Source organism: Amblyomma maculatum, chromosome 1 (genome assembly GCF_055883805.1).
Source record: "Amblyomma maculatum isolate TAMU_Amacu chromosome 1, ASM5588380v1, whole genome shotgun sequence".
NCBI classification, from domain to species: Eukaryota; Metazoa; Arthropoda; class Arachnida; order Ixodida; family Ixodidae; genus Amblyomma; species Amblyomma maculatum.
The window spans coordinates 53,405,156-53,477,244 of record NC_139344.1 but is presented as its reverse complement, the minus strand read 5'-3'; positions in this window follow the sequence as shown (position 1 = coordinate 53,477,244).

Here is a 72,089-nt window from a genome sequence, read left to right as displayed (position 1 = left end):
CGAACATGATTAGCTTCCGCCGGGCCTTCCATCGATAACCACATACGGTATCCATAACACATGGTATCCATTTCGTTGGTGGCGGGCTCCCCGAAACGAACATGATTAGCTTCCGCCGGATCTTCCATCGATAACCACATACGGGTGAGATCTAGTCTATGTTGCCTTTGAAGAACTGCAAGAGTTGGAGTCATTCAACGCCGCATACTTAACCATGAGTAACGACCAGTGACGATTCTCGTCCTGGACAGCGAGTTTGCCGCCGATGGTTGTACTGCTCGGGTGTATCTGGGTTGTAAACTGGGCCAGATTCACGTTCTGGGGAGAGACGTGCGGTACTGTCCACGGGCAGTGTGAAGAGAACTTTTTATCCATTTCGTTGGCGGCGGGCTCCCCGAGACGAACATGATTAGCTTCCGCCGGGCCTTCCATCGATAACCACATACGGGTGAGATCAAGTCTATGTTGCCTTGGAAGAACTGCAAGAGTTGGAGTCATTCAACGCCGTATACTTAACCATGAGTAACGACCAGTGACGATTCTCGTCCTGGACGGCGAGTTTGCCTCCGATGGTTGTACTGCTCTGGTGTATCTGGGCTGTAAACTGGGCCAGATTCACGTTCTGGGGAAACGTGCGGTACTGTCCACGGGCAGCGTGAAGCGAACTTTTTATCCATTTCGTTGGCGGCGGGCTCCCCGAGACGATCATGATTAACTTCCGCCGGGCCTTCCATCGATAACCACATACGGTATCCATAACACATGTTATCCATTTCGTTGGCGGCGGGCTCCCCGAGAAGAACATCATTAGCTTCCGCCGGGCCTTCCATCGATAACCACATACGGGTGAGATCAAGTCTATGTTGCCTTGGAAGAACTGCAAGAGTTGGAGTTATTCAACGCCGTATACTTAATCATGAGTAATTGTGCTCGCTCACCTTGCGCTCTGTGTTTTACTGACGCAACGATCCTTTCTTTAAGGTCATCCTGGAAACCCAAGGAAACTGGACGGCAAGAAGCACTTTAGGACTTGCACTCCTTCTTCTTCCTTGGCACATGGTACATACCCACGAGGGCGATTTGCCTGCGTTTTGAGAGGAAAACGAAAATACTGGATATACAGGGTTAGTCAATAAATCTTTGGAGGACCTCATTTAAAAACCTATAATTCTAGATCACAAATTTAATAACAGCAAAAAAAAAATGCTGAGCAAGGAAAGGCTTGTCCTTGTCCTTCCACTCTCGTTGTGGTTCCTCGTCGCAGCGCTGGTAATTTGCAGTCAAAAACTTACCTCATACATTATCTCGATTTATTTTAGAAGGCTGCCAAAATGTTTTGCGCATTTCCCGAAAGGAACCGAGAAACACTCAGATATTGATATTTGCCTGTTCTTCAGCTTCTGGCAAATCCCAAACACTTATCCTTCTCAGTGAAATCATAAAAGCACACGGTGACAGACGGTTCGGGCCTAGCATCTTTCCTGCGTACGCGAGGAATGCGTTCAATAGATCTCATCTCATCTCAACTTCCAACCTGCTAACAAAGACTTTATTTTCTAATTTTCCTTGAAGGTTAGTGTCACTCTCGTTCTCTTTCTCTTTCAGTCCGTAGATCACAATAATATTTCTAGATCTTCTACTTTACGGGTCGTCCAATGTTTCAGCGAATTCTGCTGTTTCCTTTTGCATCACCTCTATTTATTCTTCATATTGCTCCCCGCCGCGGTGGTGCAGTGGTTAGGGTGCTCCACGTCTGAACCCGAGGATGCGGGATTTAATCACTACCGCGCCTACTGCTTTTCGATAGAGGCGAAAGCGAAACCGGCCGGGGGCTGTGCGATGTCAGTGCACGGTACAGAATGCGAGGTGATCTAAATTACCCGAGCGTTTCACTACGGCATCGCTTCCCAGGTAGCACAAAGTGGGCTATGAAGGGTGGGCCCCGGTGGGCCCGCTGTAGGCAATGCAGGACAGCCCCGGTGGGCTCAATGTGGGTGCTGCAAGTGGGGCCGACGTAGGCCCGAAGGGGGCCGTCGACAAAGCCCCAATGGGCCCCACTAGGGGCCGATGCAGGCAGCCCTTGCGGGGCTGCCCACATTTTTCCGGCATTGTTAAAAGGGCACATCCCGCCAACTCCCCGCGATGGTCTTACTTTGGACCGATTTAGGCAGCCGCTTTTAAGGAAGGATTTTTTTTATTTCAGTTAGCCCCTCAGATAATGACATAGGACCAATGCAGGTTCTCTAGCGCTAGCCGCACTTGGGCTTGCCCGCATTATTCTTATAGGGGTCTGACGCAGGTAATTGATGGAAAGCCCTAGTCCAAGTTTTCCCAATCAATATTTATGCACATAATTAAGTAATTATTTTATACATGCCTGCACTTTCTAAACAGCCACAATATTAAATTTTACAATAATTCATAACATTCATCTAGCCGAAATGACTTCATGTACATCTTGTTCAGGCTATAGAGATGTGTGTTCTGAACAGTAATATTGTGCTGGGAGTTGCAGGCTGTCCAAAGAAACCACATAACAGGCAACAGTTAGCAATCAGTTTGTTTTAGTATTTGTAGCGCAATTTGCATGAGCGCGAGAACTAAAGCCATGTAAAATTCTAATCAACTAAACATGGCAACAACTGTTATACATATCATCTCTGATAGTAATTTAGGGCAACATCTAATGCAAATAAAGGTTGGAAACAATGATTACGCAATTGCACGCACACCTTCTAGCCCAATTACGGCCGATGTGGGACCTACAGCAGTTTTGTGTGGGCAGCCCCAATTGGGCTGGGTGTTGGTTTTGAACATAAAGCCCACTTTCTGCTGCACGTCCCTTCAAATTCCCCACAAAGGACCAATTTTGGTATCATGCGGGCCCTCCCGCCTTCCAGCCCCATTACGGCCCATGTGGGATATAAACCAGTTTTATGTGGGCAGCCCCAATTGGGCTCGACGTTGTTTTTGAACCTAGAGCCCACCTGCTGTTTCACGGTCCTTCAAAGTCCCCACAAAGGACCGATTTTGGTACCATGCGGGCACGCCCGCCTTCCAGCCCTATTACAGCCTATGTGGGACTTAAAGCGGTTCAGCTAAGGCTGCCTCATTTGGGCTTCACGCGGGCTTGCCCAAATTGAGCCCTTATTCATATTTCACCTACCCTCAAGTAGCCTACAAGGGGCCGATTGGGGCAACATGTGGGTATGTCCGTTTTCTTGCCCCACTGCGGCCGATGTTGGTCCAACAAAAATTTAATGGGGGCGGCCTCATTTCGAATCTATGAGGGCTTTCCCATAAAAAGCCCACATTTAGGTTGGATTGCCCTCAAATATCCGGCAAGGGCCCTTGTGGTCTGGATGCAGGAATGTGCTTTGCATTAGCTCAAGAAACGCCGCTATGGGACCCATGCAGGAGGAGCAGGGGCAAACCCAAATGGGGCTTGCCCACGTTTGCCCCATCGGTGACCGATGCAGGTTTTATGATGGTTGCCCCAGCCCCACTTGCCTACATCGGACCTACTGGGGCCCCACATTCTGTGCTACCTGGGTTATAGCCTGAGTCGCTTTGCGACGTGAAACCCCACAAACTAAACCTAACCAATCTAGTCAATTTGAACTTTTTATTTACACAGCTTTAACGAAACCGTAATTTTTATTTCAGACAGGCTTCTCAAGCTGGTATTGAAGGCGTTCAGTTTGCCTTCAATAGCAGCTCAAGAAGCAGTTTGGGTAGCCTAATCTCCATGATTGTGCTCGGAATCTGATCCACGTTTTCTTCATCAGGCCGAGGGCTCACCTTCACATCACTACTCAGCTTGAACAGCATGAAAAGCTCACGCGACAACTCAAAGCAGCAACAAAAATTACACTGGAGCCTCAGCAGCTCCAGAAGGCAGGTGCAACGCTTTTAAGGCAACTCGTGGATGACCTTTTACCTAACCTGTACAAACAAGACTACCAAGTTAAGCATTGTGTGCCTTACCGCGCCGGCGACGCCAGTGAAGAGCCCTGCTGCCCGTCATGTGCTTTTAGGCTGCCCCCTCGCATTTCCGGATGCTGCCGCCGCACCGATGTGTCCAAACGAAGGAACGGCGATAAACCTACTTCGTGTTTCCCATCTGTAGGCATTGATGTAACTTTAAAACCGGGTGAAAACGTGGCTTTTGGTGTCGCATCAATGACGTCACAGAAGAAAGATGGCCTGGAGGCACTTGGAAATCGCCACAGCCTGATCCACTGTATGCCAGTAGCGCCTGTTCATAGAAAAGTACGAAGTTTAGCACTGTGTATCTGCTGTGTCGTCGAACCCTTCACAAGATATCTGTCATCGCCTCAGTTGTTTTGGAACGTTAAACCCCATAAATCAAACCAAACCAAACCAAACCACACATGTTTGATGTCATTAAGATTTTTGTCTCTTCACTTCCACATATTTATGATTGTTGAGACAATAAATCAGAGCTGACAATGAAGCTTTAGAGCAGAGGCCTATTTTTGTGAGAGCTGATGACTTTTCGTTGTTTTAAGACCGAGAGTAAATGTTCCGTTGCACCAAAGGTGCGCCGTCAGAGACAGTATTCGAGTTGCAGCAGACGCTCCTTGCGCCATAGGCGCCCCGTCGGAGACGGTATGTAGCGAAGACATGAGTGCAGGGGTTTGCGAGAGTAATAACTGAATATTTTTGTACACATCAAATATTTACAACACAACATTTACAACAGACAAGCAAGGGGGAACTGGATAACTGGGAAATATTCCCACCTCGGCGCAGCCCAGGATGCATAGCATCTAAACCGAGTCCAGAACGCCGGACTGGACCCTCGGGCTCGGTTTTAACCCCCTGAGGTCCAACCCTAACTTACACAACGTCCAATCACAACAAACACCAACCTGATTGGTTCGTTGTTATGTACAGTTCCTACTTTAACTTTAAGAGGACTAAACCCTCTCTTACTGAAAAAGAAAAAAAGAAACGCCAAACTCCTAGGGTCACGTACTTCCTATATTACAATGTGCACCTGGCCATTACAACGTTGGAGTCAATGAGTAATGTTGCCTCCCGGCCTGCAGCCGCCGTCTCTCACCCCTCGCCTGCAGTGACTTGTCCCATTCGCGACTCTGGCTTAGTTGTGCCAAAAAAAGAAGAGAAAAAGAAAAGAGCGGTCAGTGGCCTCGCCAATGCTCGCCATTCGCTAGGCCGTACCGCTTTTGTTAGGGACTCACAAACACATTCCATCAGGCACTGGCGTGAATGGACCTCTCAGCTGCTTCTGAGGGTCGAGACGGCGCGCTCAAGCTAGTGTGCACACTACTGTCTATGTCTCCCTCCTCGGAGACTAATTGCCTGTCATTTAGACAGTAACGCGCCCCGTACCTCGCGGAGCTATTCTGTCTGCGCACCAACTGCATCCCCTCAATCTACAAGACTCCAACGATGAGCTGGGCTAATAGCCACATACCTTCCCCGCCTTCCCGCGCTAATCCTTTGTGCCCGTCGGTCCCTTACACCAAGATTTGCAGATATTTGTGTAATCATTTTTTTGTGTTGGCCTCATGCACAATTTTTTTCTGCTGATTTTAAATACGTTGGCTGAAGATCTCTATATTCACTACTGGTCGATAGAAGTCTAAGTTGGTAAATATTTTAATTTTAATCAAGGAGATTTATTTAAACTTTACGCCTCTGTAATTCATATTGCTGTATGTCTGCTTTCTAATTTTAACATCTAAAACTGAATACGTATGTAGCCATGCTATTCATCGATATGCCGAAGACATGTGATTTGTCAGTAGTCCCAGTGATGCTGTTTGTGTTTTGCTTCGTAGATTTCTATTTTACCGTTTCTGTTTGAACTGTGTGTTTAGAAACATTTATTTCACTGCTGCCAAATTCGGTTTGGCCACCCCACCACTCTGCTCACCGAGTGAGTGTTGCAGCTGCTCTCTGCCTCCATACCACCAAACCAGTCGCAAATCTGATTAATATTACAATCGACTAATTATTCGTAGCTAAAGCACTGATGTCCAGATTGATTTCCCTAGTGTACTTTAAATACTTTTAGTATAATTTCTTCTTATATGCATGTGTGCAGATTTACATAATGATCATACAGTAGCTGGATTCTTGCCACATCAAAAGGTTTACTCCTACTTTACCTTTGGTCAGCTCTAGGGAAGCAGTTGCCAAGCTTGGATTGTGCGTTTTTACAACCGTAAAGCCCGTTATTCATCGGCTTTTCAGCCCACCGCCCTTTTTAGGGCATTATTCCGGCGTGCCTTGGGGGTGTTCGTCCTTCTTTATCTCGCGCAATGCTCTACCCTAGCCCGGGGACTTCTATTTACCCACCTATTGCCCCTGAAGCGCTCTCTACTTTCACACTCGGCTTCCAAGATCACGTCACTTCGCGTGACCTTAGCCTTGACACTGGTCACGAGCCGCTTGGTGCCCTACATGACTATGCCTCAAATTCACATGATGACCAGAAGTTACGGACAGTGACTTCGAACTTGACAGTGGCCATGGTGCGCCTGGTGCCCTACGTGACTATGCCGCAGTGACATGGCGACCACCAAGCTTAACACAGAATTTGACCTCTAAATTCTCGTCGAACGTTATCGAATGGTCCTGAACACCGCTGGCGGTTCGGCGCACACTTCTTAGCAGTCATAATTCTCCTCCCACGGCTTTGAGCATTTCATCCCTGTAGCCATCGTGGGCCGTCTAGGTGCACGACATAGCGTCAGCGTGCGCGCTTGAGTTGCTGAGGGAAATGTCAGGCTGAGAGTGCGATCACATGTGGTGTTCGTCGGCGCGAACGCATTGATCTCTTTTGGAGTCGCCGTGTATAATAATAAGAATATAAATAATATTATTATTATTAGTCATAATAATAATTATTATATGTGCATGTATATATTGTAACGGATGATATGGTTTTAATACAGGTGAACGTCGTATGAAAGACGAACGCACACGGCTCAGAAAACCGAGATCAGTTTGCGCGCGGCTGCCTTCCCCTGCTTCTTCGTCTTCTTTTTCTGCTGCTTCTCAGTAAGCCGCTACGTGGCGTAACAATTCCCCCCGGGCAAACGATTCTCGTCCTCGAGAAAATTAGGCAGATCGAAGATGGCAGCGCTTCAGGCGAGCCACGTCAACAACTTGTGTCTTGCGGGATCGGCGGTTATCCGTCGTGACTTTGGCGATAACGTAATTCACGTCATTCAGCTGGTCCAACACGACGAAGGGGCCATCGTACTTGCAGAGAAACTTCTCATGTAGTCCTCGCTTGCGAATGGGCGTCCAAAGCCAGACGTAGTCACCAATGGAGTAAGTAACTGCACGATAAATGCAGATCGTAGTTTTCTTTCGAGCGCCTTTGAGAAGCCAGTGTGCGTAAACCGGCTATATACGACGGGTTTCTTCGGCACGGCATAATATCTGGGAAACTGCGCATCGTCGTTGGGGGAAAATGGGAAGATGGTGAGAAGGAAAACGTGGGGAGTTCTTGCATAGTGTCAATAGAAAGGAGAATTGCCGGTAATCTCATGATTTGCAGTGTTATAAGCGTACGTCACATACGGTAGCACTGCATCCCAGTTGCGATGGTCAGACGAGATATACATGGACAGCATCGTTGTCAAGGTGCGGATGGTGCGCTCGGTGAGACCATTGGTCTGCGGATGATACGGTGTCGAGTGTCGGTAGTGTGAACCACAAAGTCGGAGCATTTCTTCCACGACATCTGCAGTGAATTGCCAACCACGATCAATTATAATAACACGGGGTGCGCCATGGCGAAGAATAACGGAATGCAAAAGAAACGACGAAACATCGGCAGCCTTTGCGGTAGCGAGAGCAGCGCTCTCCGCCTATCTGGTAAGATAGTCAACGCAGACGATAACCCAGCGGAAGCACTCTACAGTCTTTGGAAATGGACCGAGCATGTCAATTCCAATCTTTTCAAAAGTTGAGGTAGGTGGCTGGACGGGTTGTAGAGCTCCGGCCAGCGTGGTGGTGCGTGCCTTAAGTCGCTGGCATTGTTGACATGTCGCAACGTTTTGCTTGGTTGTCTTATAAATTTGTGGCCAATAAAAACGCTAGAGAATTCAGTGCAGGGTACGAAAGAAGACTAGATATCCAGAGGTAATGTCATCGTGCATGGCATGCAAAACATGTCCACGGAGACTTTTTGGGACGACCAAAAGGAGGGCAGCACCGTCAACTGAGTAGTTCTTCTTGAACAAAATACCGTCTTCAGTAGTAAACTGCGTTGACACTGCTCTTCCTTTGGCCTCTGGTATAAGAGGCTGTAGTGACCAGTCGTTGCGTTGTTCTCGCCTAAAGGTCGCCATACTAGGAAACGTCGACGCGATTGAGGCTAAACACCCGTCGAAGCCGTCTTCATCGTAAACGGAAGTCGGCAATAGGTGCCGTGACAAGCAGTCTGCATCACTGTGATGTCGTCCACTCCTTTACGAGACACCAAAGTTGTATTCTTGTAGGCGCAATTCCAAGCGCGCCAGACGACCAGATGGATCGCGAAGTCCGATGAGCCAGCATAGCGAATGGTGGTCAGATTGAATGAGGATTCACACTCTGGGGTCCACACAAATTGCGAATCCTTGGGCAGTAGAGAAGTAAGGGGGTGGGCAAATTGCGCAAAACCAGCAATGAAGCGACGAAAATAAGAAGGGAGCCAAGAAAGCTTCGAAGACTTTTCAGCGTGCATGGAGTTTCGAAGTCGCGTACTGCACCAATCTTCTGTGGATCCGGTCTGATACCATCCTCGCTGACGAGGAACCCAAGAACTAAAGTTTGTCGCCCTCCAAAATACCACTTGTTCGAATTCAATATGAGGCCCGCTTTGCGAATGCATTCAAGAACATTATGGAGCCTCTTATTGTGCTCTTGGAAGGTCTTTCCAAAAATGATAACATCATCAAGGTAACACATGCATATTCTCCATTTGAGGCCACGAAGGATAGTGTCCATAAATCGCTCGAACGTCGCGGGAGCGTTGCATATTCCAAAGGACATAACATTAAATTCGTATAAACCATCTGATGTTAGAAAAGCAGTCTTCTCACGGACGGATGGATGTAGAGGAATTTGCCAATAGCCAGATCGCAAATCAACGGCGAAGAAATATGATGCCGAATGTAGACAATCGACAGCGTCATCAATGCGAGGTAATGGGTATATATTTTGGTTTATCATATTTACATTTCCTTCTCTATTCCCTAGCATTTATTTATTTATTTTTTTTGCGATGTAGTTATACATCTCAAAATCTAATATCTCTGCACCCCAATTCTTGGCCGATCCCCCTGTGTGGGTATGAGCCATCACATTAGAGGAGAACAACAACAACAACAACAACAACAACAACAACAACAACAACAACAACAACAACAACACCAACAACAACAACAGCAACAACAACAACAACAACAACAACAACAACAACAACAACAACAACAACGTCTTTCTTTGTTACCGCGTTCAAACGACGGTAGTCTACACAAAATCGCCAAGAATTGTCTTCTTTTCGCACTAGGATCACAGGTGAGGCCCATATGGACTGGAAGATTCTCGAATGATTCCTTTCTGCAGCATTTCGTCCACCTGTTCTTGAATTATCTTGCGCTCTGCCGGGGAGATTCTGTAAGGTTTTTTGGCGAATAGGGGGTGCGTTTCTGTGTTAATTTTGTGCTGTAGCCGAGAAGCTGGGAAATGGCTACCCGATCCGTTTCAGGCAAAGTCGAACACTTGTGCATGCGTTGTCAAAATGGCTTGCAGGATACGACGTTCAATGCTCAGAAAACCCAGATCAGTCTGCGCGCGGCACGCTTCCAGTGCTTCTTCTCTTTCTGCTGCTTCTCAGTTAGCCGCTACGCGGCGTAACAATATATATATATATATATATATATATATATATATATATATATATATATATATATATATATATATATATATATATATATATATATCTATATATTTGTATATATATATATACTATCATTAGTATTATTATTATTATTATTATTTTTAAATTACTATTATTTGCACTGAGAAGGAGAAAAGTAAAGAGGGGAATTGACCGGCACCTCTTAAGCTCTAGATGGGAAATGCTGAATTCGGAAAATGTGGAGAAAAATTCAGTTAGTATTTCACGGTCTCTCTTATCAATGATAGTGATAATAATTAAAAGAAAATCGGGACTGTGCATTTCACGGGCGTTGATACCAATCCGTTGCCGGAGTAAAGTGAGCAAAATATGACGTATGGAAGCAATGGAAGCTAGTTGATCGTACATATTCATGAAAGAAGCGCGCTACACGAGATGAGACAAGACAAACGAGGTACTCTGGAGGAGCGCGTATCACGACTAGGGTTTATTTAGACAAAAGGTACATTTAAGGAATTGTATGCAGATGCTCAATTAAAAGTATTCAAGCAAATCATTGCCACCGGCAGTGTTGCATCTGTACACACTTACATTTCTTAGTCTCCCAATTTATTAGTAATCTATGTATTTACGCACTTGTCTTCACCAACATCGTATCAAGTTGCTACTGTGTTTAAAGCATTGGAAACATCATGTGTGTACTGTCGTGCACAAAAGTAAGAGGTTCCTCCGAGCGCTTGACGGGATCAGGACGAACAGCATGCGAGCGCCATCTGACGAAGAACTCCTGGTGTCGAGGCGGGTGCATATTTCACCGAAGTGAAGTGTAAGGTAGCGAACTGCGCCAGCGTTGACTCCCGGAGTGCATTGTCAGATGGTGCAGGCATGCAGTTCGGCATGATCCTGGGAAGCGCTCGCAGTGGTCTCATACTTTTGACCTCGATAGTATATGTATATCGAATTACAGCCACGCCATAAGAATGTCCCGTAAACTTATATTGCTGCCTTCGCTTAAGAAATAGTTCGTGCAAACTTTTTTTCCGCAACTGAAGTTACAAGCCTGTCAGGGTACCGTGCACGCATCGTTAGCTTATACCTGTCAAAGGTATGTTCTTCTTGATGAGAATAATTTCTACGCACCGTCATGAACTAATAAATGCTAGACTTTCTCTAGCTTTATATTTCCAAAGGGTTAGCTTTAAACCATATGTAAATTTATCTGAGATACTAGCCGCCAAAAAATTAAACTCACCTCGGCTGAGACTGTCGGGACGGTAGCAGGGTCCGTCCGCGGTGCTGTCTCGCTCTGCGCCGGCCTAGCGACTTCAGTTCCACGCGCTCACACCAAAAATATCCTGAATGATGCCGAACTTCGCCCTCACTCTCGCGTGGGGGCTTGTCACAACTGATGAGTTTTGAAGCGAAAGCTTTACTGGGCAGGCAGCGGCGCGTTTCGCACATGCCTGAGTTTTACGTTCAGCCGCGTGCCTATAGCGGTCCGCGGCCTGCTCGCAGCCCACTTCTTTCTCGCACGTGTGGTGCATGGAGTTTTTGCGCCGCCGCCTTATTCTGCTTCTGCTTCACTTCTTATTCTCAATCGCACACCTGATTCGTCTTCTTCACACACCTGGCAAACTCTATTCGTAACGGTACATATCGCCGGTGTCCTCGGATAGCCACGCGTGGTGTCTTCAATTAGCTATGCGTTCATGAACTTCTGCGTGCATGAATTTAGGCTTGAGTAGAGCTTTTCGGGGTAGTTGGTTCATAATTAGATTCAAGAAAGGAGGTGCGATATCCATACAAGGTCGAAGAAGAGGCAAGACGCGCTCAAACGCCGACCAGCAACTTTACTTCGTGAAGACAATTCAAGGCATACATAGGCGATCCCCGCTTCAATCTAATCGTCCAAAGAACCCAGCACGCGAACAATTGGCGTACAAGATATCAACACGAAAGAAAAATTCCACAGCTCGGAAGATAATCTCAACCTTGTCCGGCCCACTAAATAATGACAAATCCATAAACTCATCCAATCTCACGAATGAGCAGAGACACTCTCAAAGGAAATACTATTAGGCGCGATTGCATATCAATATAAAACGTCCAAGCCAGAAAAAAAACCAACCAAGGAAAAACAAACACCATCTCCAGGATGCGTCAAAGAAATAAGTGAAAAAGGCACCAGGTCATACCATCATAAAATCGTGCAGCTCAAGCAAGCGTCATCTCGAACAATAAAAGCAGTGAAAAAATCGCCAAATCCGAAAAAAACCACAACTCAACAATAACTACAAGTCATAAAAATATTAAATATTCAAACAATATTAAAATATTATTCCAACGTTAATGAACCGATGAAAAGCCAGACCTACGCGAGAGCTGAAAGAAAAACACTACACGTTTTTCAAAACCACACATGACCCATTTAAAGTAAGCCCAAAAGCAAGGAATGAAAGGCAGTGTGAAAATAGGCCAAACGAACTTGCACGTGACCTTCTAAAAAAGAAAAAAAAAACCTTTATTTGAATAGGAAATAGAAGGCTTTCTTACATGAAAGCTTGTAGTACCGATGCGAAAGGCTTGGCGGTCCCATTTGCCTTTCGACCTAGCCGGAAACGGCGTCCTCCGTAAGTAAGATGCACCCCCCCCCCCCCCCCCCCTCCATCACCTTCTCTTCCCGTTTCGTCTCTTCTCTAGCAGCCATTTTCGGGGCTCCTGAAATACAGATCCGGAAGCGCTGATGTTCCTTTCGATGCTCAGCGTGTGGCAGGAATCATTAATGCGTTATTAGTAAAGAAATGATGTGGTGGGAAGTGCGATAGCTGTAATTTGAAAACAAGGGGTTACTTCTGTGGGGAAATACTCGGTCAGCTCTTTTCGCTGATTGTGTGCCTCTCACTTGTAGTTTTCTCTTATCCAGTCCGTCTCCGCCGCTGCATTGTCATAGCCGAGAAACAAGAGAAAACTGAAGGACAAAGGATGTCTCAAGCTATGGTCTGTTTCAACCGAGACGATGTCCAGGCCTGGAGAAAGGCCCAGTAGAAACGCGTGATAGGCGACAGCTTGGTGGCAATCTCGAAACGGATACATAAACATCTAGGCTAGTGTTACCGAATCGGAGGCGAGAGACTCGAATCTAAATACACCACATGCGGCCCGGCCTGCTCGCTCACAGACGAATAAAAATTATCTGTGGAGAAAAAGCGGGTCGACACAGGCAGAGAAATTGGAAGCTTTTGCATGGGGAAGGCGCGTGAAAAAGTGTGCACTGTTGACGCCTATAACACAAATTCCATATTCACGCGTTCCCAGGACTAGCATGGGCTCGTTATCGGGGTTCCGCCCCGCCCCACCGGAGACAAATATAACCTGGCCCGGCCGATTCCCGAGGAAGAGGGCTTCCGAGAGGCCCGTGTCCAGCACTAGGCCACTGCACTGTACTGTCTTTCGGGCCGGCTATTGTCCGCGAACGAACTCGTTGTAAACACTGTCTCCAGCGAAGCCGCTTAAATGCACCGCAAAAGTTAAATGCAGAAGAAATGGATCCGAATAGCTCCATCTCCATGAACCTCTGACATTTATTTATGGAAGAATATAAATTATCAAGGCAATAGATTGGTCTCTTTACGTTGGTATTATTAAGCACAGAAAAACACTTGATATAGCACAGGTGACTTATTTTTGGGACCCATTTATTCCTTGTCAAAAAAACCTGACAACAAAACTTATACTTTTTATTCTGGTATCTATTCCACTGTGAAAGCGAAAATAGAATTTTCATTGTTGTTTTTGCTAGTACCTGACTTGATCTCATTCCATCTCGAAAAGAAGCGCTCTCTAAAGTTCGTGGTATATAATAGGGAAAAAAATTTGCAGTCTTAAGCGGATTACAGCAGACGTAAAAAACTACAACCAAGCTTTGAATTGCGATCCTAACATGCAAAAGGGCATGGCTTTTTGTAGTAGAAAACATTTGCCGAATAAGCGATATAAACTTTACCATCAGTAAAATATTGCTTCCCAATTGCCTCCAGTGAAGTGCATACATAGTGGATTAAATGAAGAGTTTATCCGCACTTTATACATGTATACTTTGTTCTTGTGTCCTAATATAAGCAGTAAAATTTAATAAGTGGATTAAGTCAAAAATGCGCGCTAAAATAAACCAGAGCATCCGACTATCGATGGAAGAATGTTCCAGGCAGTTTGCAAAATCTTCCGTGCAATTCTGCGACCCGGTCGAGCAGTGAAAAGCATCTAATAAACCAAATATCTCAGAGATCTTTCATACCAAGGTAACATTCAGAGAGATGCAATATATATATGTAGGAGGGAAGAAGCCGTGAGTGGAAAAATAAAGCCATTGAATATTAAAGAAGCGAACGGAATAACATATATTTGTTGATGTCATGAATAGAAAGAGTCGTGATAGAAAAACAGCGCAACAGGCTACGACGGAGGTAAAGAACAGACAGGACGGGCGCTGACAATTCGCCCGTCCTGTCTTTTCTTTACCTCCGTCCACGTCTGTTGCGCTGTTTTACTATCATGTCACCATACCAACTCGCCCAGATGTCCCTTCGAAAGAGTCGTGTATATTATACAAATCAGAAAATAAATGAGTACCAGAAAGGCGACGAGGTTTTAGAGTCCGGATGTTCCTCCTTTTTGGAGAAGCAACCGCCAATGAATGGCTGAAGAATCCCAGTTCAGGACGCATCGCCGTCCGTCAAACCAGTCTGTCGGTATCGACGAAACGGTGCCGCTTGAAACATGGAAGGAGAGAACCTGAAAAGGTGTCAACGATTACATTCTTACGTCAGAAACATGTTTCCAGCCACCGGGTGTCAGAATTCAGGCTGGCAGTGTGTGTTAGATTTTTCTCTTCAAAGAGTAAAAAAAAAGCACGTAAAAGAACGTCACCGTGAGTTTCTTTTGGGAGCTCCGAAAACAGTCTAAGAATAACCTAGTAATCCCAAACAGCCAAGGCCACTTTTTGAATGGCAGTGATAACGCACAAGGGGGGTTAGGTTTACAATGGCATATAGGAAATTATTTCTGTTGTTTCTCCCCCCTCTGTGATTCTGTGTCTACCACAGTTGACTAAGAGGAGCGATTATAAGAGCAATTAGAGCAATAAGAGCAGCGTTCAGCCTTCACAGTTCATGAATATTTTCGACACTGAAATCCGCAACATACTTAGGGAACACAAGCGTATTAGTTTAAGTTGCGCTCATCGCTAAAGGAAAAACGTGGTACAAATTATGAGCGAAAGATTGCATTGAGCATTGTCAGCTGATAATTTTCTTTTCAGCTTGGAGGTTAATGCAGAACGCATGCGAAAGACAGCTCAAGAAATTGATAGCAAAACACGCGGGGTTACGGCGAAGACTAAGACATTCCGCAAGAAATCTATGGATTTGAATGCACTCCCCTGCGACATTTCATTCTTTTGTTTGACTGCCATGGTCGTTCTAGAACATTGCAAGATACGGATAGGCTAGGAACTTCGAACCACCTGGAAGGCTGCTTTTGCCCTAAAGGAGTCCTGAAAGGCGACCATTACACCTTATCATATTGCATTTCTGCATGCTTGAAAACGATTGGAGTGCTAAGTCTTCGTTTTGACGAGCTCGTTCAATATACAATACTTATAATTTGACAAAGAATATATAATAGGAGAAATTGTTTCAAATGAAGTGCGAAATGGCATATCACGCAAACAGGGAAGAAAACTCACCTCCTGCACAGGATTCCAGCGCTGACGCTCTGGGAAACAACCAGTGACGATTCTCGTCCTGGACGGCGAGTTTTCCGCCGATGGTTGCACTGCTCGGGTGTATCTGGGCTGTAAACTGGGCCAGATTCACATTCTGGGGAGAGACGTGCTGTACTGTCCTCAGGCAGCGTGAAGCGAACTTTTTATCCATTTCGTTGGCGGCGGGCTCCCCGAGACAACATGATTAGCTTCCGCCGGGCCTTCCATCGATAACCACATACGGGTGAGATCAAGTCTATGTTGCCTTGGAAGAACTGCAAGAGTTGCAGTCATTCAACGCCGCATACTTAACCATGAGTAACGACCAGTGACGATTCTCGTCCTGGACGGCGAGTTTGCCGCCGATGGTTGTACTGCTCGGGTGTATCTGGGCTCTAAACTGGGCCGGATTCACGTTCTGGGGAGAGACGTGCGGTACTGTCCACGGGCAGCGTGAAGCGAACCTTTTATCCATTTCTTTGGCGGCGGGCTAACCGAGATGAACATGATTAACTTCCGCCGGGCCTTCCATCGATAACCACATACGGTATCCATAACACATGTTATCCATTTCGTTGGCGGCGGGCTCCGCGAGACGAACATGATTAGCTTCCGCCGAGCCTTCCATCGATAACCACGTACGGGTGAGATCAAGTCTATGTTGCCTTGGAAGAACTGCAAGAGTTGCAGTCATTCAACGCCGCATACTTAACCATGAGTAACGACCAGTGACGATTCTCGTCCTGGACGGCGAGTTTGCCGCCGATGGTTGTACTGCTCGGGTGTATCTTGGCTGTAAACTGGGCCAGATTCACGTTCTGGGGAGAGACGTGCGGTACTGTCCACGGGCAGCGTGAAGCGAACTTTTTATCCATTTCGTTGGCGGCGGGCTCCCCGAGACGAACATGATTAACTTCCGCCGGGCCTTCCATCGATAACCACATACGGGTGAGATCAAGTCTATGTTGCCTTGGAAGAACTGCAAGAGTTGCAGTCATTCAACGCCGCATACTTAACCATGAGTAACGACCAGTGATGATTCTCGTCCTGGACGGCGAGTTTGCCGCCGATGGTTGTACTGCTCGGGTGTATCTGGGCTGTAAACTGGGCCAGATTTACGTTCTGGGGTGAGACGTGCGGTACTGTCCACGGGCAGCGTGAAGCGAACTTTTTATCCATTTCGTTGGCGGCGGGCTCCCCGATACGAGCATGATTAACTTCCACCGGGCCTTCCATCGATAACCATTTACGGTATCCATAACAAATGTTATCCATTTCGTTGGCGACGGGCTCCCCGAGAAGAACATCATTAGCTTCCGCCGGGCCTTCCATCGATAACCACATACGGGTGCGATCAAGTCTATGTTGCCTTGGAAGAACTGCAAGAGTTGGGGTTATTCAACGCCGTATACTTAACCATGAGTAATTGTGCTCGCTCACCTTGAGCTGTGTGTTTTGCTGGCGCAACGATCCTTTCCTCAGCTCATCCTTGAAACCCCAGAAAACTGGACGGCAAGAAGCACTTTAGGACTTGCACTCCTTCTTCTTCCTTGGCACATGGTACATACCCATAGAGAAACATATACGTAAAGAGCGGACACTTCCATAGGGCCCTGCGGCCGAGCAGCGCCAGCGCCCCGAGCGGCTGGTCAGACCGCTAATTTCGTCCTCCGAGATTTTTGGCACGTGATTTGCTCTGTTTCGGTTCCGCTTTCGATAGAATGCTTTCAATTCTGACTTACCTTCAGCAATAAAATATTCAACTACATCGTCTAGAGTTGCGCGCAAGTGCTTTAACGATGCCATGCATACGGACGTATTAAAGTTGTGGATCGCAATCTTTTTACTGGAAATACCGGCAAAGTTCACGGAGAACATAAGCGTGGCTGACTTAGTTCATGCAGGCTAGAATAATGCGATCAGAGCTGTTATTGTAATTTTTTGCCGTTATTGAGCCGCTTTTTTGAGTGGCACACAAGGAGGCAATGGTTCCATACAAAAAAGTTCATTTTCTTGTTTACATATTGAATGGCACAGAAAGAATATTGAATCACACACTTATAAAATACATCATATTACAAAGAGCAACAATATTGAAGGTATGGTGAAGCACGCAGAAAAGTGTCACGATGAAGAAATTTCGCATACCGGCTGTGTGTCTTTCCTCTAAAACATCACCTGTGAAAATAACAGCAAAGGATTTGTGAACTGGTAGACACAAGTAAGGAGGGAAAAATGCAGGCACAGCCCACGCGGAATTTCTATAAATCAGCCTAGATCAGTAGTCTGTTCAGAAATTTAAACTCACCATACCGAATATATAATAGTAACCCAATGATATGATTATACTCAAGATCGCGGACAAAATTGCCCTCTGCCCGTATGGCAAAGGTATTACAGGGAATCCACTGTTAGCGACTAATAGCAGTAGGTGTCGTCAAAATGTAAGCCACGAACAGGCAGCAGCGCTTTTTAGACCCCAACGAGAATGCTTTAGCCATTCTCGGCATGTAAACATGGTGCTTGCGAAGCGGCAAAAGCCCATTCATTTTGCAAACACAGCAAAGTAAACACTATTTACAAAACGATCCCAAATGCACAACACACACTTCTTGTACTGCCGAATAAAAGTTTGTGTTAAGATACATCTGAGCCATCGAAAAATTCTTTGTCTTAAAGCTGCCTTAGAAAATTACGCAGTCGAAGGAATGCACAAGTTCTTCAGAAAAACACGACCCAAAAACATACACTAACTGCACACTAAAAATGCGTCACATCTCCTATTCTATGTTACACGTGCAAAATACGTTCACGTTGCGCCACAAACGACTTCTTAGCGTTCTTAGCTCAAAAACAGCAACATTATTTCTGCAGGCAAAAGGAAACTAGTTACCGGCCAAACAAGGCGACGCATTGAAAAACACGGTGAGGTGGGCGTAACCGGCGGCACATGACCGGCTCAGCATCAACGTTTATATGGAAAGAGCAAAGAAAGCATACGCTTTGATGCAAGTCGGTGTACGTATGATAAGCTATCTACCTTTGATGCGGAGTGGAAGCGAACATCGCTACGCCGCCTTGCGGGTGGTCAGACCCTTACTTGCTGGGCCGCGAAAAGGCTCGAGTGTCCGCTCTTTACGTAAGTATGTTTCTCTATGACATACCCACGAGTGTGATTTGCCCGCGTTCTGAGAGGAAAACGAAAATACTGGATATATGTACAGGGTTAATCAATAAATCTGTGGAGGACTTCATTTAAAAACCTATAATTCTAGATCACAAATTCAATAACAGCAAAAAATAATGCTGAGCACGCAATCCCTTGTCCTTGTCCTTCCACTCTCGTTGTGGTTCCTCGTCGCAGCGCTGGTAATTTGCAGTCAAAAACTTACCTCATACGTTATCTCGATTTATTTTAGAAGGATGCCAAAATGTTTTGCGCACTTCCCGAAAGGAACCGAGAAACACTCAGATATTGATATTTGCCTGTTCTTCAGCTTCTGGCAAATCCCAAAAATTTATCCTTCTCAGTGAAATCATAAAAGCACACGGTGACAGACAGTTCGGGTGTAGCATCTTTCCTGCGCACGCGAGGAATGCGTTCAATAGATCTCATCTATTCTCAACTTCCAACCTGCTAACAAAGACTTCATTTTCTAATTTTCCTTGAAGGTTAGTGTCACTCCAGTTCTCTTTCTGTTTCAGTCCGTAGATCACAATATTATTTCTAGAACTTCTACTTTACTGGTCATACAATGTTTCAGCGAATTCTGCTATTTCCTTTTGCATCACCTCTATCGATTCTTCACATTTCTCCCCGCCGCGGTGGTGCAGTGGTTAGGGTGCTCCCCGTCTGAACCCGAGGATGCGGGATTTAATCCCTACCACGGCTACTGCTTTTCGATAGAGGAGAAAGCGAAACCGGCCTAGGGCTGTGCGATGTCAGTGCACGGTAAAGAATGCGAGGTGATCTAAATTACCGGAGCGTTTCACTACGGCATGGCTTATAGCCTGAGTCGCTTTGCGACGTGAAACCCCACAAACTAAACCTAATCAATCTAGTCAATTTTAACGTTTTATTTACACAGCTTTAGAGAAACCGTAATTTTTATTTCAGACAGGGTTTTCAAGCTGGTATTGAAGGCGTTCAGTCGAACGCCTTCAATACCAGCTTAAGAAGCAGTTTGGGTAGCCTAATCTCCATGATTGTGCTCGGAATCTGATCAACGTTTTCTTCATTAGGCCGAGGGCTCACCTCCACATCGCTACTCAGCTTGAACAGCATGCAAAGCACACGCGACGACTCAAAGCACCAACAAAGATTACACTGGAGCCTCAGCAGCTCCAGAAGGCAGGCGCAACGCTTTTAAGGCAACTCGTGGATGACCTTTTAGCTAATCTGTACAAACAAGACTACCAAGTTAAGCATTGTGTGCCTTACCGCGCCGGCGACGCCAGTGAAGAGCCCTGCTGCCCGTCATGTGCTTTTAGGCTGCCAACTCGCATTTCCGGATGCTGCCGCCGCACCGATGTGTCCAAACGAAGGAACGGCGATAAACCTACTTCGTGTTTCCCATCTGTAGGCATTGATGTAACTTTATAACCGGGTGAAAACGTGGCTTTTGGTGTCGCATCAATGACGTCATAGAAGAAAAATGGCCTGGGGGCACATGGAAATTGCCACAGCCCGATCCACTGTACGCCAGTAGCGCCTGTTCGTAGAAAAGTACGAAGTTTAGCATTGTGCCTCTGCTGTGCAGTCGAACTCTTCGCAAGGTATCTGTCATCGCCTCAGTTGTTTTGGAACGTTAAACCCCATAAATCAAACCAAACCAAACCACACATGTTTGATGTCATAAAGATATTTGTCTTTTCACTTCCACATATTTATGATTGTTGAGACAATAAATCAGAGCTGACAATGAAGCTTTAGAAAAGAGGCCTATTTTTGTGAGAGCTGATGAATTTCGTTGTTTTAAGACCGAGAGTAAATGTTCGTTTGCACCAAAGGTGCGACGAGAGACAGTATACGAGTTGCAGCAGAGGCTCCTTGCGCCGGAGGCGTCCCGTCGGACACGGTATGTAGCGAAGACATGAGTGCAGGAGTTTGCGAGAATAATCACTGAATATTTTTGTCCACATCAAAAATTTACAACACTTACAACATTTACAACAGAGATGCAAGGTGGAACTGGCTAACTGGGAAATATTCCTACCTCGGCACAGCCAAGGATGCATCGCATCTAAACCGAGTCCAGAACGCCGGACTGGACCCTCGGGCTCGGTTTTAACCCCCTGAGGTCCAACCCTAACTTACACAACGTCCAATCACAACAAACATCAACCTGGTTGGTTCGTTGTTATGTACAGTTCCTACTTTAACTTTAAGAGGACTAAACCCTCCCTTACTGAAAAACAAAAAAAAGAAACGCCAAACTCGTAGGGTCACGTAATTCCTATATTACACTGTGCATCTGGCCATTACAACGTTGGAGTCAATGAGTAATGTTGCCTCCCGGCCTGCAGCCGCCGTCTCTCGCCCCTCGCCTGCAGTGACTTGTCCCATTCGCGACTGTGGCTTAGTTGTGCCAAAAAAAAGAAGAGAAAAAGAAAAGAGCGGTCAGTGGCCTTGCCAATGCTCGCCTGTCGCTGGGCCGTACCGCTTTTGTTAGGGACTCACAAACACATTCCATCAGGCACTGGCGTGAATGGACCTCTCAGCTGCTTCTGAGGGTCGAGACGGCGCGCTCAAGCTAGTGTGCACACTACTGTCTTTGTCTCCCTCCTCGGAGACTCACTGCCTGTAATTTAACCAGTAACGCGCCCCGTACCTCGCGGAGCTATTCTGTCTGCGCACCAACTGCATCCCCTCAAGCTACAAGACTCCGACGATGAGCTGCGCTAATAGCCACATACCTTCCCCGCCTTCCCGCGCTAATCCTCAGTGCCCGTCGGTCCCTTACACCAAGATTTGCAGATATTTGTGTAATCATTTTTTTGTGTTGGCCTCATTCAGAAATTTTTTCTGCTGATTTTAAATACGTTGTCTGAAGATCTCTATATTCACTACTGGCCGATAGAAGTCTAAGTTGGTAAATATTTTAATTGGAATCAAGGAGATTTATTTAAACTTTAGGCCTCTGTAATTCATATTGCAGTATGTCTGCTTTCTAATTTTAACATCTAAAACTGAATACGTATGTAGCCATGCTATTCATCTATATGCCGAAGAGATGAGATTTGTCTGTAGTCCCAGTGATGCTCTTTGTGTTTTGCTTCGCAGATTTCTATTTTACTGTTTCTCTATGAACTGTGTGTTTTGAAACATTTATTTCACTGCTGCCAAATTCGGTTTGACCACCCCACCACTCTGCTGACCGAGTAAGTGTTGCAGCTGCTCTCTACCTCCATACCAGCAAAACCGGTCGCAAATCAGATTAATATTACAATCGACTAATTATTTGTAGCTAAAGCACTGATGTCCAGATTGATTTTCCTAGTGTACTTTAAAAACTTTTAGTATATTTTCTTCTTATATGCATGTGTGCAGATTTACTTAATGATCATACAGTGGCTGGATTCTTGCCACATCAAAAGGTTAACTACTAGTTTACCTTTGGTCAGCTCTAGGGAAGCAGTTGCCAAGCTTGGATTGTGCGTTTTTACAAACGTGAAGCCCGTTCTTCATGAGCTTTTCAGCACACCGCCCTTCCAGGGCCTCATTCCGGCGTGCCTTGGGGGTGTTCGTCCTTCTTTATCTCGCGCAGTGCTCTACCCTAGCCCAGGGACTTCTATTTATACACCTATTGCCCCTCAAGCGCTCTCTACTTCCACACTCGACTTCCAAGATGTCGTCACTTCGCGTGACTTTAGCCTTGACACTGGTCATGAGCCCCTTGGTGCCCTACATGACTATGCCTCAAATTCACATGATGACCAGAAGTTACGGACCTTGACTTCGAAATTGACAGTGGCCATGGTACACCTGGTGCCCTACGGGACTATGCCACAGTCACATGGCGACCACCAAGCTTAACACAGAATTTGACCTCTAAATTTTCCTCAAGGTGAAAAGCATGCATATCCGAAGGCGCGACCTACCTGGCGTACTGAAACTGTAGCTTCAAAAGCAGTATTCGTTCTTCAGGAAACATTGGGAAAGGTTGAGGGTCGCCGGAGAAGGGGTAAGCAGCGAACGCGATGGTTAGATGGCATCCTTGAGGCACTGCAGATGAAGCTATGTGATGTGAGGAACATAGTGAGAGACCGGAAAGCGTGGCGTGACATGGTCCATAGGGTCACGAAGAGTCGGACACGACTGAACGACTGAACTGAACTGAGCCATCGTGGGCCGTCTAGGTACACGACATAGCGTCAGAGTGCACGCTTGAGTAGCTGAGGGAAGTCAGGCGAAGAGTGCGATCACATGTGGTGTTCGTCGGCGCGAACGCATTGATCTCTTTTGGAGTCGCCGTGTATAATAATAGTAGGAATCTAAATAATATCATTATTATTTCTCGATTCTGGTCCTTGAGAAAATTAGGATGATCGAAGATGGCAGCGCTTCAGGCGAGCCACGTGAACAACTTGTGTCTTGCGGGATCGGCGGTTATCCGTCGTGACTTTGGCGATAACGTAATTCACGTCATTCAGCTGGTCCAACACGACGAAGAGTCCATCGTACTTGCAGCGAAACTTCTCATATAGTCCTCGCTTGCGAATGGGCGTCCAAAGCCAGACGTAGTCACCAGTGGAGTAAGTAACTGCACGATGATGCAGATCGTAGTTTTCTTTCGAGCGCCTTTGAGAAGCCAGTGTGCGTAAACGGGCTATATACGACGGGCTTCTTCCGCACGGCATAATATCTGGGAAACAGACGCATCGTCGTTAGGGGAGAATATTAAGATGGTGAGAAGGAAAACGTGGGGAGTTCTTGCATAGAGTAAATAGAAAGGAGAATTGCCGGTAATCTCACGATTTCAGTGTTATAAGTGTACGTCACATACGGTAGCACTGCATCCTAGTTGCGATGGTCAGACGAGACATATATGGACAGCATTGTTGTCAAGGTGCAGATGGTTCGCTCGGTGAGACCATTGGTCTGCGGATGATACGGTGTCGAGTGTCGGTAGTGTGAACCACAAAGTCGGAGCATTTCTTCCACGACATCAGCAGTGAATTGCCGACCACGATCAATTATAATAACACGGGATGCGTCATGGCGAAGAACAACGGAATGCAAAAGAAAAGACGAAACATCGGCAGCCTTTGCGGTAGCGAGAGCAGCGGTCTCCGCCTATCTGGTAAGATAGTCAATGCAGACGATAACATAGCGGCAGCCCTCTACAGTCTTTGGAAATGGACCGAGCAGGTCAGTTCCAATCTTTTCAAAAGGTGAGATAGGTGGCTGGATGGGTTGTAGAGGTCCGGCCAGCGTGGTGGTGCGTGCCATAAGTCGCTGGCATTGTTGACATGTCGCAAAGTTTTGCTTGGTTGTCTTATACATTTGTGTATAAGACAACCAATAAAAACCAATAAAAACGTTGGCGAATTAGGTGCAGGGTACGACAGAAGCCTAGATATCCACAGGTAATGTCATCGTGCATGACATGCAAAACTTGTGCACGGAGACTTTTTGGGACGACCAAAAGAAGGGCAGCCCCGTCAACTGAGTAGTTCTTCTTGAACAAAATACCGTCTTGAATAGTAAACTGCGTTGACACTGCTCTTCCTTCTGCCTCTGGTATAAGAGGCTGTAGTGACCGGTCGTTGCGTTGTTCTCGCCTAAAGCTCGCCATACTAGGAAACGTCGACGCGATTGAGGCTAAACACCCGTCGAAGTCGTCTTCATCTTTAACGGAAGTCGGCAATGGGTGCCGTGAAAAGCAGTCTGCATCACTGTGATGTCGTCCACTCTTGTACGCGACACCAAAGTTGTATTCTTGTAGGCGCAATTCCAAGCGCGCCAGACGACCAGATGGATCGCGAAGTCCGATGAGCCAGCATAGCTTATGGTGGTCAGTAACTATGATTTAGTAGCGTCCATATAGGTATGGTCGGAGCTTGTGCACAGCGAACACAACTGCGAGGCACTCCAATTCGGTAACTCTGTAGTTCCGTTTACATTTTGTCAACGTGCGGCTGGCATATGCAACATCGTACTCAGCCCCACTATGCAGCTGCACAAGCACCGCCCCAAGACCGATGCCACTGGCGTCAGTGTGAACCTCCGTCACAGCAGAAGGGTCGTAGTGGCGCAGCAGGGGTGCTGAAGTAAGGGAAGACTTGAGCAGATTGAATGAGGATTCACACTCTGGGGTCCACACAAATTGCGAAGCCTTGTGCAGTAGCGAAGTAATGGGATAGGCAAATTGCGCAAAACCAACAATGAAGCGGCGAAAATAAGAGATGCCAAGAAAGCTCCGAAGACTTTTCAGGGTGCGTGGAGTTTCGAAGTCGCGTACTGCACCAATCTTCTGTGGATCCGGTCTTATACCATGCTCGCTGACGAGGAACCCAAGAACTAAAGTTTGTCGCTCTCCAAAATACCCCTTCTTCGAATTCAAAATGAGGCCCGCTTTGAGAATGCATTCAAGAACATTATGGAGCCTCTCATTGTGCACTTGGAAGGTCTTTCCAAAAATGATAACATCATCAAGGTAACACATGCATATTTTCCATTTGAGGCCACGAAGGATAGTGCCCATAAATCGCTCGAACGTCGCGGGAGCGTTGCCTAATCCAAGGGACATAACATTAAATTCGTATAAACCATCTGGTGTTACAAAAGCAGTCTTCTCACGGTCGGATGGTTGTAGAATAATTTGCCAATAGACAGATCGTGTTAATTTTGTGCTGTAGCCGAGAAGCTGGGAAATGGCTACCCGATCCGTTTGAGGCAAAGTCGAACACTTGGGCATGCGTTGTCAAGATGCCTTGCAGAATACGACGTTCAGTGCTCAGAACACCGTGATCAGTCTGCGCGCGGCTCGCTTCCAGTGCTTCATTCATTCATTCATAAACCTTTATTCATGAGGATGACTTGAGGCCTAGAGGGGAAGGGGGTGGGTTAGGTGACGTTGAGGGCGCCAGACTCCGACATGAAGTCCAGCAGGGCACTAAGCTTGCCCTTGGCGTTGGTAGTGGGGGCTGTCCAGTCTTCGTAACTCTGAATGTTGTGAGCAGATGTGTAGCGTGTGCGGAGGCCAGCCGTGCCAGGACAGGTCCAGACCAAGTGCTGCAGGTCAACGGAGTCAGCAGGGCAATTGGGGCAGCTCATCTTGGTTCGGCGCCATTGACTCAGGATGTCCGGTGTGTACGCTGCACCGGCTCGCGCCTTGTGAGTTAGAACTTGAGCTGGACGAGAGAGGCCGGAAGGGATCGGAGGATTAATACCGGGGACAAAGTCCCGCAACAAACTCCTCCGCTCATGTTTAAGCCGCGTGATGACAGAGTCCGGTATGATGAAGGAGACGGGAGAACGGTAAGAGTGGTCCGAGTTGGACGGGCCCACATCAAGGCTATGCCGGCGGTCTTCCTCTAGCTGCGCGCCAGAGGCCTCGTGGGCCATTCTGTTCCCAGTTCCTTGTGCGTGATGTCCAGGTGTCCAATGAATTCGTACCGAGACTTGTGAGGTCTCTCGCAGGTATCGGCAGCGCTCTTTGATGCTGTGTTGTACTGAGGTCTTGTAAGAACGGGCTTGCAGTGTTTTTATAGCCTCTTGACTGTCGGTGTAGATGTGGATGAAACGATCTGTTCCTTTGGTGCAGTGTTGAAGGGCTTCGTCGATGGCTGTTAATTCGAGTTCAGTTGCGGACCAGTACCTGCGACCACTGTGGCTAGTAGCGTGCAGCTGTGAACCCTCTTGGTAGTAAGCGGTGGTTGCAAACGTGATGCCGGTGTCATCGTCATGATATAGGGCGGCGTCGGTATAAATGCGGAGACCGATGTGCTGGTCTTGTGTATCAATTATGTGGCGTTGTCGGTGATCTCTTCCTGGCCCTTTGGTGTTGGTTGGAAGGGGTTTTGGATCTGTTACCAATGTTTCTGTCCATGGTGCTGTAAGGTGGTCCAATATGGGCAAGTGTAGGTTGGCTTCGTCAAAGATTCGAGGGAGGAGGTGATGCCCGTTGGGTGTGTGACGCAGGCGAGTTTCATGATTGGCGCGGTGCGTAGCAATAAGTGCATCCACTGGTGGGAGCTGAGCGAATCTGTGGAGCTCCGTGATGCGCGTGTGTACGGGTATACCAGTTATAACCCTCAAGGCAGAGTTATAAAGTAAGACAAGTGTCTTGTAATTGGCTGCGGTCAAGTCAAAGTAAGGGGCACCGTAGCGGAGCTTAGCGAGCAGAATAGCGACGGTGAGGCGACGCGCTACCTCCGTCCCTGCGCCCCCACTCTTGCTGCTGAGCCGTTTGATTATGTGGAGCGTTGGCCTCCATTGAGATTTTAGCTGTTGGATCCAATCCTTAGCAGTACCATGCTGATTGATGGGAACGCCAAGTATCCGGAGATAACCTTCCGGGGGTTGTGCGATGTTTTGACCGCCGAAGTGAAGGTTGACGTCCACGCCGCCAGGCGGTGGATGTATGACCAGAAATTTAGTTTTTTCTGGGGATGGACGCATGCCTGTAGAATGAAGTTCAATCTCGATTGTATCTAGTGCTAGTTGCAGCGTCTCCGTTTGTTCTCGAGCCGTATTACGGTACGTGGTCCAGAGCGTGATGTCGTCCGCATATATTGTGAACCATAGGCCATCGATTTTGTCTAGTTGCCATGCGATTTTCGCCATGACGATGTTAAATAAGGTGGGGGAAATGACTGAGCCCTGAGGCACACCCGTGCGGTTTGTAAAATGTTGTGCCGTGTGATTGGTATCGATTTGAATTTCATAGGTTCGATTACTCAGGAAGGATTTCACAAAGTTGATGACGCGGGCTCCAACTCCAGTGTGGATGAGCGCGTCGACAATGGCTTGATGGCTGATGGTATCGAACGCCTTGTGTAAATCGACAGCTACGAGTATGTCAGGACGGCCTTTGCACCATCGGCGTGCTCTGTTCAGGTTGGTGTGTAGAAGATAAAGGCTGTCCTGTGTTCCTAGCTGAGGGCGGAAGCCAGTCTGGAACGGGTGAAAGTAATTTGAGGTCTCAAGGTAATGTGTAAGTCGATTGGTGACCATGCGTTCCATTAGCTTACAGACGGTTGAGGTTAGAGAGATCGGTCGCAAGTTGGCAAGTTGCGTGGGGTGTTTTCCAGGCTTGGGAATGGTGACGACTACCGAATGTTTCCAATGTGGTGGTAGGCAGCCCGTATCCCAGTGCTGGTTGACGAGGTCAAGCAATTTTTCCTTAGTAGGTGTGCTGGAGTTCCGGAGCATGCTCCAAGTGATGCCATCTTTGCCGGGAGCGCTGTTCTTTTTAACTTGTGAAAGAGCATATTCGAATTCAAATGTGTTAAAGGGGGCGTTAATGCCAGTAGAGTCTGTGGATGGAACAGGTGTATAGGTGTCAGGTGGGGGTGGTGAGGCGGGTTGCGGAAAGGAAGTGCGGGCTGCCTCCTGTTCAAGCTGGGTAGCAGTCTGACTAGTGCGGAGGAGAAGGGCTTCTCCGGTATTTGCGGATTTGCTCTTGCCGTTCATGGCCCGGAATACTCTCCACAGCTTGCTGGTGTTGGTCCTATAGGATAAAGTGCTACAAAAGTCAAGCCATCGACTTCTGCCAAGGCGTTTGCTATAGCGGCGTGCCTCAGCAGTGAGGCGACGAAGTTTTAGAAGCTTTTAGTATTCTCTTCCAGATTGGAGATAATCGAGTTCGGCTTGTTTTCTGCTTTCCCATAGGTTAAGCAGGTGAGGGTCAGGTACAGGAACGTCTTCTGTTACTTGTGTGATTGCAGTGGCTGAATCACGGGCGCGTTGAAGGAGTGTTTCGACTGGCAGTTCGGCGAGATGATCTTCTAAAGCCTGTCGGAAGTTTTTCCAATTGACGGTACGAGTATTTCGTTTGCGGCGGCGTAGATTGGACTGGAGCTGTATCCATATAGGGTAATGATCACTGCCCATTGTTTCAGGGCCACATCGCCAATCTTGGATAATGTTGTTGGAGTGCCAGGTCAGATCCGGAGACGTATCATGTTGACCAGGATGCATGCCTCGTCGTGTCGAATAATCGGTGTCATTGCCAAGGTATAGTCCCGCTACCTCTGTGGATGTGATGTGCAGACGTGTTCCGAGAAGACTGGAGCGTCTGTAACCCCATGTTTGATGCTGCGCGTTGAAGTCCCCGCCAATGAGCATCTCGTCTTTAGGATGAGCGTCGCGAAGTTTCCGTATCCAGTCAAAACTGACTTCGTGAGGCTTTGCGTGGGGTCTGACGTATGCGCTGACAACTACAAGATGTTTGCGGTTGTATCGCAATCGCGCTGCTACGATTTCTTGGTGCGGTGAGCAGAACGCGGATGTGTCAAGTTGGGCATGAGGAGTATTTTTATGAATAAATATAGCAGCCTGAGCGCAGATTACAGGGGCGTTTTGGTAACGAGGCGTATGCATAATACTTGGAGAATAAAGTGCCTTGTAGTGACGGATTCCATGGGATGTTCCGTTTGTTTCTTGAAGAAGGAGAATTGGGGGGCAGCCTATGCGCTCAAACAAGAGATTGAGTTCGTGCGCACAGGTTGCTAGGATTCGGCAGTTCCACTGAAGGACATCAGGCGGTAGCCATGTTAATCGGTGGGGCGAGTCGGATGTTTATCGACCGCAGCTATGTTGGGACGGTTTGGAGCGGGAGGGCCGTTTTCTAGAGCGTCTAGGCGTTGTGCGAGGTGAGCCTGGTCATTCAGTATAAGCTGTTGTTCGGCTGTGAGTTGCGTTTCAGCATTATTGAGTTGCTTAAGTTGGCTGCTAATAGTGTCGAGGACGGTAAGCTGCGTCATGAAAGTTGCAAGTTGTGTTAAAATCTTTTCTTGTGCGGCTTGTTGTGCTTCGTAAGCGTCAACTCGTTTTGTGAGAGCGGCCAGTGCTGCAGATCCTGTGTCGACTGCAGTGCTTCTTCTTCTCTTTCTGCTGCTTCTCAGTTAGCCGCTACGCGGCGTAACAATATATATATATATATATATATATATATATATACTATTATTATTATTATTATTATTATTATTATTATTATTATTATTATTATTATTATTATTATCATTATTATTGTTTGCACTGAGAAGGGGAAAAGGAAAGAGAGAAAGCTCCTGATGGGAAATGCTGCATTCGGAAAATGTGGAGAAAAATTCGGTTATTATTCCAAGGTCTCTCTTATCGATGACAGTGATAATAATTAAAAGAAAATCGGGACTTTGCATTTCACGGGCGTTGATACCAATCCGTTGCCGGAGTAAAGCGAGCAAAATATGACGCATGGAAGCAATGGAAGCTAGTTGATCGTACATATGTGTGTGCATTCAGAGACAATTTTTTATTTACTTTTGATTTTCATCGTGTTCTATATTGCTCATTTTTTTGTTTTGTATTTTCCACTCCTGTTACAGCCCCTCATGGTGGCTGACAGTATTAATAAATGAAATGAAATGAAATGAACAAGCGCGCTACACGAGATAAGACGAGACAAACGAGGTACTCTGGAGGAGCGCGTATGACGACTACGGTTTATTTAGACAAGGGGTACATTTAAGGCATTGTATGCAGATGCTCAATTAAAAGTATTCAAGCAAATCATTGCCACCGGCAGTGTTACATCTGTACACACTTACGTTTCTTAGTCTCCCAACTTATTAGTATTACTATGTATTTACGCAATTGTCTTCACCAACATCGTATCAAGTTGCTATTGTGTTTAAAGCATTGGAAACATCATATGTATACTGCCATGCGCAAAAGTAAGTGGCTCCTCCGAGCGCTTGCCGGGATCTCGACGAACAGCATGCGAGCGCCATCTGACGAAGAACTCCTGGTGTCGAGGCGGGTGCATATTTCACCCAAGTGAAGTGTAAGGTAGCGAACTGCGCCAGCGTTGACTCCCGACGTGCATGTCAGATGGTGCACGCATGCAGTTCGGCATGATCCTGGGAAGCGCTCGCAGTGGTCTCAAACTTTTGACCTCGATAGTATATATATATCGAATTACAGCCACGACATAAGAATGTCCCGTAAACTTATATTGCTGCCTTCGCTTAAGAAATAGTTCGTGCAAACTTTTTTTCCGCAACTGAAGTTACAAGCCTGTCAGGGTACCGTGCACGCATCGTTAGCTTATACCTGTCAAAGGTATGTTCTTCTTGATGAGAATAATTTCTACGCACCGTCATGAACTAATAAATGCTAGACTTTCTCTAGCTTTATATTTCCAAAGGGATAGCTTTAAACCATATGTTAATTTATGTGAGATACTAGCCGCCAAAAAATTAAACTCACCTCGGCTGAGACAGTCGGGACGGTTGCAGGGTCCGTCCGCGGTGCTGTCTCGGTCTGCGCCGGCCTAGCGACTTCAGCTCCACGCGCTCACATCCAAAATATCCTGAGTGATGCCGAACTTCCCTCTCACTCTCGCGTGGGTGCTTGTCACAATTGACGAGTTTTGAAGCGATAGCTTTACTGGACAGGCAGCGGCGCGTTTCGCACATGCCTGAGTTTTACGTTCAGCCGCGTGCCTATAGCGGCCCGCGGCCTGCTCGCAGCCCACTTCTTCCTCGCACGTGTGGTGCATGGAGTTTTTGCGCCCCCGCCTTATACTGCTTCTGTTTCACTTCTTATTCTCAATCGTACTCCTGCTTCGTCTTCTTCACACACCTGGCAAACTCTATTCGTAACGGTACATATCGCTGGTCTTCTCGGAGAACCACATGTGGTGTCATCAATTAGCCTTGCGTTCATGAACTTGTGCGTTCATGAATTTAGGCTTGAGTAGAGCTTTTCGGGGTAGTTGGTTCATAATTATATTCAAGAAAGGAGGTGCGCTATCCATACAAGGACGAAAAAGAGGCAGGTAGGTAGGTAAAAACATTTACTAATGCCAATGATATAAATAGTGGAGGCGAAGTCCCTTACATGGCACTTGGGTGCTCCCTCACTGTGAGGAGGGCACCCTTACAAAGCGAAGGATAGCCCTTGGAGCGCTATCCTTCTCATAGCACTGGAGATGATCCGCCGCTGGTCTTGAGCAGAAGTGCTGGTCAATAGAGTTTCCCAGTAAGACTCCGCCGCGGTCGGCGATGGGGGATGAGGGAAGGTGGGGCATGTGAGGAGGGTGTGTAGGAAATCTCCTGGTTTGCCGCAAAGTTTGCATGAGGAGGGAAATTGGTTTGGGTATCTGGTATGTAGTAGTATGGGGTATGGAGCAGTGCGAGTTTGTAGTCGTCGCCAGTGTGCGGCCTGCGCTATGGTAAGGGCCGGGGCTGGGGGTGCGTATTCTCTTCGTTTGTCCCGGTAATATGAGAGAATATCGCGGAAGGAGAGCAGACGCTCCTCGGCCTGTAGAAGGGGCTCATCTCCTCCTGCCCGGAATGTGAGACCTCGGGCTATAGAATGAGCCTCTTCGTTGCCAGGATGGCCGGCATTGGCTGGCGTCCAGATAAGGGTTACAGGGTGCCGGGGCTGCCAGAATCGTAGTAAACGAGCAGCGGTGCGAGATATGTAGCCATTGGCATAGTTGAGAATGGCAGATTTGGAGTCAGATATAATTATGTTGGCAGATGTAGAGGTCAGAGCAAGCGCGATGGCTGCCTCTTCTGCCTCTATGGCCGAATTGGTGATGATTGAGCTGGAGGTTAGAAGTTTTGCTTGATTGTCGGCTACCGCCAGGGCCATACGGTGGCCTGACGTATATTCCGCTGCGTCCACATAGACCACCGCATGATCCTCGCTATACTGTTTGTGGAGGGCCCGAGCCCTTGCTATTCTGCGGTTCCCATCTCGCTCAGGGTGCATGTTCTTGGGGAGGGGGGTATATTGAGGTTAGAGCGGAAGATAGAAGAAAGGGGGACGCCCTTGGTAGTGTGTGTAGTTGGGTTTAGGTTTAATTTGGATAATAGAGCGTGGATAGCCTCTGAGTTCGATAGACGGTATATTTGTGCCGTAAAGGTGGCTTCTATAAGTTCCTCAAAGGTGTTGTGGACACCGAGTTTGAGAAGCCGATCGTTGGATGTGCTGGGGGGAAGGCGTAGAGCCATCTTCGTGCAAATGCGCAGGAGCGCGTTTACCCGGTCTCTTTCCTTCTGTCGGAGGGGTAGGTATGGAAGGGCATATACGGTGCGGCTTATGATGTAAGCCTGAGTGAGGCGAAGGGTGTTTCGCTCGCGTAGGCCAGCCCGGCGGTTCGCTATGCGGCGAATCAGTCGGGTGGCCGGTTGAGCGTGTGTTTGGAGAGCCTTTATGACTTCTCCGTGCGCGCCATGGGAGTGGAGCATTAGCCCTAGCACTCGGATTTTGGATACTAGTGGGATGGAATGGGTACCTAGCGTGAGGGAGATGGGAGGATTGACGTTGTCCTGTTGCTTGGGGCGGTAGAGAAAGAGCTCTGATTTTGAAGGGGAGCAGGTCAGGCCACGCTCCCGTACGTATGTGTCGATGGTAGTTAGTGCCAATTGTAGGTGCTCTGCCGTGGTTTGTCCAGACAGTGATGTCATTGGCGTAGAGGCTGAAATGGATGTCGGGAATTTGAGCTAGTTTTTGGGGTAGGTGAAGAAGTGCTATATTGATTAAAATAGGGGAGAGGACGGCACCCTGGGCGTACCTCGTGCTCCCAGCGTGATGCTTGGGAGGCGGTGGTCGCCGAAAGTAAGTGTGGCTGTACGGTGGCTGAGGAAATCTCGGATGTAGTTGTACATCCTGGCGCCAACTCCCAGGGTTCTAAGGTTCTGTAGGATAGCTGAGTGCGTAACGTTATCGAATGCCTTAGTGAGGTCCGCACCTAGGATAGCTTTGGTGTCGTAGGTTTGGGAATCGAGAATGTGCTGTTTGAGCTGTAGAAAGACGTCCTGTGTGGAAAGCCCAGGACGAAATCCAAACATACAGGTGGGCATAAGATTGTTGCCTTCTATGTACTGGCACAGCCTAGTGTGGAGTTTTCCAACAGAAGAAGTGATGGAGATGGGTCTGAGGTTAGAGGTGAGCAGAGGTTTCCCATGTTTGGGTATGAAGACGATTTTGGCCTCTTTCCATTGCGGTGGGAGGGTGCCCGTTTGCCAGCACTCGTTAAAGTATTCAGTAAGGGCGGCAACAGATTGAGCGTCGAGATTCCGGAGTGCCTTGTTATGAACCCTGTCTGGACCGGGGGCTGAGGATGTGTTAAGTTTAAGGAGTTAAGCCTGAACCTCTGCTTCTGTAATGGGTTGGTCGAGGAAGTCGTTAGGGGGCCTGCATAATCGTGGTGCGTTACAGGAGGGTATGTAGGGAAGTACTGATGTCTAAGTTTTTGGAGAAGTTCCAGTGGAGGTGTATCATAAGAATGCATGAGTTTGGTGAGGTTATGTCTTTGGGTAGTCTTTGACTGCGTGGAGTCTATTAAGTGCCGAAAGAGGTTCCAGGTCCGAGGTAGACTCATGTTGCCATCTAGCCTGTTGCATAGTGAATCCCAGTTTTCTCGGGAAAGAGTCGCTGCATGCGCCTCTATCTCTTTGTTAAGACGGGCGAGGCGGCGTCTAAGTGTGCGGTTCCAACGCTGCTTTTGCCAGCGTCGTTCTAAGCCTGATTTAGCTTCCCATAAATGTAGGAGGTGGGAGTCAACTGTGTCGCTTGGGAAGTCCTCTTGTAGGGGAAGAGTTACGGATTGGATATCACTTTGTAGTTTGGACCATTCAGTGATGTCCGTGATGGGGGCAAAGGCGCGGGCTGCTCTACGTGATCGGAAAGAGTCCCACTTCGTGAAAGTGGAGCCTCTGGGAGGCCTGTGGGGTAGTTGAATGTGTAAGAGAATTTCGATGATGCAATGGTCGCTACCTAGATTCTCTTGTGTGTTGCACCATGTGGCATGAGGGAGGCGATGTGCGAACGTAAGGTCTGATGTAGTGTCTCTGCAGACACTGATTCCCGTGCGCGTAGGCAAGACGCGCTCAAACGCAGAACAGCAACTTTACTTCGTGAAAACAATTCAAGGCATATATAGGCGATCCCCGCTTTATTCTAATCGTCCAAAGAATGCAGCACGCGAACAATTGGCGCACAAGATATCAACACGAAATAAAAATTCCACAGCTAGGAAGATAATCTAAACCTTGGCCACCCCACTAAATAATAACAAATACATAAACTCATCCAATCTCAAGAATGAGCAGAAACACTCTCAAAGGAAATAATATGAGGCTCAATTGCACATCAATAAAAAACGTCCAAGCCAGAAAAAAAACAACCAAGGAAAAACAAACGCCATCTCCAGGGTGCGTCAGAGAAATAAGTGAAAAAGGCACCAGGTCACACCACCATAAAATCGCGCAGCTCAAGCAAGCGTCATCTCGAACAATAAAAGCAGTGAAAAAATCGCCAAGTCAGAAAAAAACCACAACTCAACAATAACGACAAGTCATAAAAATATTAAATATTTGAATAACATTAAAATATTATTCGAACGTTAATGAACCGATGAAAAGCCCGACCTACGCGAGAGCTGAAAGAAAAACAATACACCTCTTTTCAAAACCACACATGACCCACTTTAAGTAAGGCCAAAAGCAAGGAATGAAGGGCAGTGTGAAAAAAGGCGAAACGAACTTGCACATGACCTTCTAAAAAACAAAAAAAAAATCTTTATTTGAATAGGAAATAGAAGGTTTTCTTACATCAAAGCTTGTAGTACTGATGCGAAAGGGGTGGCTGTCCCATTTGCCTTTCGACCTAGCTGGCAACGGTGTCCTCCGTAAGTAAGGTACCCCCCCCCCCCCCTCCCTTACCTTCTATACCCGTTTCGTCACTTCTCTTGCAGCCATTGGCGGTGCTCCTGAAATACAGATCCGGCAGCGCTGATGTTCCTTTCGATGCTCAACTTGTGGCTGGAAAGATTAATGCGTTATTAGTAAATAAATTATGTTTTGGGAAGTGCGATAGCTGTAATTTGAAACAAGAGGTTGCTTCTGTGGGGAAATACTCGGTCAGCTCTTTTCGCCGATCGTGTGCCTCTCACATGTAGTTTTTTCTGCTCCAGTCCGTCTCCGCCGCTGCATTGTCATAGCCGAGAAACAAGAGAAAACTGAAGCACCAAGGATGTTTCAACCTATGTTCTGCTTCAACCGAGACGATGTCCAGGCCTGAAGAAAGCCCCAATAGAAACGCGTGATAGGCGACAGCTTGGTGGCAATCTCGAAATGGATACATAAACATCTAGGCTAGTGGTACCGAATCGGAGGCGAGAAACTCGAATCTAAATATACCACATGCGGCCCGGTCTGCTCTCTCACAGACGGATAAAAATGATCTGTGGAGAAAAAGCGGGTCGACACCGGCAGAGAAATTGGAAGCTTTTGCATGGGGAAGACGCGGGAAAAGGGTGTGCACTGTTGACGCCTATAACACAAATGCCATATTCACGCGTTCCCAGGAGTTGCATGGGGTCGTTATCGGGGCTGCCGCCCCGGCCCACCGGAGACAAACATAACCTGGCCCGGCCGATTCTCGAGGAAGAGGGCTTCCGAGAGACGCCGTGTCCGGCACGAGGGCACTGCACTGTACTGTCTTTCGGGCCGGCCATTGACCGCGAACGAACTCGTTGTAAACACTGTCTCCAGTGAAGCCGCTTAAATGCACCGCAGAAGGTAAATGCAGAAGAAATGGATCCGAAAAGCTCTATCTCCATGAACCTCTGACATTTATTTATAGAATATAAATTATCAAGCAAATAGATAGGTCTCTTCACGTTGGTATTATTAAGCACAGCAAAAACACTTGATATAGCACAGGTGACTTATTTCTGGGACCCATTTATTCATTGTCAACAAAAAAAACTGACAACAAAACTTATACTTTTTATTCTGGTATCTATTCCACTGTGAAAGCGAAAATAGAATTTTCATTGTTGTTTTTGCTAGTACCCTGACTTGATCTCATTCCATCCCGAAAAGAAGCGCTCTCTAAAGTTCGTGGTATATAATAGGAAAAAATTTGGAGTCTTAAGCAGATTACAGCAGACGTAAAAAACTACAACCAAGCTTTGAATTGCGATCCTAACATGCAAAAGGGCATGGCTTTTTGTAGTAGAAAACATTTGCTGTAGAAGCGATATAAACTTTACCATCAGTAAAATATTGCTTCCCAATTGCCTCCAGTGAAGTGCATACATAGTGGATTAAATGAAGAGTTTATCCGCACTTTCTATATGTATACTTTGTTCTTGTGTCCTAATATAAGCAGTAAAATTTAATAAGTCGATTAAGTCAAAAATGCGCACTCAAATAAACCAGAGCATCCGACTGTCGATGGAAGAATGTTCCAGGCAGTTTGCAAAATCTTCCGTGCAATTCTGCGACCCGGTCGAGCAGTGAAAAGCATCTAATAAACGAAATATCTCAGAGATCTTTCATACCAAGGTAACATTCAGAGAGATGCAATATATATATGTAGGAGGGAAGAAGCCGTGAGTGGAAAAATAAAGCCATTGAATATTAAATAACCGAACGGAATCACATATATTTGTTGACGTCATGAATAGAAAGAATCGTGTATATTATAAAAATCAGAAAATAAATGAGTCCCAGAAAGGCGATGAAGTGTTAGAGTCCGGATGTTCCTCCTCTTTGGAGAAGCAACCGCCAATGGAGGGCTGAAGGATCCTAGTTCAGGCGCATCGCCATCCGTCAGACCAGTCTGTCGGTATCGACGAAACGGTGGCGCTTGAAACATGGAAGTAGAGAACCTGAAAAGGTGTCAACGATTACATTCTTACGTCAGAAACATGTTTTCAGCCACCGGCTGTCAGAATTCAGGCTGGCAGTGTGTGTTAGATTTTTCTCTTCAAGGAGTAAAAAAAAAGCACGTAAAAGAACGTCACCGTTAGTTTCTTTTGGGAGCTCCGAAAACAGTCTAAGAATAACATAGTAATCCCAAACAACCAAGGCCACTTTTTGGGATGGCAGTGATAACGCACAAGGGAGGTTAGGTTTACAATGGCATATAGGAAATTACTTCTGTTGCTTCTCCCCCCTCTGTGATTCTGTGTCTACAACAGTTGACTAAGAACAGCGATCATAAGAGCAATTAAACCAATAAGAGCAGCGTTCAGCCTTCACAGTTCATGAATATTTTCGACACTGAAATCCGCACCATGCTTAGGGAGCACAAGCGTATTAGCTTAAATTGCGCTCATCGATAAAGGAAAAACGTGGTACAAGTTATGAGCGAAAGATTGCATTGAGCATTGTCAGCTGATAATTTTCTTTTCAGCTTGGAAGTTAATGCAGAAGGCATGTGAAAGACAGCTTGAGAAAGTGATAGAAAAACACGCGGGGTTACGGCGAAGACTGAGACATTCCGCAAGAAATTTATGGATTTGAATGCGCTCCCCTGCGACATTTCACTCTTTTGTTTGACTGCCATGGTCGTTCTAGATCATCGCAAGATACGGATAGGCTAGGAACTTCGGACCACCTGGAAGGCTGCTTTTGCCACAAAGGCGTCCTGAAAGGCGACCATTACACATTATCATATTGCATTTCTGCATGCTTGAAAACGATTGGAGTGCTAAGTCTTCGTTTTGACGAGCTCGTTCAATATACAGTACTGATAATTTGACAAAGAATATATAATAGGAGAAATTGTTTCAAGTGAAGTGGGAAATGGCATGTCACGCAAACAGGGAAGAAAACTCACTGCCTGCGAAGGATGCCAGCGCTGACGCTCTGGGAAACGACCAGTGACGATTCTCGTCCTGGACGGCGAGTTTTCCGCCGATGGTTGCACTGCTCGGGGGTATCTGGGCTGTAAACTGGGCCAGATTCACGTTCTGGGGAGAGACGTGCGGTACTGTCCACGGGCAGCGTGAAGGGAACTTTATATCCAATTCGTTGGCGGCGGGCTCCCCAAGACGAACATGAATAGCTTCCGCCGGGCCTTCAATCGATAACCACATACGATATCCATAACACATGGTATTCATTTCGTTGGCGGCGGGCTCCCCGAGACGAACATGATTAGCTTCCGCCGGGCCTTCCATCGATAACCACATACGGCTGAGATCATGTTTATGTTGCCTTGGAAGAACTGCAAGAGTTGGAGTTATTCAACGCCGTATACTTAACCATGAGTAATTGTGCTCGCTCACCTTGCGCTCTGTGTTTTGCTTACGCAACGATCCACTCCTCAGCTCATCCTGGAAACCCCAGAAAACTGGACGGCAAGAAGCACTTTAGGACTTGCACTCCTTCTTCCTTGGCACATGGTATATACCCACGAGGGCGATTTGTCCGCGTTCTGAGAGGAAAACTAAAATACTGGATATACAGGGTTAGTCAATAAATCTGTGGAGGACTTCATTTAAAACCCTATAATTCTAGATCAGAAATTCAATAACAGCAAAAAAAATGCTGAGCAAGGAAGGGCTTGTCCTTGTCCTTCCACTCTCATTGTGGTTCCTCGTCGCAGCAAACCCCAAAAACTTATCCTTCTCAGTGAAATCATAAAAGCATACGGTGACAGACAGTTCGGGCCTAGAATCTTTCCTGCGCACGCGAGGAATGCGTTCAATAGATCTCATCTATTTTCAACTTCCAACCTCCTAACAAAGACTTCATTTTCTAATTTTCCTTGAAGGTTAGTGTCACTCTCGTTCTCTTTCTCTTTCAGTCCGTAGATCACAATAATATTTCTAGATCTTCTACTTTACGGGTCGTCCAATGTTTCAGCGAATTCTGCTGTTTCCTTTTGCATCACCTCTATTTATTCTTCATATTGCTCCCCGCCGCGGTGGTGCAGTGGTTAGGGTGCTCCACGTCTGAACCCGAGGATGCGAGATTTAATCCCTACCGTGGCTACTGCTTTTCAATACAGGCGAAAGCGAAGCCGGCCGGGGGCTGTGCGATGTCAGTGCACGGTAAAGAATGCGAGGTAGTCTAAATTACCGGAGCGTTTCACTACGGCATCGCTTATAGCCTGAGTCGCTTTGCGACGTGAAACCCCACAAACTAAACCTTACCAATCCAGTCAATTTTAACGTTTTATTTGCACAGATTTAACGAAACCGTAATTTTTATTTCAGACAGGCTTCACAAGTTGGCATTGAAGGCGTTCAGTCAGACGCCTTCAGTACCAGCTTAAGAAGCAGTTTGGGTAGCCTAATCTCCATGATTGTGCTCGGAATCTGATCCACGTTTTCTTCATCAGGCTGAGGGCTCACCTCCACATCACTACTCAGCTTGAACAGCATGCAAAGCACACGCGACGACTCAAAGCACCAACAAAGATTACACTGGAGCCTCAGCAGCTCCAGAAGGCAGGCGCAACGCTTTTAAGGCAACTCGTGGATGACCTTTCAGCTAACTTGTACAAACAAGACTACCAAGTTAAGCATTGTGTGCCTTACGGCGCCGGCGACGCCAGTGAAGAGCCCTGCTTCCCGTCATGAGCTTTTAGGCTGCCCCCTCGTATTTCCGGATCCGGCCGCCGCACCGATGTGTCCAAACGAAGGAACGGCGATAAACCTACTTCGTGTTTCCCATCTGTAGGCATTGATGTAACTGTAAACCCGGGTGAAAACGTGGCTTTTGGTGTGGCATCAATGACGTCACAGAAGAAAGATGGCCTGGAGGCACTTGGAAATCGCCACAGCCCGATCCACTGTATGCCAGTAGCGCCTGTTCATAGAAAAGTACGAAGTATAGCACTCTGCGTCTGCTGTGCCATCGAACCCTTCACAAGGTATCTGTCATCGCCTCAGTTGTTTTGGAACATTAAACCCCATAAATCCAACCAAACCAAACCAAACCACACATGTTTGATGTCATAAAGATTTTTGTCTCTTCACTTCCACATATTTATGATTGTTGAGACATTAAATGAGAGCTGACAATGAAGGTTTAGAAAAGAGGCCTATTTTTGTGAGAGCTGATGACGTTTCGTTGTTTTGAGACCGAGAGTAAATGTTCCGTTGCACCAAAGGTGCGCCGTCAGAGACAGTATACGAGTTGTAGCAGAGGCTCCTTGCGCCAGAGGCGCCCCGTCGGAGACGGTATGTAGCGAAGACATGCGTGCAGGAGTTTGCCAGAATAATAACTGAATATTTTTGTACACATCAGATAGTTACAACACTTACAACATTTTCAACAGAAATGCAAGGTGGAACTGGCTAACTGAGAAATGTTCCCAGCTCGGCACAGCCGAGGATGTATAGCATCTAAACCGAGTCCAGAATGCCAGACTGGACCCTCGGGCTCGGTTTTAACCCCCTGAGGTCCAACCCTAACTTACACAACGTCCAATCACAACAAACATCAACCTGATTGGTTTGTTGCTATGTACAGTTCCTACTTTAAGTTTAAGAGGACTAAACCATTTCTTACTGAAAAAGAAAAAAAAAAGAAACGCCAAACTCTTAGGGTCACGTACTTCCTATATTACACTGTGCACCTGCTCATTACAACGTTGGAGTCAATGAGTAATGTTGCCTCCCGGCCTGCAGCCGCCGTCTCTCAACCCTCGCCTGCAGTGACTTGTCCCATTCGCGACTGTGGCTTAGTTGTCCAAAAAAAAGAAGAGAAAAAGAAAAGAGTGATCAGTGGCCTTGCCAATGCTCGCCTGTCGCTGGGCCGTACCGCTTTTGTTAGGGACTCACAAACACATTCCATCAGGCACGGGCGTTAATGGACCTCTCAGCTGCTTCTGAGGGTCGAGACGGCGCGCTCAATCTGGTGTGCAAACTACTGTCTATGTCTCCCTCCTCGGAGACTCACTGCCTCTCATTTAGCCAGTAACGCGCCCCGTACCTCGCGGAGCTATTCTGTCTGCGCACCAACTGCATCCCCTCAAGCTACAAGACTCCGACGATGAGCTGAGCTAATAGCCACATACCTTCCCCGACTTCCCGCACTAATCCTCTGTGCCCGTCGGTCCCTTACACCAAGATTTGCAGATATTTGTGTAATCATTTTTTTGTGTTGGCCTCATTCACAAATTTTTTCTGCTGATTTTAAATACGTTGGCTGAAGATCTCTATATTCACTACTGGCCGATAGAAGTCTAAGTTGGTAAATTTTTTATTTGGAATCAAGGAGATTTATTTAAACTTTAGGCCTCTGTAATTCATATTGCAGTATGTCTGCTTTCTAATTTTAACATCTAAAACTGAATACGTATGTAGCCATGCTATTCATCTATATGCCGAAGACATGTGATTTGTCTTTAGTCCCAGTGATGCTGTTTGTGTTTTGCTTCGTAGATTTCTATTTTACTGTTTCTGTATGAACTGTGTGTTTTGAAACATTTATTTTACTGCTGCCAAATTCGGTTTGACCACCCCACCACTCTGCTGACCGAGTAAGTGTTGCAGCTGTTCTCTACCTCCATACCAGCAAAACCGGTCTAAAATCTGATTAATATTACAATCTACTAATTATTTGTAGCTAAAACACTGATGTCCAGATTGATTTTCCTAGTGTACTTTAAATACTTTTAGTATAATTTCTTCTAATATGCATGTGTGCAGATGTACATAATGATCATACAGTGGCTGGATTCTTGCCACATCAAAAGGTTGACTACTAGTTTACCTTTGGTCAGCTCTAGGGAAGCAATTGCCAAGCTTGGATTGTGCGTTTTTGCAACCGTAAAGCCCGTTCATCTTCGGCTTTTCAGCACACCGCCCTTTCAGGGCCTCATTCCAGCGTGCCTTAGGGGTCTTCGTCCTTCTTTATCTCGCGCAGTGCTCTAACCTAGCCCGGGTACTTCTATTTATACACCTATTGCCCCTCAAGCGCACTCTACTTTCCCACTCGACTTCCAAGATGACGTCACTTCGCGTTACTTTAGCCTTGACACTGGTCATGAGCCCCTTGGTGCCCTACATGACTATGCCTCAAATTCACATGATGACCAGGAGTTACGGACCTTGACTTCGAACTTGACAGTGGCCATGGTGCACCTTGTGCCCTAAGTGACTATGCCACTGTCATATGGCGACCACCAAGATTAACACAGAATTTGACCTCTAAACTTTCCTCAAGGTGAAAAGCATACATTTTCGAAGGCGCGAACTACCTGGCGTACTGAAACTGTATCTTCAAAAAACAGTAATCCTTCTTCAGGAAACATTGGGAAAGGTTGAGGGTCGCCGGAAAAGGGGTAAGCAGCGAACGCGATGGTTAGATGGCATCCTTGAGGCACTGCAGATGAAGTTATGTGATGTTAGGAACATAGTGAGACCGGAAAGCGTGGCGTGACATGGTCCATAGGGTCACGAAGAGTCGGACACGTCTGAACGACTGAACTGAAGTGAGCCATCGTGCGGCGTTTAGGTACACGACATAGCGTCAGCGTGCACGCTTGAGTTGCTGAGGGAAAAGTCAGGCGAAGAGTGCGATCACATGTGGTGTTCGTCGGCGCCAACGCATTGATCTTTTTTGGAGTCGCCGTGTATTATAATAAGAATATAAATAATATTATTATTATTTCTCGATTCTCGTCCTCGAGAAAATTAGGAAGATCGAAGATGGCAGCGCTTCAGGCGAGCCACGTGAACAACTTGTATCTTGCGGGATCGGCGGTTATCCGTCGTGACTTTGGCGATAACGTAATTCATGTCATTCAGCTGGTCCAACACGACGATGAGGCCATCGTACTCTCAGCGAAACTTCTCATATAGTCCTCGCTTGCGAATGGGCGTTCAAAGCCAGAAGTAGTCTCAAGGGGAGTAAGTACCTGCACGATGATGCAGATCGTAGTGTTCTTTCGAGCGCCTTTGAGAAGCCAGTGTGCGTAAACGGGCTATATACGACCGGCTTCTTCGGCACGGCATAATATCTGGGAAACCGACGCATCGTCGTTGGGGGAAAATGGGAAGATGGTGAGAAGGAAAACGTGGGGAGTTCTTGCATAGTGTCAATAGAAAGGAGAATTGCCGGTAATCTCATGATTTGCAGTGTTATAAGCGTACGTCACATACGGTAGCACTGCATCCCAGTTGCGATGGTCAGACGAGATATACATGGACAGCATCGTTGTCAAGGTGCGGATGGTGCGCTCGGTGAGACCATTGGTCTGCGGATGATACGGTGTCGAGTGTCGGTAGTGTGAACCACAAAGTCGGAGCATTTCTTCCACGACATCAGCAGTGAATTGCCGACCACGATCACTCATAATAACACGGGGTGCGTCACGGCGAAGAATAACGGAATGCAAAAGAAACGACGAAACATCGGCAGCCTTTGCGGTAGCGAGAGCAGCGGTCTCCCCCTATCTGGTAAGATAGTCAGCGCAGACGATAACCCAGCGGCAGCCCTCTACAGTCTTTGGAAATGGACCGAGCAGGTCAATTTCAATCTTTTCAAAAGGTGAGCTAGGTGGCTGGACGGGTTGTAGAGCTCCGGCCAGCGTGGTGGTGCGTGCCTTAAGTCGCTGGCATTGTTGACATGTCGCAACGTTTTGCTTCGTTGTCTTATAAATTTGTGGCCAATAAAAACGCTGGCGAATTCAGTGCAGGGTACGACAGAAGCCTAGATGTCCAGAGGAAATTTCATCATGCATGGCATGCAAAAATTGTGCACAGAGACTTTTTGGGACCACCAAAAGGAGGGCAGCACCGTCAACTGAGTAGTTCTTCTTGAACGAAATGCCGTCTTCAATAGTAAACTGCGTTGACACTGCTCTTCCTTCTGCCTCTGGTGTAAGAGGCTGTAGTGACCGGTCGTTGCGTTGTTCTCGCCTAAAGGTCGCCATACTAGGAAACGTCGACGCGATTGAGGCTAAACACCCGTCGAAGCTGTCTTCATCTTTAACGGAAGTCGGCAATGGGTGCCGTGACAAGCAGTCTGCATCACTGTAATGTCGTCCACTCTTGTACGCGACACCAAAGTAGTATTCTTGTACGCGCAATTCCAAGCGCGCCAGACGACCAGATGGATCGCGAAGTCCGATGAGCCAGCATAGCGAATGGTGGTCAGTAACTATGGTTTGGTAGCGTCCATATAGGTATGGTCGGAACTTGTGCACAGCGAACACAACTGCGAGGCAATCCAATTCGGTAACTGTGTAGTTCCGTTCACATTTTGTCAAGGTGCGGCTGGCATATGCAACAACGTGCTCAGCCCCACTATGCAGCTGCACAAGCACCGCCCCAAGACCGATGCCACTGGCGTCAGGGGGAACCTCCGTCACAGCAGAAGGGTCGTAGTGGCGCAGCAGTGGTGCTGAAGTAAGGGAAGACTTGAGCAGATTGAATGAGGATTTACACTCTGGGGTCCACACAAATTTCGAATCCTTGTGCAGTAGAGAAGTAATGGGGTAGGGAAATTGCGCAAAACCAGCAATGAAGCGACGAAAATAAGGGAGGCCAAGAAAGCTCCAAAGACTTTTCAGGGTGTGTGGAGTTTCGAAGTCGCGTACTGCAGCAATCTTCTGTGGATCCGGTCAGATACCATCCTCGCTGACGAGGAACCCAAGAACTAAAGTTTGTCGCTCTCCAAAATACCACTTCGAATTCAAAATGAGGCCCGCTTTGCGAATGCATTCAAGAACATTATGGAGCCTCTAGTTGTGCCCTTGGAAGGTCTTTCCAAAAATGATAGCATCGTCAAGGTAACACATGCATATTTTCCATTTGAGGCCACGAAGGATAGTGTCCATAAATCGCTCGAACGTCGCGGGAGTGTTGCATAATCCAAAGGACATAACATTAAATTCGTATAATCCATCTGGTGTTACAAAAGCAGTCTTCTCACGGTCGGATGGATGTAGAGGAATTTGCCAATAGCCAGATCGCAAATCAACAGAGAAGAAATATGACGCCGAATGTAGACAATCGACAGCGTCATCAATGCGAGGTAATGGGTATACGTCTTTCTTTGTTACCGCATTCAAACGACGATAGTCTACACAAAATCGCCAAGAATTGTCCTCTTTTCGCGCTAGGATCACAGGTGCGGCCCATGGACTGGAAAATTCTCGAATGATTCCTTTCTGCAGCATTTCGTCCACCTGTTCTTGAATTATCTTGCGCTCTGCCGGTGAGATTCTGTAAGGGTTTTTGGCGAATAGGGGGTGCGTTTCCTGTGTCAATTTTGTGCTGTAGCCGAGATGCTGGGAAATGGCTACCCGATCCGTTTGAGGCAAAGTCGAACACTTGGGCATGCGTTGTCAAAATGCCTTGCAGAATACGACGTTCAATGCTCAGAAAACTCAGATCAGTTGTTGCTGCTGTTGTCCAAATAACTTATGGCACATACCCACAGAGGGGCCTCGGCCAAGAATCAGTCTGCGCGCGGCTAGCTTATAGAGCTTCTTCTCTCTCTGATGCTTCTCAGTTAGCCGCTACGCGGCGTAACAATATATATATTTATATATATATATATATATATATATATATATATATATATATATATATATATATATATATATATATATATATATATATATATATATATATATATATATATATATATATATATATATATATATATATATATATATATATATATATATATATACTATTATTATTATTATTATTTGCACTGAGAAGGAGAAAAGGAAAGAGGGGAATTGACCGGCACCTCTTAAGCTCTTGATGGGAAATGCTGCATACGGAAAATGTGGAGAAAAATTCGGTTAGTATTTCAAGGTCTCTCTTATCAATGAAAGTGATAACAATTAAAAGAAAATCTGGACTGTGCATTTCACGGGCGTTGATACCAATCCGTTGTCGGAGTAAAGCGAGCAAAATATGACGCATGGAAGCAATGGAAGCTAGTTGATCGTACATATTCATGAAAGAAGCGCGCTACACGAGATGAGACAAGACAAACGAGGTACTCTGGAGGAGGGCGTATGACGACTACGGTTTATTTAGACAAGGGGTACATTTAAGGCATTGTATGCAGATGCTCAATTAAAAGTATTCAAGCAAATCATTGCCACCGGCAGTGTTACATCTGTACACACTTACGTTTCTTAGTCTCCCAACTTATTAGTAATCTATGTATTTACGCACTTGTCTTCACCAACATGGTATCAAGTTGCTATTGTGTTTAAAGCATTGGAAACATCATGTGTGTACTGTCGTGCGCAAAAGTAAGAGGTTCCTCCGAGCGCTTGACGGGATCAGGACGAACAGCATGCGAGCGCCATCTGACGAAGAACTCCTGGTGTCGAGGCGGGTGCATATTTCACCCAAGTGAAGTGTAAGGTAGCGAACTGCGCCAGCGTTTACTCCCGGAGTGCATTGTCAGATGGTGCACGCATGCAGTTCGGCATGATCCCGGGAAGCGCTCGCAGTGGTCTCATACTTTTGGCCTCGATAGTATATGTATATCGAATTACAGCCACGCCATAAGAATGTAAACCTATATGGCTGCCTTCGCTTAAGAAATAGTTGGTGCAAACTATTTTTCCGCAACTGAAGTTACAAGTCTGTCAGGGCACCGCGCACCCATCGTTGACATATACCTGTCATACGTATGTTCTTCTTGATGAGAATATTTTCTACGCACCGTCATGAACTGAAGTTACAAGCCTGTCAGGGTACCGTGCACCCATCGTTAACTTATACCTGTCATACGTATGTTCTTCTTGATGAGAATATTTTCTACGCACCGTCATGAAGTAATAAACGCTAGACTTTCTCTAGCTTTATATTTCCAAAATGATAGCTTCAAACCATTTGTTAATTTGTGTGACATACTAGCCGCCAAAGAATGACACTCACCTCGGCTGAGACAGTCCGGACAGTTGCAGGGTCTGACCGCGGTGCTGTCTCGCTCTGCGCCGGCCAAGCGACATCAGCTCCACGCGCTCACATCCAATATATCCTGAGTGATGCTGAACTTCGCCCTCACTCTCGCGTGGGTGCTTGTCACAATTGACGAGTTTTGAAGCGAAAGCTTTACTGGACAGGCAGCGGCGCGTTTCGCACATGTCTGAGTTTTACGTTCAGCCGCATGCCTATAGCGGCCCGCGGCCTGCTCGCAGCCCACATCTTCCTCGCACGTTTGGTGCATGTAGTTTTTGCGCCCCCGCCTTATTCTGCTTCTGGTTCACTTCTTATTCTCAATCGCACACCTGCTTCGTCTTCTTCACACACCTGGCTAACTCTATTCGTAACGGTACATATCGCTGGTCTCCTTGGAGAGCCACGCACGGTGTCATCAATTAGCTATGCGGTCATGAACTTCTGCGTTCATGAACTTAGGCTTGAGTAGAGCTTTTCGGGGTAGTTGGTTCATAATTAAATTCAAGAAAGGAGGTGCGCTATCCATACAAAGACGAAGAAGAGGCAAGACGCGCTCAAACGCAGACCAGCAACTTTACTTCGTGAAGACAATTCAAGGCATACATAGGCGATCCCCGCTTTAATCTAATCGTCCAAAGGACCCAGCACGCGAACAATTGGCGTACAAGATATTAGCACGAAAGAAAAATCCCACAGCTACGAAGATAATCTAAACCTTGGCCGGCCCACTAAATAAATCCATAAACTCATCCAATCTCACGAATGAGCAGAGACACTCTCAAAGGAAATACTATTAGGCGCGATTGCATATCAATATAAAAACGTCCAAGCCAGAAAAAAACCAACCAAGGAAAAACAAACACCATCTCCAGGCTGCGTCAAAGAAATAAGTGAAAAAGGCACCAGGTCACACCACCCTAAAATCGTGCAGCTCAAGTAAGCGTCATCTCGAACAGTAAAAGCATTGAAAAAATCGCCAAGTAAGAAAAAAACCACAACTCAACAATAACGACAAGTCATAAAAATAATAAATATGCGAATAATATTAAAATATTATTCGAACGTAAATGAACCGATGAAAAGCCAGACCTACGCGAGAGCTGAGAGAAAAACAATACACCTTTTTTCAAAACCACACATGACCCATCTTAAGTAAGGCCAAAATCAAGGAAAGAAGGGCTGTGTGAAAAAAGGCGAAGCGAACTTGCACATGACCTTCTAAAAAACAAAAAAACTCTTTATTTGAATAGGAAATAGAAGGCTTTCTTACATGAAAGCTTGTAGTACCGATGCGAAAGGGTTGGCGGTCCCATTTGCCTTTCGACCTAGCCGGAAACGGCGTCCACCGTAAGTAAGGTACACCCCCCCCCCCCCCTCCCCAACCTTCTATCCCCGTTTCGTCTCCTCTCTTGCAGCGATTTGCGGGGCTCCTGAAATACAAATCCGGCAGCGCTGATGTTCCTTTCGATGCTCAACTTGTGGCTGGAATGATTAATGCGTTATCAGTAAAGAAATGATGTTGTGGGAAGTGCGATAGCTGTAATTTGAAACAAGGGGTTGCTTCTGTGGGGAAATACTCGGTCAGCTCTTTTCGCTCATCGTGTGCCTCTCACTTGTAGTTTTCTCTTCTCCAGTCCCTCTCCGCCGCTGCATTGTCATAGCCGAGAAACAAGAGAAAACTGAAGCACCAAGGATGTTTCAAGCTATGTTCTGCTTCAACGGAGACGATGTCCAGGCCTGGAGAAAGCCCCAATAGAAACGCGTGATAGGCGACAGTTTGGTGGCAATCTCGAAACGGATACATAAACATCTAGGCTAGTGTTACCGAATCGGAGGCGAGAAACTCGAATCTAAATACACCACATGCGGCCCGGTCTGCTCGCTCACAGACGGATAAAAATGATCTGTGGAGAAAAAGCGGGTCGACACCGGGAGAGAAATTGGAAGCTTTTGCATGGGGAAGACGCGGGAAAAGGGTGTGCACTGTTGACGCCTATAACACAAATGCCATATTCACGCGTTCCCTGGACTTGCATGGGCTCGTTAGCGGGGCTTCCGCCCCGGCCCACCGGAGACAAATATAACCTGGCCCGGCCGATTCCCGAGGAAGAGGGCTTCCGAGAGGCCCGTGTCCAGCACGAGGGCACTGCACTGTACAGTCTTTCGGGCTGGCTATTGTCCGCGAACGAACTCGTTGTAAACACTGTCTCCAGTGAAGCCGCTTAAATGCACCGCAGAAGGTAAATGCAGAAGAAATGGATCCGAATAACTCTATCTCCATGAACCTCTGACATTTATTTATAGAAGAATATAAATTATCAAGCAAATAGATTGGTCTCTTTACGTTGGTATTGTTAAGCACAGAAAAACACTTGATATAGCACAGGTGACTTATTTTTGGGAGCCATTTATTCATTGTCAAAAAAACCTGACAACAAAACTTATACTTTTTATTCTGGTATCTATTCCACTGTGAAAGCGAAAATAGAATTTTCATTGTTGTTTTTGCTAGTACCCTGACTTGATCTCATTCCATCTCGAAACGAAGCGCTCTCTAAAGTTCGTGGTATATAATAGGGACAAATTTGCAGTCTTAAGCAGATTACAGCACACGTAAAAAACTACAACCAAGCTTTGAATTGCGATCCTAACATGCAAAAAGGCATGGCTTTTTGTAGTAGAAAACATTTGCCGTAAAAGCAATATAAACTTTACCATCAGAAAAATATTGCTTCCCAATTGCCTCCAGTGAAGTGCATACATAGTGGATTAAAGGAAGAGTTTATCCGCACTTTCTTGTGTCCTAATATAAGCAGTAACATTTATTAAGTGGATTAAGTCAAAAATGCGCGCTCAAATAAACCAGAGCATCTGACTGTCGATGGAAGAATGTTCCAGGCAGTTTGCAAATTCTGCCGTGCAATTCTGCGACCCGGTCGAGCAGTGAAAAGCATCTAATAAACGAAATATCTCAGAGATCTTTCATACCAAGGTAACATTCAGAAAGATGCTATATATATATGTAGGAGGGAAGAAGCCGTGAGTGGAAAAATAAAGCCATTGAATATTAAATACCCGAACGGAATCACATATATTTGTTGACGTCATGAGTAGAAGGAATCGTGTATATTATAAAAATCAGAACATAAATGAGTCCCAGAAAGGCGGCGAGGTTTTAGAGTCCGGATGTTCCTCCTCTTTGGAGAAGCAACCGCCAATGGAGGGCTGAAGGATCCCAGTTCAGGCGCATCGCCGTCCGTCAGACCAGTCTGTCGGTATCGACGAAACGGTGGCGCTTGAAACTTGGAAGTAAAGAACCTGAAAAGGTGTCAACGATTATATTCTTACGTCAGAAACATGTTTTCAGCCACCTGGTGTCAGAATTCAGGCTGGCAGTGTGTGTTAGATTTTTCTCCTCAAAGAGTAAAAAAAAAAGCACGTAAAAGAACGCCACCGTGAGTTTCTTTTGGGAGCTCCAAATACAGTCTAAGAATAACCAAGTAATCCCAAACAACCAAGGCCACTTTTTGAATGGCAGTGATAACGCACAAGGGGGGAGGGTTTACAATGGCATATAGTAAAATTACTTCTGTTGTTTCTCCCCCCTCTGTGATTCTGTGTCTGCCACAGCTGACTAAGAGCAGCGATCATAAGAGCAATTAGAGCAATAAGAGCAGCGTTCAGCCTTCGCAGTTCATGAATATTTTCGACACTGAAATCCGCACCATGCTTAGGGAACACAAGCGTATTATCTTAAATTGCGCTCATCGATAAAGGAAAAACGTGGTACAAGTTATGAGCGAAAGATTGCATTGAGCATTGTCAGCTGATAAGTTTCTTTTCAGCTTGGAGGTTAATGCAGAAGGCATGTGAAAGACAGCTCGAGAAAGTGATAGCAAAACACGCGGGGTTACGGCGAAGACTAAGACATTCGGCAAGAAATCTATGGATTTGAATGCGCTCCCCTGCGACATTATATTGTTTTGTTTGAGTGCCATGGTCGTTCTAGAACATCGCAAGATACGGATAGGCTAGGAACTTCGAACCACCTGGAAGGCTGCTTTTGCCCTAAAGGCGTCCTGAAAGGCGACCATTACACCTTATCATATTGCATTTCTGCATGTTTGATAACGATTGCAGTGCTAAGTCTTCGTTTTTACGAGCTCGTTCAATATACAGTACTTATAATTTGACAAAGATTATATAATAGGAGAAATTGTTTCAAGTGAAGTGTGAAATGGCATGTCATGCAAACAGGGAAGAAAACTCACTGCCTGCGGAGGATGCCAGCGCTGACGCTCTGGGAAGCGACCAGTGAGGATTCTCGTCCTGGACGGCGAGTGTTCCGCCGATGGTTGCACTAGTCGGGTGTATCTGAGCTGTAAACTGGGTCAGATTCATGTTCTGGGGAGGTGTGCGGTAATGTCCACGGGCAGCGTGAAGCGAACTTTTTATCCATTTCGTTGGCGGGGGGCTCCCCGAGACGAAGATGATTAGCTTCTGCCGGGCCTTCCATCGATAACCACATGCGGTATCCATAACACCTGGTATCCATTTCGTTGGCGGCGGGCTCCCCAAGACGAACATGATTAGCTTCCGCCGGGCCTTCCATCGATAACCACATACGGGTGAGATCAAGTCTGTGTTGCCTTGGAAGAACTGCAAGAGTTGGAGTCATTCAACGCCGCATACTTAACCATGAGTAACGACCAGTGATGATTCTCGTCCTATACGGCGAGTTTGCCGCCGATGGTTGTACTGCTCGGGTGTATCTGGGCTGTAAACTGGGCCAGATTCACGTTCTGCGGAGAGACGTGCGGTACTGTCCACGGGCAGCGTGAAGCGAACTTTTTATCCATTTCGTTGGCGGCGGGCTCCCCGAGACGAACATGATTAGCTTCCGCCGGGCCTTCCATCGATAACCACACGCAGTATCCATAACAGATGGTATCCATTTCGTTGGCGGCAGGCTACCCGTGACGAACATGATTAGCTTCCGCCGGGCCTTCCATCGATAACCACATACGGGTGAGATCAAGTCTATGTTGCCTTGGAAGAACTGCAAGAGTTGGAGTCATTCAACGCCGCATACTTAACCATGAGTAACGGCCAGTGACGATTCTCGTCCTGGACGGCGAGTTTGCCGCCGATGGTTGTACTGCTCGGGTGTATCTGGGCTGTAAACTGGGCCAGATTCACGTTCTGGGGAGACGTGCGGTAATGTCCACGGGCAGCGTGAAGCGAACTTTTTATCCATTTCGTTGGCAGGGGGCTCCCCGAGACGACGATGATTAGCTTCTGCCGGGCCTTCCATCGAAAACCACATGCGGTATCCATAACGCCTGGTATCCATTTCGTTGGCGGCGGGCTCCCCAAGACGAACATGATTAGCTTCCGCCGGGCCTTCCATCGATAACCACATACGGGTGAGATCAAGTCTTGGTTGCCTTGGAAGAACTGCAAGAGTTGGAGTCATTCAACGCCGCATACTTAACCATGAGTAACGACCAGTGATGATTCTCGTCCTATACGGCGAGTTTGCCGCCGATGGTTGTACTGCTCGGGTGTATCTGGGCTGTAAACTGGGCCAGATTCACGTTCAGGGGAGACGTGCGGTGCTTTCCACGGGCAGCGTGAAGCGAACTTTTTATCCATTTCGTTGGCGGCGGGCTCCCCGAGACGAAGATTATTACCTTCCGCTGGGCCTTCCATCGATAACCACATGCAGTATCCATAACAGGTGGTATCCATTTCGTTGGCGGCGGGCTCCCCGAGAAGAACATGATTAGCTTCCGCCGGGCCTTTCATCGATAACCACATACGGGTGAGCTCAAGTCTATGTTGCCTTGGAAGAACTGCAAGAGTTGGAGTCATTCAACGCCGCATACTTAACCATGAGTAACGGCCAGTGACGATTCTCGTCCTGGAGGCGAGTTTGCCGCCGATGGTTGTACTGCTCGGGTGTATCTGGGCTGTAAACTGGGCCAGATTCACGTTCTGCGGAGAGACGTGCGGTAGTGTCCACGGGCAGCGTGAAGCGAACTTTTTATCCATTTCGTTGGCGGCGGGCTCCCCGAGACGAACATGATTAGCTTCCGCCGGGCCTTCCATCGATAACCACACGCAGTATCCATAACAGATGGTATCCATTTCGTTGGCGGCGGGCTACCCGTGACGAACATGATTAGCTTCCGCCGGGCCTTCCATCGATAACCACATACGGGTGAGATCAAGTCTATGTTGTCTTGGAAGAACTGCAAGAGTTGGAGTCATTCAACGCCGCATACTTAACCATGAGTAACGGCCAGTGACGATTCTCGTCCTGGACGGCGAGTTTGCCGCCGATGGTTGTACTGCTCGGGTGTATCTGGGCTGTAAACTGGGCCAGATTCACGTTCTGGGGAGACGTGCGGTAATGTCCACGGGCAGCGTGAAGCGAACTTTTTATCCATTTCGTTGGCAGGGGACTCCCCGAGACGACGATGATTAGCTTCTGCCGGGCCTTCCATCGAAAACCACATGCGGTATCCATAACACCTGGTATCCATTTCGTTGGCGGCGGGCTCTCCGAGACGAACATGATTAGCTTCCGCCGGGCCTTAGATCGATAACCACTTACGGGTGAGATCAAGTCTATGTTGCCTTGGAAGAACTGCAAGAGTTGGAGTCATTCAACGCCGCATACTTAACCATGAGTAACGACCAGTGACGATTCTCGTCCTGGACAGCGAGTTTGCTGCCGATGGTTGTACTGCTCGGGTGTATCTGGGCTGTAAACTGGGCCAGATTCACGTTCTGGGGAGAGACGTGCGGTACTGTCCACGGGCAGCGTGAAGTGAACTTTTTATCCATTTCGTTGGCGGAGGGCTCCCCAAGACGAACATGATTAGCTTCCGCCGGGCCTTCCATCGATAACCACATACGGGTGAGATCAAGTCTGTGTTGCCTTGGAAGAACTGCAAGACTTGGAGTCATTCAACGCCGCATACTTAACCATGAGTAACGTCCAGTGATGATTCTCGTCCTATACGGCGAGTTTGCCGCCGATGGTTGTACTGCTCGGGTGTATCTGGGCTGTAAACTGGGCCAGATTCACGTTCTGAGGAGAGACGTGTGGTACTGTTCACGGGCAGCGTGAACCGAACTTTTTATCCATTTCATTGGCGGCGGGCTCCCCGAGACGAAGTTGATTAGCTTCCGACGGACCTTCCATCGATAACCCCATGCGGTATCCATAACACATGGTATCCATTTCGTTGGCGGTGGGCTCCAAAAGACGAACATCATTGGCTTCCGCCGGGCCTTCCATCGATAACCACATACGGGTGAGATCACGTCTATGTTGCCTTGGAAGAACTGCAAGAGTTGGAGTTATTCAACGCCGTATATATAACCATGAGTAATTGTGCTCGCTCACCTTGCTCTCTGTGTTTTGCTGACGCAACGATCCTTTTCTCAGCTCATCCTGGAAACCCCAGAAAACTGGACGGCAAGAAGCACTTTAGGACTTGACCTCCTTCTTCTTCCTTGGCACATGGTACATACCCACGAGGACGATTTGCCCGCGTTCTGAGAGGAAAACGAAAATACTGGATATACAGGGTTAGTCAATAAATCTGTGGAGGAATTCATTTAAAAATCTATAATTCTAGATCACAAATCCAATAACAGCAAAAAAAAAAAAATGCTGAGCAAGGAAGGGCTTGTCCTTGTCCTTCCACTCTCGTTGTGGTTCCTCTTTGTAGCGCTGGTAATTTGCAGTCAAAAACTTACCTCATACGTTATCTCGATTTATTTTAGAAGGCTGCCAAAAATGTTTTGCGCATTTCCCGAAAAGAACCGAGAAACACTCGGATATTGATATTTGCCTGTTCTTCAGCTTCTGACAATTCCCAAAAACTTATCCTTCTCAGTGAAATCATAAAAGCATGCGGTGACAGACAGTTCGGGCCTAGCATCTTTCATGCGCACGCGAGGAATGCGTTCAATAGATCTCATCTCATCTCAACTTCCAACCTGCTAACAAAGACTTCACTTCCTAATTTTTCTTGAAGGTTAGTGTCACTCTCGTTCTCTTTCTCTTTCAGTTCGTAGATCACAATATTATTTCTAGATCTTCTACTTTACGGGTCGTCCAATGTTTCAGCGAATTCTGCTATTTCCTTTTGCATCACCTTTATCGATTCTTCACATTTCTCCCTGCCGCGGTGGTGCAGTGGTTCAGGGTGCTCCATGTCTGAACCCGAGGATGCGGGATTTAATCCCCACCGCGGCTACTGCTTTTCGATAGAGGCGAAAGCGAAGCCGGCCGGGGGCTTTGCGATGCCAGTGCACGGTAAAGAATGCGATGTGATCTAAATTACCGGATCGTTTCACTACGGCATCGCTTATAGCCTGAGTCGCTTTGCGACGTGAAACCCCACAAACTAAACCTAACCAATCTAGTCACTTTTTAACGTTTTATTTACACAGCTTTAACGAAACCGTAATTTTTATTTCAGACAGGCTTCTTAAGCTGGCATTGAAGGCGTTCAGTCGAACCCCTTCAGTACCCGCTTAAGAAGCAGTTTGGGTAGCCTAATCTCCATGATTGTGCTCGGAATCTGATCCACGTTTTCTTCATCAGGCCGAGGGCTCACCTCCACATCGCTACTCAGCTTGAACATAATGCAATGCACACGCGACGACTCAAAGCACCAACAAAGATTACACTGGAGCCTCAGCAGCTCCAGAAGGCAGGCGCAACGCTTTTAAGGCAACTCGTGGATGACCTTTTAGCTAACCTGTACAAACAAGACTACCAAGTTAAGCATTGTGTGCCTTACCGCGCCGGCGACGCCAGTGAAGAGCTCTGCTGCCCGTCATGTGTTTTAGGCTGCCCCCTCGAATTTCCGGATGCTGCCGCCGCACCGATGTGTCCAAACGAAGGAACGGCGATAAACCTACTTCGTGTTTCCCATCTGTAGGAATTGATGTAACTGTAAAACCGGGTGAAAACGTGGCTTTTGGGGTCGCATCAATGACGTCACAGAAAAAAAAATGGCCTGGAGGCACTCGGAAGTCGCCACAGCCCGATCCACTGTACGCCAGTAGCGCCTGTTCATAGAAAAGTACGAAGTTTAGCACTGTGCGTCTGCTGTGCCGTCGAACTCTTCGCAAGTTATCTGTCATCGCCTCAGTTGTTTTGGAACGTTAAACCCCATAAATCAAACCAAACCAAACCACACGTGTTTATGTCATAAAGATTTTTGTCTCTTCACTTCCACATATTTATAATTGTTGAGACAATAAATCAGAGCTGACAATGAAGCTTTATAAAAGAGGCCTATTTTTGTGAGAGCTGATGACTTTTCGTTGTTTTAATACCGAGAGTAAATGTTCCGTTGCACCAAAGGTGCGTCGAGAGACAGTATACGAGTTGCAGCAGAGGCTCCTTACGCCAGAGGCGCCCCGTCGGACACGATATGTAACGAAGACATGAGTGCAGGAGTTTGCGAGAATAATAACTGAATATTTTTGTACACGTCAAAAATTTACAACACTTACAACATTTACAACAGAGATGCAAGGTGGAACTGGCTAACTGCTAAATATTCCTACCTCGGCACAGCCGAGGATGCATAGCATCTACACCGAGTCCAGAACGCCGGACTGGACCCTCGGGCTCGGTTTTAACCCCCTGAGGTCCAACCCTAAATTACACAACGTCCAATCACAACAAACATCAACCTGATTTGTTCGTTGTTATGTACAGTTCCTACTTTAACTTTAAGAGGACTGAACCCTGTATTACTGAAAAAGAAAAAAAGAAGCGCCAAACTCCTAGGGTCACGTACTTCCTATATTACACGGTGCACCTGGCCATTACAACGTTGGAGTCAATGAGTAATGTTGCCTCCCGGCCTGCAGCCGCCGTCTCTCACCCCTCGCCTGCAGTGACTTGTCCCATTCGCGACTCTAGCTTAGTTGTGCCAAAACAGAAGAGAAAAAGAAAAAAGCGGTCAGTAGCCTTGCCAATGCTCGCCTGTAGGTAGGCCGTACTGCTTTTGTTAGGGACTCGCAAACACATTCCATCAGGCACTGGCATGAATGGACCTCTCAGCTGCTTCTGAGGGTCGAAACGGCGCGCTCAAGCTGGTGTGCACACTACTGTCTATGTCTCCCTCCTCGGAGACTCACTGCCTGTCATTTAGCCAGTAACGCGCCCCGTACCTCGCAGAGCTATTCTGTCTGCACACCAACTGCATCCCCTCAAGCTACAAGACTCCGACGATGAGCTGGGCTAATAGCCACATACCTTCCCCGCCTTCCCGCGCTAATCCTTTGTGCCCGTCGGTCCCTTACACCGAGATTTGCAGATATTTCTGTAATAATTTTTTTTGTGTTGGCCTCATTCACAAATTTTTTCTGCTGATTTTAAATACGTTGGCTGAAGATCTCTATATTCACTACTGGTCGATAGAAGTCTAAGTTGGTAAATATTTAAATAGGAATCAAGGAGATTTATTTAAACTTTAGGCCTCTGTAATCCATATTACAGTATGTCTGCTTTCTAATTTTAACATATAAAACTGAATACGTATGTAGCCATGCTATTGATCTATATGCCGAAGACATGTGATTTGTCTCTAGTCCCGGTGATGTTTTTTGTGTTTTGCTTCGTACATTTCTATTTTACTGTTTCTGTATGAACTGTGTGTTTAGAAACATTTATTTTACTGCTGCCACATTCGGTTTGACCACCCCACCACTCTGCTGACCGAGTAAATGTTGCTGCTGTTCTCCACCTCCATGCCAGCAAAACCGGTCGCAAATCTGATTAATATTACAATCGACTAATTATTTCTAGCTTTAGCACGATGTCCAGATTGATTTTCCTAGTGTACTTTAAATACCGTTATTATAATTTCTTCTAATATGCATGCGTGCACATGTACATAATGATCATACAGTGGCTGGATTCTTGGCACATCTAAAGGTTAACTACTAGTTTACCTTTGGTCAGCTCTAGGAAAGAAATTGCCAAGCTTGGATTGTGCGTGTTTGCAACCGTAAAGCCCGTTCATCATCGCCTTTTCAGCACACAGCCCTTTAAGGGCCTTATTCCGGCGTGCCTTAGGGGTGTTCGTCTTTTTTTATCTCGCGCAGTGCTCACCCTAGCCCGGGGACTTCTATTTATACTACTATTGCCTCTCAAGCGCTCTCTACTTTCACACTCGGCTTCCAAGATGACGTAACTTCGCGAGACCATAGCCTTGACACTGGTCACGAGCCGCTTGGTGTCCTACATGACTATGCCTCAAATTCACATGATGACCAGAAGTTACGGACCTTGACTTCGAATTTGACAGTGGCCATGGTGCACCTGGGGCCTACCTGACTATGCCAAAGTCACATATCTACCACCAAGCTTAACACAGAATTTGACCTCTGAATTTTCCTCAAGGTGAAAAGCATGCATACCCAAAGGCGCGAACTACCTGGCGTACTGAAACTGTAGCTTCAAAAGCAGTATTCGTTCTTCAGGAAACATCATCATCATCATCATCATCAGCCTGATTACACCCCCTGCAGGCCGAAGGCCTCTCCCATATTTCTCCACTTGACGCGGTTCTGTGCTAGCTGCATCCACTTGACCCCTGCGAACTTCGTAATCTCATCCGCCCACCTAACTTTCTGCCGCCCCCTGCTACGCTTTCCTTCCCTTGGAATCCAGTTTTTTACCCTAAGCGACCATCGGTTATCCTCTCTTGGCACTACATGTCCTGCCCATGTCCATTTCTTCTTCTAAATTTCCACTAGAATGTCGGTAACTTGAGTTATTTCTCTGACCCACTCTGCACGCTTTCTATCTCTTAATGTTACCCCTAAAATCGTTCGTTCCATTGCCCTCTGGGTTGTCCTCAAGTTAAGTAGAACTCTCTTGGTTAGCCTCCATGTTTCAGCCCCATAGGCGAGTACAGGCAAGATGCAACTGTTGTATACTTTCCTCTTGCGCGATACCGGTAAGCTGCTAGTCATAATCTGCGAGTGCTTGCCAGATGCGCTCCATCCCTACCTTATTCTTCGTGTTATTTCCTTTTCAAGGTCCGGATGTGCGGTTACTACCTGTCCTAAGTAGACATATTCGCCTACGACTTCCAGTATTTCGCTACCTAATGTAAACTGCTGTTCCTTCCCGAGGCTGTTGAATATTACCTTAGTCTTCTGCATATTGATTTTCAAACCTACCTTTCTACTTTTTCTGTCTAGGTCATCAATCATTATTTGCAGTTCATCCCACGAGTTGCTTAGCAAGGCAATGTCATCAGCAAATCGCAAATTACTGAGGTATTCTCCATCTACCCTTATCCCTAACTGCTGCCATTCTAAGTCTCTGAATACTTCCTCTAAACAAGCTGTGAATAGTACTAGGGAGATTGTGACTCCTTGCCTGACACCTTTCTCTACGGGAATTTTGTTACTTTCTTTATGCAGAACTATGGTTGCTGTGCAGCCACTATATATATCTTCCAGCACTTTCACGTGCGGCTCGTCTACTCCCTGATTTCGCCATGCCAGCATCACCGCCGAGGTTTCAACTGAGTCAAATGCTTTTTCGTAATCAATGAATGCTATGTATAAGGGCTGGTTATATTCCGAGCATTTTTCTATCACCTGACTGATGGTATGGAAACATTCTAGGTTAAAAACCATCTTTGGCATGATCCTGGTCGCGTCGAAGTTTATTGAATGGTCCTGAACACCGATGGCGGTTCGGCGCACACTTCTTAGCAGTCATAATTCTCCTTCCACGGCTTTGAGCATTTCATTCCTGTAGCCATCGTGGGCCGTCTAGGTACATGACATAGCGTCAGCGTGCACGCTTGAGTTGCTGAAGGAAAAGTCAGGCGAACAGTGCGATCACATGTGGTGTTCGTCGGCGCGAACGCATTGATCTCTTTTGGAGTCGCCGTGTATAATAATAAGAATATAAATAATATTATTATTATTTCTCGATTCTCGTCCTTGAGAAAATTAGGAAGATCGAAGATTGCAGCGCTTCATGGCGAGCCACGTGAACAAGTTGTGTCTTGCGGGATCGGCGGTTATCCGTCGTGACTTCGACGATAACGTAATTCAGGTCATTCAGCTGTTCCAACACGACGAAGGGGCCATCCTACTTGCGGAAAAAACTTCTCATATAGTCCTCGCTTGCGAATGGGCGTCCAAAGCCAGACGTAGTCTCAAGGTGAGTAAGTACCTGCACGATGATGCAGATCGTAGTGTTCTTTCGAGCGCCTTTGAGAAGCCAGTGTGCGTAAACGGGCTATATACGACGGGCTTCTTCGGCACGGCATAATATCTGGGAAACAGACGCATCGTCGTTGGGGGAAAATGGGAAGATGGTGAGAAGGAAAACGTGGGGAGTTCTTGCATAGTGTAAATAGAAAGGAGAATTGCCGGTAATCTCATGATTTGCAGTGTTATAAGCGTACGTCACATACGGTAGCACTGCATCCCAGTTGCGATGGTCAGACGAGATATACATGGACAGCATTGTTGTCAAGGTACGGATGGTGCGCTCGGTGAGACTATTGGTCTGCGGATGATACGGTGTCGAGTGTCGGTAGTGTGAACCACAAAGTCGGAGCATTTCTTCCACGACATCAGCAGTGAATTGTCGACCACGATCACTTATAATAACACGGGGTGCGTCTTGGCGAAGAATAACGGAATGCAAACGAAACGACGAAACATCGGCAGCTTTTGTGGTAGCGAGAGCAGCGGTCTCCGCCTATCTGGCAAGATAGTCAACGCAGACGATAACCCAGCGGCAGACCTCTAGTCTTTGATAATGTACCGAGCAGGTCGATTCCAATATTTTCAAAAGGTGAGGTAGGCGGCTGGACGGGTTGTAGAGGTCCGGCCAGCGTGGTGGTGCGTGCCTTAAGTCGCTGGCATTGTTGACATGTCGCAACGTTTTCTCGGTTGTCTTATAAATTTGTGGCCAATAAAAACGCTGGCGAATTCGGTGCAGGGTACGACAGAAGCCTAGATGTCCAGAGGTAATGTCATCGTGCATGGCATGCAAAACTTGTGCCCGGAGACTTTTTGGGACGACCAAAAGGAGGGCAGCACCGTCAACTGAGTAGTTCTTTTTGAAGAAAATACCGTCTTCAATAGTAAACTGCGTTGACACTGCTCTTCCTTCTGCCTCTGGTATAAGAGGCTGTAGTGACCGGTCGTTGCGTAATTCTCGCCTAAAGGTCGCCATACTAGGAAACGTCGACGCGATTGAGGCTAAACACCCGTCGAAGCCGTCTTCATCTTTAACGGAAGAGGGCAATGGGTGCCGTGACAAGCAGTCTGCATCACTGTGATGTCGTCCACTCTTGTACGCGACACCAAAGTTGTATTCTTCTAGGCGCAATTCCAAGCGCGCCAGACGACCAGATGAATCGCGAAGTCCGATGAGCCAGCATAGCGAATGGTGGTCAGTAACTATGGTTTAGTAGCGTCCATAAAGGTATGGTGGGAACTTGTGCACAGCGAACACAGCTGCGAGGCATTCCAATTCGGTAACTGTGTAGTTCCGTTCACATTTTGTCAACGTGCGGCTTGCATATGCAACAACGTGCTCAGCCCCACTATGCAGCTGCACAAGCACCGCCCCAAGACCGATGCCACTGGCGTCAGTGTGAACCTCCGTCACAGTAGAAGGGTCGTAGTGGCGCAGCAGTCGTGCTGAAGTTAGGGAAGACTTGAGCAGATTGAATGAGGATTCACACTCTGGTGTCCACACAAATTGCGAATCCTTGTGCAGTAGAGAAGTAAGGGGGTGGGCAAATTGCGCAAAACCAGCAATGAAGCGACGAAAATAAGACAGGCCAAGAAAGCTCCGAAGACTTTTCAGGGTGCGTGGAGTTTCGAAGTCGCGTACTGCAGCAATCTTCTGTGGATCCGGTCTGATACCATCCTCGCTGACGAGGAACCCAAGAACTAAAGTTTCTCGCTCTCCAAAATACCGCTTCTTCGGATTCAAAATAAGACCCGCTTTGCGAATGCATTCAAGAACAATATGGAGCCTCTCATTGTGCTCTTGGAAGGTCTTTCCAAAAATTATAACATCATCAAGGTTACACATGCATATTTTCCAATTGAGGCCACGAAGGATAGTGTCCATAAATCGCTCGAACGTCGAGGGAGCGTTGCATAATCGAAAGGACATTACATTAAATTCGTATAAACCATCTGGTGTTACACAAGCAGTCTTCTCACGGTCGGATGGATGTAGAATTTGCCAATAGCCAGATCGCAAATCAGCAGAGAAGAAATATGACGCCGAATGTAGACAATCGACATCTCGATCAATGCGAGGTAATGCGTATACGTCTTTCTTTGTTACCGCATTCAAACGACGGTAGTCTACACAAAATCGCCAAGAATTGTCTTTTTTTCGCACTAGGATCACAGGTGCGGCCCATGGACTGGAAGATTCTCGAATGATTCCTTTCTGCAGCATTTCGTCCACCTGTTCTTGAATTATCTTGCGCTCAGCCGGGGAGATTCTGTAAGGTTTTTTGGCGAATAGGGGGTGCGTTTCTGTGTTAATTTTGTGCTGTAGCCGAGAAGCTGGGAAATGGCTACCCGATCCGTTTGAGCCCAAGTCGAACACTTGTGCATGCGTTGTCACAATGGCTTGCAGGATACGACGTTCAATTCTCAGAAAACCCAGATCAATCTCCGCGCGGCACGCTTCCAGTGCTTCTTCTCTTTCTGCTGCTTCTCAGTTAGCCGCTATGCGCCGTAACAATATATATATATATATATATATATATATATATATATATATATATATATATATATATATATATATATATATATATATATATATATATATATATATATATATTTATATATATATATATATATATATATATATATATATATATATATATATATATATATATATATATATATATATATATATATACTAATATTATTATTATTATTATTACTATTATTTGCACTTAGAAGGAGAAAAGGAAAGAGGGGATCTGACCAGCACCTCTTAAGCTCTTGATGGGAAATGCTGCATTCGGAAAATGTGGATAAAAATGCGGTGAGTATTTCAAGGTCTCTCTTATCAATGAAAGTGATAATAATTAAAAGAAAATCGGGACTGTGCATTTCACGGGCGTTGATACCAATCCGTTGCCGGAGTAAAGCGAGCAAAATATGACGTATGGAAGCAATGGAAGCTAGTTGATCGTACATATTCATGAAAGAAGCGCGCTACACGAGATGAGACAAGACAAACGAGGTACTCTGGAGGAGCGCGTATGACGACTACGGTTTATTTAGACAAGGGGTACATTTAAGGCATTGTATGCAGATGCTCAATGAAGAGTATTCAAGCAAATCATTGCCACCGGCAGTGTTACATCTGTACACACTTACGTTTCTTAGTCTCCCAACTTATTAGTAATCTATGTATTTACGCACTTGTCTTCACCAACATGGTATCAAGTTGCTATTGTGTTTAAAGCATTGGAAACATCATATGTATACTGCCATGCGCAAAAGTAAGTGGCTCCTCCGAGCGCTTGCCGGGATCTCGACGAACAGCATGCGAGCGCCATCTGACGAAGAACTCCTGGTGTCGAGGTGGGTGCATATTTCACCCAAGTGAAGTGTAAGGTAGCGAACTGCGCCAGCGTTTACTCCCGGAGTGCATTGTCAGATGGTGCACGCATGCAGTTCGGCATGATCCCGGGAAGCGCTCGCAGTGGTCTCATACTTTTGACCTCGATAGTATATATATATCGAATTACAGCCATTCCATAAGAATATCCCGTAAACTTATATTGCTGCCTTCGCTTAAGAAATAGTTCGTGCAAACTTTTTTTTTCCGCAACTGAAGTTGCAAGCCTGTCAGGGTACCGTGCACGCATCGTTAGCTTATACCTGTCAAAGGTATGTTCTTCTTGATGAGAATAATTTCTACGCACCGTCATGAACTAATAAATGCTAGACTTTCTCTAGCTTTATATTTCCAAAGGGATAGCTTTAAACCATATGTTAATTTATGAGAGATACTAGCCGCCAAAGAATTAAACTCACCTCGGCTGAGACAGTCGGGACGGTTGCAGGGTCCTTCCGCGGTGCTGTCTCGCTCTGCGCCGGCCTAGCGACTTCAGTTCCACGCGCTCACACCAAAAATATCCTGAGTGATGCCGAACTTCGCCCTCACTCTCGCGTGGATGCTTGTCACAACTGATGAGTTTTGAAGCGAAAGCTTTACTGGGCAGGCAGCGGCGCATTTCGCACATGCCTGACGTTTACGTTCAGCCGCGTGCATAGCGGCCCGCGGACTGCTCGCAGCCCACTTCTTCCTCGCACGTGCGGTGCATGGAGTTTTTGCGCCCCCGCCTTATTCTGCTTTTCTTCACTTCTTATTCTCAATCGCACACCAGCTTCGTCTACACACACCTGGCAAACTCTATTCGTAACGGTACATATCGCCGGTCTCCTCGGAGAGTCACGCGTGGTGTCATCAATTAGCTATGCGTTCATGAACTTCAAAATGCCCAGAACACTATACAAACTTGGAGCATTGCATTTTTCATGCCCTGTCGCCCTCCAATATCCTCACTTTCCACACCCTCCTCCCCCAACGTGGCGGGCTTGGTTAGCCTCTGACCAGCTGCAAGATCAGATGGCCTTGGTGACCCTGCCCAGGACATTCTTAACGCTTAGTGCAATGCGTTAAATAAAGTTGTTTCCTCCTCCTCCTCCTCCTCCTCTGCGTTCATGAATTTAGGCTTGAGTAGAGCTTTTCGGGGTAGTTGGTTCATAATTAAATTCAAGAAAGGAGGTGCGCTATCCATACAAGGACGAAGAAGAGGCAAGACGCGCTCAAACGCCGACCAGCAACTTTACTTCGTGAAGACAATTCAAGGCATACATAAGCGATCCCCGCTTCAATATAATAGTCCAAAGAACCCAGCACGCGAACAATTGGCCTACAAGATATCAACACGAAAGAAAAATTCCACAGTTAGGAAGATAATCTGAAGCTTGGCCGGCCCACTAAATAATGACAAATCCATAAACTCATCCAATCTCACGAATGAGCAGAGACACTCTCAAAGGAAATACTATTAGGCGCGATTGCATATCTATAAAAAACGTCCAAGCCAGAAAGCAACCAACCAAGGAAAAACAAACACCCCTCTAGGCTGCGTCAAAGAAATAACTGAAAAAGGCACCAGGTCACACCACCATAAAATCGTGAAGCTCAAGCAAGCGTCATCTCGAACAATAAAAGCAGTGAAAAAATCGCCAAGTCAGAAAAACACCACAACTCAACAATAAGGACAAGTCATAAAAATATTAAATATGCGAATAATATTAAAATATTATTCGAACGTGAATGAACCGATGAAAAGCCAGACCTACGCGAGAGCTGAGAGAAAAACAATACACCTTTTTTCAAAACCACACGTGACCCATTTTAGGTAAGACCAAAAGCAAGGAATGAAGGGCAGTGTGAAAAAAGGCGAAACGAACTTGCACATGACCTTCTAAAAAACAAAAAAAACTCTTTATTTGAATAGGAAATAGAAGGCTTTCTTACATGAAAGCTTGTAGCACCGATGCGAAAGGGGTGGCGGTCCCATTTGCCTTTCGACCTAGCCGGAAACGGCGTCCACCGTAAGGAAGGTACAACCCCCCCCCCCCCCCCCCCTCCCCAACCTTCTATCCCCGTTTCGTCTCTTCTCTTGCAGCGATTTGCGGGGCTCCTGAAATACAAATCCGGCAGCGCTGATGTTCCTTTCGATGCTCAACTTGTGGCTGGAATGATTAATGCGTTATTAGTAAAGAAATGATGTTGTGGGAAGTGCGATAGCTGTAATTTGAAACAAGGGGTTGCTTCTGTGGGGAAATACTCGGTCAGCTCTTTTCGCTGATCGTGTGCCTCTCGCTTGTAGTTTTCTCTTCTCCAGTCCGTCTCCGCCGCTGCATTGTCATAGCCGAGAAACAAGAGAAAACTGAAGCACCAAGGATGTTTCAAGCGATGTTCTGCTTACACCGAGACGATGTCCAGGCCTGGAGAAAGCCACAATAGAAACGCGTGATAGGCGACAGTTTGGTGGCAATCTCGAAACGGATACATAAACATCTAGGCTATTGTTACCGAATCGGAGGCGAGAAACTCGAATCTAAATATACCACATGCGGCCCGGTCTGCTCGCTCACAGACGGATAAAAATGATCTGTGGAGAAAAAGCGGGTCGACACCGGCAGAGAAATTGGAAGCTTTTGCATGGGGAAGGCGCGGGAAAAGGGTGTGCACTGTTGACGCCTATAACACAAATGCCATATTCACGCGTTCCCAGGATTTGCATGGGCTCGTTATCGGGGCTTCCGCCCCGGCCCACCGGAGACAAATATAACCTTGCCCGACCGATTCCCGAGGAAGAGGGCTTCCGAGAGGCCCGTGTCCAGCACGAGGGCACTGCACTGCACGGTGTTTCGGGACGGCTATTGTCCGCGAACGAATTCGTTTTAAACACTGTCTCCAGCCGCCTAAATGCACCGCAGAAGGTAAATGCAGAAGAAATGGATCCGAATAGCTCTATCTCCATGAACCTCTGACATTTATTTATAGAATATAAATTATCAAGCAAATAGATTGGTCTCTTAACGTTGGTATTATTAAGCACAGAAAAACACTTGATATAGCACAGGTGACTTATTTTTGGGACCCATTTATTCATTGTCAAAAAAACCTGACAACAAAGCTTATACTTTTTATTCTGGTATCTATTCCACTGTGAAAGCGAAAATAGAATTTTCATTGTTGTTTTTGCTAGTACCCTGACTTGATCTCATTCCATCTCGAAAAGAAGCGCTCTCTAAAGTTCGTGGTATATAATAGGGAAAATATTTGCAGTCTTAAGCAGATTACAGCAGACGTAAAAAACTACAAGCAAGCTTTGAATTGCGATCCTAACATGCAAAAGGGCATGGCTTTTTGTAGTAGAAAACATTTGCCGTAGAAGCGATATAAACTTTACCATCAGTAAAATATTGCTTCCCAATTGCCTCCAGTGAAATGCATACATAGTGGATTAAATGATGAGTTTATCCGTACTTTCTATATGTATACCTTGTTCTTGTGTCCTAATATAAGCAGTAACATTTATTAAGTGGATAAATTCAAAAATGTGCGCTCAAATAAACCAGAGCATCCGACTGTCGATGGAAGAATGTCCCAGGCAGTTTGCAAAATCTTCCGTGCAATTCTGCGACCCGGTCGAGCAGTGAAAAGCATCTAATAAACGAAATATCTCAGAGATCTTTCATACCAAGGTAACATTCAGAGAGATGCAATATATATATGTAGGAGGGAAGAAGCCGTGAGTGGAAAAATAAAGCCATTGAATATTAAATACCCGAACGGAATCACATATATTTGTTGACGTCATGAATAGAAAGAGTCGTGTATATTATAAAAATCAGAAAATAAATGAGTGCCAGAAAGGCGACGAAGTTTTAGAGTCCGGATGTTCCTCCTCTTAGGAGAAGCAACCGCCAATGGAGGGCTGAATGATCCCAGTTCAGACTCATCGCCGTCCGTCAGACCAGTCTGTCGGTATCGATGAAACGGTGGCGCTTGAAACATGGAAGTAGAGAACCTGAAAAGGTGTCAACGATTACATTCCTACGTCAGAAACATGTCTCCAGCCACCGGGTGTCAGAATTCAGGCTGGCAGTGTTTGTTAGATTTTTCTCTTCAAAGAGTAAAAAAAAGCACGTAAAAGAACGTCACCGTGAGTTTCTTTTGGGAGCTCCGAAAACAGTCTAAGAATAACCTAGTAATCCCAAACAACCAAGGCCACTTTTTGAATGGCAGTGATAACGCACAAGGGGGGTTAGGTTTACAAAGGCATATAGAAAATACTTCTGTTGTTTCTCCCCCCTCTGTGATTCTCTGTCTACCACAGTTGACTAAGAGCAGCGATCATAAGAGCAATTAGAGCATTAAGAGCAGCGTTCAGCCTTCACAATTCATGAATATTCTCGACACTGAAATCCACACCATGCTTAGGGAACACAAGCGAATTAGCTTAAATTGCGCTCAACCATAAAGGAAAAACGTGGTACAAGTTATGAGCGAAAGATTGCATTGAGCATTGTCAGCTGATAATTTTTTTTTCTTCTTGGAATTACTGTAGAAGGCATGTGAGGGACAGCTCGAGAAAGTGATAGCAAAACACGCGGGGTTACAGCGAAGACTAAGACATTCCCCAAGAAATGCGCTCCCCTGCGACATTTCATTCTTTTGTTTGACTGCCATGGTCGTTCTAGAACATCGCAAGATACGGATAGGCTACGAACTTCGGACCACCTGGAAAGCTGCTTTTGCCCTAAAGGCGTCCTGAAAGGCGACCATTACACCTTATCATATTGCATTTCAGCATGTTTAAAACGATTGGAGTGCTAAGTCTTTGTTTTGACGAGCTCGTTCTATATATAGTAGTTATTATTTGACAAAAAATATATAATAGGAGAAATTGTTTCAAGTGAAGTGGGAAATGGCATGTCACGCAAACAGGGAAGGAAACTCACTGCCTGCGTAGGATGCCAGCGCTGGAGCTCTGGGAAACGACCAGTGACGATTCTCGTCCTACACGGCGAGTTTGCCGCCGATGGTTGTACTGCTCGGGTGTATCTGGGCTGTAAACTCGGCCAGATTCACGTTCTGGGGAGAGACGTGCGGTACTGTTCACGGGCAGCGTGAACCGAACATTTTATCTATTTCGTTGGCGGCGAGCTCCCCGAGACGAACATGATTAGCTTCCGCCGGTCCTTCCATCGATAACCACATACGGGCGAGATGAAGTCTATGTTGCCTTGAAAGAGCTGCAAGATTTGGAGTCATTCAACGCCGCATACTTAACCATGAGTAACGACCAGCGAAGATTCTCGTCCTGGACGGCGAGTTTGCCGCCGATGGTTGTACTGCTCGGATGTATCTGGGCTGTAAACTGGGCCAGATTCACGTTCTGGGGAGAGACGTGCGGTACTATCCACGGGCAGCGTGAAGCGAACTTTTTATCCATTTCGTTGGCGGCGGGCTCCTTGAGACGAACATGATTAACTACCGCCGGGCCTTCCATCGATAACCACATACGGTATCCAAAACACATGTTATCCATTTCGTTGGCGACGGGCTCCCCGAGACGAACATCATTAGCTTCCGCCGGGCCTTCCATCGATAACCACATACGGGTGAGATCAATTCTATGTTGCCTTGGAAGAACTGCAAGAGTTGGAGTTATTCAACGCCGTATACTTAACCATGAGTAATTGTGCTCGCTCACCTTGCGCTCTGTGTTTTGCTGACGCAACTATCCTTTCCTCAGCTCATCCTGGAAAGCCCAGAAAACTGGACGGCAAGAAGCACTTTAGGACTTGCACTCCTTCTTCTTCCTTGGCACATGGTATATACCCACGAGGGCGATTTGCCCGTGTTCTGAGAGGAAAACGAAAATACTGGATACACAGGGTTAGTCAATAAATCTGTGGAGGACTTCATTTAAAAACCTATAATTCTAGATCACAAATCCAATAACAGCAAAAAAAATGCTGAGCAAGGTAGAACTTGTCCTTGTCCTTCCACTCTCGTTGTGGTTCCTCTTCGTAGCACTGGTAATTTGCAGTCAATTTGCAGTCAAAAACTTACCTCATACATTATCTCGGTTTATTTTAGAAGGCTGCCAAAATGTTTTGCGCATTTCCTGAAAGGAGCCGAGAAACACTCGAATATTGATATTTGCCTGTTCTTCAGCTTCTGGCAATTCCCAAAAAGTTCTCCTTCTCAGTGAAATCATAAAAGCATACGGTGACAGACAGTTCGGGCCTAGCATCTTTCCTGCGCACGCGAGGAATGCGTTCAATAGATCTCATCTCATCTCAACTTCCAACCTGCTAACAAAGACTTTATTTTCTAATTTTCCTTGAAGGTTAGTGTCACTCTCGTTCTCTTTCTCTTTCAGTTCGTAGATCACAATATTATTTCTAGATCTTCTACTTTACGGGTCATCCAATGTTTCAGCGAATTCTGCTATTTCCTTTTGCATCACCTCTATCGATTCTTCACATTTCTCCCCGCCGCGGTGGTGCAGTGGTTAGGGTGCTCCACGTCTGAACCCGAGGATGCGGAATTTTATCCCTACCGCGGCTACTGGTTTTCGATAGAGGCGAAAGCGAAGCCGGTCGGGGGCTGTGCGATGTCAGTGCACGGTAAAGAATGCGAGGTGATCTAAATTATCGGAGCGTTTCACTACGGCATCGCTTATAGCCTGAGTCGCTTTGCGACGTGAAACCCCACAAACTAAACCTAACCAATCTAGTCAATTTTAACGTTTTATTTACACAGCTTTAACGAAACCGTAATTTTTATTTCAACAGGGTTTGGTATTTCAACAGGGTTAAGCTGGTATTGAAGGCGTTCAGTCGAACGCCTTCAATACCTGCTTAAGAAGCAGTTTGGGTAGCCTAATCTCCATGGTTGTGCTCGGAATCTGATCCAAGTTTTCTTCATCAGGCCGAGGGCTCACCTCCACATCGCTACTGAGCTTGAACAGCATGCAAAGCACACGCGACGACTCAAAGCACCAACAAAGATTACACTGGAGCCTCAGCAGCTCCAGAAGGCAGGCACAACGCTTTTAAGGCAACTCGTTGACGACCTTTTAGCTAACCTGTACAAACAAGACTACCAAGTTAAGCATTGTGTGCCTTACCGCGCCGGCGACGCCAGTGAAGAGCCCTGCTGCCCGTCATGTGTTTTTGGCTGCCCTCTCGAATGTCCGGATGCTGCCGCCGCACCGATGTGTCCAAACGAAGGAACGGCGATAAACCTACTTGGTGTTTCCCATCTGTAGGAATTGATGTAACTGTAAAACCGGGTGAGAACTTGGATTTTGGGGTCGCATCAATGACGTCAAAGAAGAAAAATGGCCTGGAGGCACTTGGAAATTGCCACAGCCCGATCCACTGTACGCCAGTAGCGCCTGTTCATAGAAAAGTACGAAGTTTAGCAGCGTGCGTCTGCTGTGCCGTCGAACTCTTCGCAAGGTATCTATCATCGCCTGAGTTGTTTTGGAACGTTAAACCCCAGAAATCAAACGAAACGAAACCACACACGTTTGATGTCATAAAGATATTTGCCTTTTCACTTCCACATATTTATGATTGTTGAGACAATAAATAAGAGCTGACAATGAAGCTTTAGAAAAGAGGCCTATTTTTGTGAGAGCTGATGACTTTTCGTTGTTTTAAGACTGAGAGTAATTGTTCCGTTGCACCAAAGGTGCGCCGTCAGAGACAGTATACGAGTTGCAGCAGAGGCTCCTTGCGCCGGAGGCGCCCCGTCGGACACGGTATGTAGCCAAGACATGAGTGCAGGAGTTTGCGAGAATAATAACTGAATATTTTTGTTCACATCAAAAATTTACAACACTTACAACATTTACAACAGAGATGCAATGTGGAACTGGCTAAC